Here is a 72,089-nt window from a genome sequence, read left to right on the forward strand (position 1 = left end):
AGAGGTGTAATATGGCACTGAATAATGTCCACAACTACCCCCAGAAGAAAAAAAAAACAGTAAGTCTCTCAATGCTCATCTTTTTGCCCCAGCTAGCACTGTTTATAGTCATGTCTCATTCTTAAACCCTTGACATAAGCAATATAGACAGATGTTAAATCACTGTCCCAGCTGGCCAAGTCCCTCCTTCCTATACTCACTCTTTGGTGACTACAATGGAGCAACAGCACTGTGGTTCTTTAGGGGTTATTAAGCTGTTGCGACTATAGGAGTGGGAATCACGCACTGATACATACATGCATACATACATACAAACTACAAGGATACTCATTGTCTGCTGCCACTTGCATGAAGTATAGGAGCAGAAAGCGAAACTACTGTGTGAGACATCACTTGTAAAACTGACAGCTCCTTACTGGCAGAACAAGCTTGATGGTTCTCAAACCACATGTTAACAAGTGATACTGGGAAACTTGCAAGCTGAGTGGCATTGCTGCTTAGGTTAGTGTGATGACAAGTAGAATAAAGCTACTACAATATTTGCATCATATACTGTGAATATCCAACACAGTCATTGCCACTTTAAAACTATTGCAAGGTATTGCCATTTTAAGACAGTGCATGTCCCATAAAGATTTCTATACTAGACTAAGTGGGTGTGAAATGCTGAAACTGTTAACCTTGTTTCTGCTGAGTCATGTTGTTCAAAAATAAAAGTTACCTGCTTAACTAGGGTGGCATATTCCAACATTTCTAAAGCTGCCAACAAAAATGACTGGGTAACCACAGACATGCACTTTCGTAGTAAAAGGACCGAGTTGGCCATCATACTCGAGAAGATCAACCCTTTCTCTACTTCCTAACATTATGTTTCTGTCACTCAGATACCAATTTCACTGACTTCAGGTGCTTGTCAGTACAGAGAAAAAGAAGACAGGAATGTACTGGCATTTACCTTAAAGCTGTTTAACATTCTAATGTGTTGGTGCTTCAAACGGTAACTTTTTAATATGTTACATTAATTCACCAAGTAACAATGGTAAATCTGAGAAGGGTCTGGTGGTTACTAATACTGCAGACTGTCCTGAAGAAGCAATACAAGAAATCAGGCAAGTCTCACAAATATTTCACAACATCCATGGTACTGACAGAATATTATAGAGAATATAAATATACAAAGTACCAATTATCATGTATGTAATTGATAGCAGGTAAGGAAGAAAACTGTATACAAAAAAATGGTGGCTTTCAGTCAATGAAATAACAACCTAGTTCACAGGAAGTTGAGTGTGGACAATTATGAAATGAACTACATTAATGAATCAGAGCTTGCCTATGTGGCCATACAGAGACAGCAATTGTCCTGTCTGACTTTTTCTGTCTTTTGTAAAACAATGCAAACAACCCTTCCTGAGAAAGTAGATAGTCACTGGGTCCAAATACCATAAACCATTCACCCTGCTTTTGTGTCGTGCTGCTGTTAACTTTCATTTATGATTATAACAAATAAAGTGGATCTCTGTAAGCTATCAATATAGCTGGAGTATATGAAAAATACAAGCTTCTCTGTAAATGAAAATATAATGTATCTTGATTATTACTCAATTAACTTAGATGGCATACATTGTAAAGATAAGCACTCCACTGTGAAGCAGATTTAATTAGTTTAAAGCATAAGGTAATTCTGGCCTCCTCTATCGTGTTAGCAAGCTCTTGTATTTCTAAACTACGCTTAGGAGATTCCATCAACTAAACCACAGCTAAAGTTATGCTGCTACTGCTGTCATATGGAAGTCAATGAATAATTTAGGGTGGCTGGACTTTTATTGGACAGCATATACATAAAGGAAACAGAAACACAGTTGGACATGTTTTTTTTTTAATTCAGTCTTTTGCAGACAGATGTAATCCAGTTAGGTTCTGAATACTTCCTGCAAAAAGATAACTGATACACTATTCAGGAATTGGAGACACAACTTCATAGCAGCAGAAAAACAAATGCCATATTAATTTACACTTTAATTTGGCTGTATTATGGAATGAAAAAGTTATGGACCACTTGTTTTGGAAGCCACAGCCTATAAAAATAAAAGATATATGCAAAAAGCTTCCATGTGGTCCTAATACTAATTATAATTATTTTATACATGGTTTGAAGAAAGAGCAATCTTACAAGATGTTGAGAGATTTTCTTAACATAATTTTTTCTAAGACAATGGTGAGAAGATGTTACAAAACAGTAGACTAGTTGCTAAGACAATCATCCTGAGTTCATCTGAAAACAGTTTGCATAGGCACCCTAGCTGGCTATATGGTGACCCTTGTGGAGGGTTCTAGAACCATCCATCTTATTTGAAGATGCACTGTGTGTGCAATAGTGTTCAGAGCAGCTCAATCAGTGCCATGAAAGAGCAAGGACGGATGCAGATGGTAACAAATACATAAAAAAATGTAACAAAATGCCACTCAGAAAGGGCTCCATCTGTTCTCTTCATGCCTTTTTTCCTTGATTTTTAGAGCTGGCAGAAATGAATGGACATTAAGAAAACACACATATCAGAGAGCAGTCACAGGGTGTTTGATACATTAGTGGCAATTCCTCTTGATATCTGCTAAGTACCCTGAGCATTCACCCATGTGGGGCCTGCTTTGCATTTCTACTGAAGACAGATGGGACAAACACATGCTGCTTGCGACATTCCACATCAGTAACATTATAGGATATCACTCCCATTAGAAGGCAAAAAGAGAGACAACGGTTCTGTTGAATCCTTTGAGAAGAGGTTGGTTTGGGCATAATCCAGAATGAGATATCCTATAATCCCATTCTGAAAGGTACTTCCAGTTTTTTAAATCTTAATAGCATCCTGCAGACTACACATATAACATTGCTGTACAATTAAAAAAAAGAGTCATGTTTATTGTAACCACTTTAGGAGCTCTTCTTTACAAGCTTGATGTTGTTTTACAAAAAGAGGTCAGAAAATCCCCAAATGCCCAGCAGCCTGCAGCATACAGCACAGTCATCAAATTCCAAGCTTTCTTCTGCAGACCTGATGTTAGGTTCCCCTGCCTGTTTTACAACCAAGTACTGCAGAACACAACTTTAATGAGTCCTTTGGCTGTGTGCAACCACTTCTGCATTTAAACAACATGAATTTGTATTCCGACCTGATACCATTTTAAGATGAACAGAGACAAAAGGTACTAGTTCAAAGGCTAGTAAGGTTTTCAAGGTCCCTGCTGTTAAAGGATCTTCCCTGACATACTGGAGCTTTTTCAGTCAGTAAGGAAGCACAAGGCTTCCATCTCTCTTACAGACACTTTGCACACTCTAAGATGATAGACAGATGGAGTCAAGGACTGCCTTGTATTTGCTTGTACCACCACTCCTTGCACATGCAGGATGTCCAGGGATTCTTAAGCTCCATGACACTGGATGAGCCATGCTAGATACCATCATGCAGAACAGCTACTTGTTCCTTCAGGTTGCTCTGCCTTGCTTTGTTCAGTGAGGACTGTGCACGCACTTCCAGACGAACAAACTGGACAAAAAAAAAAAATTAAAAGCAAGAAAAAAAGATTAGATAGGCTGCATTTCAGAATAATAATCTGTCTGTTTCGCACAACACAAATGATTCTCTTTTCTCACAATTACTTTTTTATTTCTCACAAACTACACTTTCATAAAAGGCACCCTTTGTTTTCTTTATGTTAGTTCTATACCATGAGTCCTCTCAGAATAGATTACACTGGGCACCCAGGCCCACTTGAAGGATAAGTGACCATGTCTTCACTTTGCCACAGACAAGTATAATTTACAAACAAAAACACACACACCCACCACACACACCCACCACACACACACACACACACACACACACACGCACACACACGCACACATGCACACACACGCACAAACAAACATGTTTTTTCTTTTATTTTTGTGAATGACAGCTTATGTACAGAAGTGCAAAGGTATTTATATCTGATGCGAAGATACTTCAAGTTTTCAAATACTTGTTTTTTGAAAGGCAGCTATGCAGTTCAAAACAACCCTTCCACCAAATGAAATATTAAGCAATAGCACATACTACACCTTTTCTGGTGGACACCAGTGCTTTTCTTATAGGCTTCTCAACAGACCTTGCCTTATTCTTGAACACACTATATTATTATGTCATGCAGGGATATATTAGAATAAAAATCCACACTGCCAATGTTTTCCTGTTTGATTTTTTTAAGAAGAGGGGAAGGAAGTGCAAGGTTTCTAAGTCAGTACATGTTTATCTGTATATAACTGCAGCATTCTGAATCCTAGCTTAAACAAAATCACCATACAGACTCCAAAATGTATTACTTAAAGTGTTCCACTCAATAATGTCATTAACTACCAAATGAAATTGGACATTTTGGCAGTAAGCAATTTGTTAAAGACAATTCAGTTGAGAGCTGCCAGCAGGTCGGAACATGCCATCATCTGTGTAAGATAGCAGAAGCATGGATATGTTAACAATAGATTGTAAAGTGGGCATCTGAGTCTCCAAAGTCTTCTGAGAGACTATAATCTGCCGAGTCTTATTTACCCATGACAGTTCTGACACAATATCAAACTTGAAGTCTAGTCAAATGAGGGAGACAGTTCAACGCTCTTCATGTGAAAGTGGCCAAGGCATAGGATTGCTTCCCTAACTGGCCCAATGCTCAAGATTCCATATTCAGGGGATGAACTGAGGAACTGTCTTCCAAAACATCCTGTTATAGTGGCCACTGCCACCACAACTGCATCCATGGCCAGAGTCTTACTCCAATGTTGCTGGTCCTTGGGAGGGGCAAGAGTCTTGTCTGGCTTCTTAGGGATCAGTTCCATCATATCAGGCGCCTTCCACACCCACTGATAATTAACGTCAATAATGGCATCCAGAGGGGGAACCATCCAGGACATGGACTGGCCTACCATGAAGACCTTCAAACATACCGACTCCCCCAGAGACACGTCCTCAGCAATCCAACCGCTACAGCTACAAAAGATCACCAAAGGAGGCAGCTCTGTGGGGGGTTAGGGACCCCTCTCCTTCCTCAAGGTCGGTATCTTTGATGAGGGACTCTTCAGGAGAGTCCACCTGCTTCTTCTTGCACTGCCTCTTAACCAAAACTTCTTGCCCTGGAGAGTCCAGGAGTCCTGAAGGAAGGGCAGACTGGAGACCACACAGGGTGAGCTGTCCCAAAGCAGGATGAAGTGTGTCCACAGGTGCAGACATCGAAGAGGGGGATACTGCGGGTACCTGACCACTCCTTCTCCAAGCAGAACATCCTTTCTATGGCAGAAACCAAAGCAGGCTGCCCAGAGAGAGAGAGAGAGAGAGAACAGGCCTAGAATCCAAAGATCCCAAGGGCCACTCCAGCCTGCCCAATGCTGAGACCAGAGCTGACCTATCCAGAGCAGATGCCACGAGCAGGAGGGATGACACCAAAATAGGAATCATCTACCATGACCCAGACACCCTGTCTTGATGTTTTGGTTCCAAGGCCCACTCAGCACAGACACAGCCAGAGCTGAGGAAACCAAGGTAAGAGTAGCAGCCAAAATTGTCCAAGCCATTGAATCTGACCCTAAGAAAGGAAAGGCAACTGGCCACAATGACCTCAGAACCATCAGGTCCGAAGGAGGAAACCAGGGAGAAAACCTGTGTTAAGGAACAGAAACTTCGGGTCGAGGGCCAGAAGGTGAGAGGATAAGTCCTAACTACATCTGCACCTGTAAAAATGACCTCATCAGCTACTCCAAATCTTTGAGTATTAAACTCCCAACTGACCAGGGCATCTGAGACAATGAAGAAGGAGGCTTTCTTACTGGAGAAAGGCTCGTATGACCTGATCCAAACCAAAGAAGCTTGGATCCGGGGCAGAGACGCAGATGACTTCATTGAGGACTTAGGGGTAGATGGGGAGAAGTGGGAAAAGTCCTCCCTAAAGGTGCACCCTTGGACAAGAAAAGGCTAGGGGCACTAACAATGGGAGACACAGCCTTCCTCACAGTCATCGCAGAAGGAGATAGACCAGCTCCAAAGAGTTGGAGCAGATGCCAATACTGAAGCTGATGGGGAGCCAGGGGTCTTGGGACCTTCTGATCTGCTGACCAGAAGAAGACAAGGAAGCCAAATGCTTTCAGTCTCCCTTAACTAGTTTGGGGTTCTTGCAGCCCTGCTTGTAACACCAGCCGGACTTCTTTTCCTTGCACACATATACTCTCAGCATCCGGTGTATGGCATAAAGGCGACATATGGATGTATCTTTCTCAGAAATGAAAAGCCACAATGAACAACAGTCCAAGGAGAAAAGAGGTACATGTACATCCAGAAGGAGAAAGAAACAAGGGGAGGAGGGAGGGAGCAAATGCTGCAATGGTGAAGAGAAGGACCTCTACTGTTATGGTAAGATTTTACATAACTGTACTATGTCCTTCCTTATCACTGCTGCAGTATTCCTTACAGTAGGGAAAGTACAAAAGCTTAGGAGGAAAGGTAGGAGGAGGAAGGTCCAGCACGGCCTTCAAGAAAGCCATGTAGGATAGCCCTGGGAAATCAAGCTCTAGCCCTGGAAACCACATCTAACTTACAGTGCTTGGTAAATTTATTCACAGAAGTTCAAGTAGCTGCCTCAAGGATGGAGTTGCTATCTAATCCTTTGAAAAAAGCACCAGAAGAAGCCACAGCCCTGGTAGAATGAACCTTTACAGAAGAAGAAAGACTTTTCCCATGAAAAGAGTAACAAAAGAAAGAAACAGCCAAACACAAAGACCTAAGATGAAAGGAAACAAAAAGTTGCTCAGATTTCCAAATGGCTTTAGTTTTATCCAAATAATATCTAAGTTGTCTATGCAAATCCAAGGTGTGAAGGACCTCTAGCAGACCTCAGAGATGGGAAAAAAGTTGGCAACTGAATAGACTGATCAAAAGACAACTCATTAACCACCTTGGGCACAAAAAAGATTAGTACAGACACCCTATCAATGTCACAAACTAAAAAAGGAGAAACAGCTATAAGGGCCTGCAGCTCAGATACTCACCTGGCAGAACTAAGGGCAAAAAAAAATAAAACAGTCCTCCAACAGCAATGCTGTAAAGAAGCTGAAACTGCAGGTTCAAAAGAAGCCTGAGTCAATTTTTCCAAGACAATATTAAGGTCCCAGGAAGGAGAAATAGGCTTCCTGGGGAACCTAATATGAAGGATGCCTTTATGGAATTGTTTGACCTCAAATATAGAAGCCAAAGGAGGAGTTAAAGGCAGACAAGCAGAAATGGCTGGCAGGTGTGCTTTAACTCATTCCCTCCAGTGCGGTTCTTTTGAATGTATACTTTTAACTCTCAGCGGGTGTGGCTTAAGCCTTTAAAATAATGAAGTTATCACCTTACAGTTCAAAGAAATATTCTTATCTCTGGAATCATAAGAGTTATTAGAAAACTGTAAATGGCAAGCTATTCAGGAAAAAATAAACTTCACATTAGTGGCATTTATTCAGTTTGATGCTTTAAATTGGATTTTATAAGTCAAAATAAATGCAGTGAATATTAATTCTGTATTGTTGTATAAACAGCTTATGATATCTCAGTAACCACTGAAGCAAGACTTATACTGCCAGCAGGACGATTTTCATACAGCTGAGAGTTTTCATATGAGGCTATGCAGTCCTCTTTGTATTACCTGAATCTTGAGCTATTTAGACAAATATGAAAATTATTACAATACAAATAAACAGTATACAAATAATATTCAATATTTCTTTAGCTGCATTAGACAGAGTTCAAATAGCAATACAGTTGTGTTTCCCATCATGTATGCTTTAAGATGAAATCTTCTGATACCTTATATGAAGCATGGTTTTGGAATTATTAATGCAAATATGAACAAGTAATATCTGATACCTAGAGGCGTCAGTAGGAGGCTCAGCACTGAGCACCTCACACAAATAAAAGAGAACCAAAGGAACATCCATAGAAAGTGGATCCAGGTTATCAGCAAGATACCAAACATAAAATCTCTTCCATTTGGACAAATAAGATTTCCTGGTAGTGTGTTTCCTGGCCTCCTGCATAACCCAAAGCACATCCTCAGAAAAAAAAAGTCCTATCATACACAGCATCATCTGAAGGGTGGACAAGTGGGGATGGATGAGAGACCCTTTGTTTTGTGTGAGTAGGCCCACCCTGTGTGGCAACTTGTGATGATTGCCCCTGGCTAAATGCAGACTTACCAACAAGATTCTGTGACCATCTTTTTCTATCTTGAACAGGACCCTCGGAATGAGAGGAAGGGGAGGGAAGGCATAAAGAAACATCCCCTTTCAGAAAAAAGATAGGAAGTCTATCTTCCAAGCCAGAGGACATGGGATTCTGGTGCAAAAGAGAGGAAGAGGGGAGGTAAAACGATCTACATGAGGAATACTCCACTAGTGGACAATGTCCAGAAACACTTCTCTGTGAAGCATCCACCCATGAGTCTGTATTATGGACCTGCTCAGAGCTTCTGCCAAAACTTTCTGATCAGAAGGAATATAAACAGCCTGAAGGGTCACCTGATACTGGACAGCTAGATCCCAAACCTGAAAATCTAGTCTACACAAGAGGTAAGACTGTGTTTCCCTTGCTTGTTGATGTATCACATTACTATGGTATTGTCTGTGAAGATTTTGAGGGACCTTGCAGGACAAGAGAATGGAAGGCCTGAACACCCAGGCCAAGAATTCTCATCACATTGATATTGATATGGTCCTTCCTCTGATGAAGAGACCAAAGGCCCTGAACCTTCAGAGGCCAAAGGAAGCTTCCCACCTCCTGTCTGAGATATCTGAGAAGAGCTCCTGAGCAGGGACTGGAGGGTGAAAAGGAAGCCCTGGGTTGAGAGACAGTTGATGAATCCACCAATCTAGTCTAGCTTAAGACAGGAGAGAAGAATTAAAAAGTCTAAAGGATGAGTATGTTGAAGCCAGAATGACGTTAGGAACGACTACAGCTTTCCCATATGAAATCTGGCCAAAACAAGCATTGGGATGGTGGAAGCCATGTATCCCAGAGCCCTACGAAACTATCTGGCTGTAATGGAGGCCAGAAAAAGAAGGAAGTGAAAGACTGCAATTAGAGTCAAAGCCTTGGGAGGAGGCAGGGATGTCAGCACTGGCATGGTCTGGAGCCTGTACTCAAGAAAAGCATGATCCTGAGAAAAGTCAGGAAGGATTTTTGGAAATTTGCTATAAACCTGAGGCTTTGCAGAATACAAATAGTGTAGTCAACATGCTGAAGCAAACTCTCTGGAGAGGAAGCCTGAATGAGCAGGTCACCCAAGTAAGGAAAGATCTGTATTCCCCTCATGCTGCAGAAAGCAATCACAGCAGCAAGGCATTTGGTGAAGACCCTTGGGGCAGCTGAGAGGCCAAAGGGCAAAGCAAAGAACTGAAAATGGAAGGAAGCAACAGAGAAACATAAACATTTCCTGAAAAGGGGATGAATAGACATATGGAAATAGGCATCCCTGAGCTCCAGAGAGACTAGGAAACATGATAAAGAAGAGGAAACAAGGTTTGAAGGGATAACATTCAAACAGAAGAAACATTCAAAAAGGTGCTGAGCTGGGAATGATCTAGACTGGGTCTCCAAGTGCCTTCTTTACTGGGAACCAGAAACATTTTGAAATAAAATCCTTTCCTCTTTTAAAAAGTCAAAACTGCTTAGATGGAAAAAGCTCTGCAGAACATCCAGAAAAAAGGGCAGCTGCTACTGAGGAAATTGAGGAATGCCCAAAAATGGGGAAGGAATTTCCAAACCATGTAATATCCTAGACAAATGAATGATGGTTACAACCCAAGAATCTTGAGTGATCCAGAACCAATTCAGAAGGGACAGAGAAAGACTAAGAGAAAGAGGAAATTGGCTTAGGAGGGTGGGAAGAAGATAGACAGAATCTGGATTTGCTGCAAAAAGAGGCTTCTGAGCTATAAGATTCTGAGTAGACTTTGCAAAAGGAGCTCTTCTGACACCCTTTTTACCTTTGGGAGGAGGGCAAGACTGCCTAGAGACAAAGGCAGACTTGGTAGGGTAATTTCTGTGAAATTTGGGAATGGGGAAACAAAAATATGTTTCAATTCTTGCACAGCTTTACCCTTTTCCTGAAGAGATTTAAAAAGCTCAGCAGCTGCAGAACTAAAGAGATTTTTATTGTCAAGAGGAGCATCCATCATCTTGGCCTTAATATCATCAGACAGAGGCTGAAGGCAGAGCCAGGAATACCTCCTTAACAAAGAACCAACAGCAGTAGCTCTAGACGAGGCATCATCTACTTCATAACTATATTTAATTGAATGGTGAGTCATTTGAGAAGAGGACCCTAACAAAGAGAGGGCCGAAGTCTTCCCCTCAAAATCAGGAATATCTCAAATAACCTGAAAAGCCTGAGAAAGAAGGGTCAGAATATACCTGGTTATATGGGTCTGGTAATTCACAGCCTAGAAGGCCAAAGTATCAGCAGTACACTTTTTCATACCCAATCTATCCATGACTATGCTGTCCTTGTCAGAGGGAAGCATCTTAGTAGAAGGTAAAAGCTTAGAGGGATTATCAGAAGACACAGGAATAACAGAAGGGTCAGCTGAGGGACATTTGTAAAGAAATTTAGAATAATCAGGCACCTCATAAAACCTATCAGTTTTTTTAGGAGTAGGATGCTGGGAATGAGGACCCTGAGAAGCTGCAGGAAAAAGTAACCAAGAAGGCAGCAATAACAGGAGGAACAGTAGAGGGCTTGGGAGACTCTATCTGAAGGACTTTGTACTACCTCTTTTGAACATCAGAAACCTGTTTACAGTCAAGCTTAAAAACTCCATCATATGGGAAACAGTATTTCAAAGGAAATCCCTCAAAAGGATAATCATAGTTAATACAATCCTCTTCCTCAGAACCATAATCAAAGGGAGAGGAAATCTAGGAAGAATAGGCCAAAGATTCCTCATCAAAATCTACTTCCTCATCAGACGAAACCTGCTTCCTAGGCCTCTTAAGAGGGGTAGAAGACCAAGGGGGGGCAGAAACAGGCACCTTCTGAGGAGGTTTCAAAGTCAAAAAAGCATTAAATAACCCCTGTGTAAAATCCTGCCATTCAAGCTGATGATCCTTAGGAGCTGGAGAAATATGCTTATTCTTCTTCACAGGAATGTCAGCCCTAAATATATTACATGGCTCAGACCCCTGCCCACACTCAATAAGCGTAGTGCGAATCTCTTCCCTAACAAGGATTTGCAGAACACCCCTAGGACCTTCGGATATAATCACCCATGGTTCCCCCTGAACATCAGAAATGAATGTCTGCAAAGCCTTCAGGGACATGGGAGAAGCCAGGTCCATGCCAGCCTCCAAAGTGCTCAAGGAAAAAGGAATCCAACAGAATAACTGGGCGGGTCTTCTGGGCTTTCACCAGCCTTGAGAGAGATGTCTGATGGTGGCAGTACAACTGAAGAATCTGACTGAACTTTCTTGGCCTTCTTCACAGATGGCTGACCCTCTGGCCAGGATAACTTCGCCATAATACCCTGAGCCAACAATTCAAGACATTAGTTCTCTAGGAAAATAGCCAAAGAGGGTAGATGACAATGCAATGTTTTTGGGATAAGCACCTAACAAACAGAAAAAGACGTATGGTCGTGAGAAGCACCTAAGCAAAACAAACACTGCTTGTGACAGCTCTTATGGGAAATCTGTCTTTCTCACTGGCATTTTTCCTTTCTGGATGACAGTAAACCAACAACCACAAACAGAATAAGATAAGAAGGAAGCACCCCAGTGGGGTACTCATCTGAAAATGGCTTGGTAACCAGCAAATGAAAGAGCGTTCAGACTGATGATTGGAGATGACATTCAGACTGGCGGCAAAAAAGTTCTGATGAAGGTATATTTGTATATCACCTTTATGCCCTACACTGTGCACAGGCAGCATATTTGTTACATACAATGTCCCTGTTACAATAAGGCTTTGGTATACTGGCCAGATGTTGGGCTGCCCTAGGCAGGGAATCCCTACTGTAAGGAATACCACAACAGTGATATGGAAAGACATCAACTGGATAAAGATGTTTCAGTTCAGATTGAATGAATTGTGCTATGGCTAAGGTTCAGTTACAGTCTTTACATTGTTCTGACATGGTTAGTGACTTTGTGGAGCTGGTTATAACATGTAGCAGTAAAGGATAAATAGTCCAACTGCAAACAGGTTGCATAAAAACCCTTCTTAAAACTTCAGCAAATCACAGGTCAGCCATTCTGGACATAACTGTTTGCCTAACTGGATGCTGCAAAAATCTATAAGATTTATTCAAGAAATAAGCTGAGAAACTGAGAATGTTGCTCTTTGCAGCTGTTATCATTGGTGAAATGAAAAAAAAGAAGTTATGTACTTACCATAATGTTCCATCATTGTTGTTCATTTTCATTCTTCCTCAACTGTTAAGTTCAGATCTGATCCTGCTTTATTACATAAAGTATAAAGACCTACTATAAAAATCCCAATAGAATGAGCTCAACATGAAGGACAGTGGTGTCCTTAAAATCTCTCATTTTTCCAGAAATTCATTGTGAAAAAGGTTGGGGGATGGCGGGTGAGGAGTTAAGGAAGAATGAAAATGGACAACACAGATGGAACATTATGGTAAGTACCACAAAAGGAGAAATGTGCCAAAGCCACAAAACCTGAAACACACTTAAAGAAAATGGCACAGAGAGTCCAAAAACTTCAAAAAACAATAAAAACAGCCACACAATGAAGCCCGAAGGAAGCTCACTTTAATACACACTAACGCTGTAAATGATGTTTTCTTCCTAACAAAAGACTTCTTCAGACAGTACAATACAAAGTAAGCCAACCTTTCTTATATATCCCTCCCATGAACACTCATCCAATCAATTCTTTAATTCAATTAAAAACAATGATTAAAAGTTAATTACAGTTCTTAAAATTTAATTATAAAATCCTTTAAAAATAAATAAATATCAAAACAAAACAATTAATAAGTCCACAACCATTAATTTGGTTCAATACAAACTTATATCATAAATATACTTCAAAAGTGTAAAAAAACTTCATAAAATATATTAAATAAATAAATAAATGTGCATAGAAAAATACAATGAATGCTCCATCTGGTGGCCAAAACAATTATTACAATTTAGCTGCTCTGAGTTTTAGAACTGGGGCTAAATAAATAAAATAATTTAATCCATAGTTCTTGTTGGCTTCTAATTTGAGTTGCCAAAACAATTCACAATACTCAATTGTGGTCTCCCAAGGTCCCCCACATGGGTCCACTTCTACCTTTTCAATGACATAAAAACCAAATTTGGCTGATGGGCAAGTAATAGTCTGTACAGAGCATTAGTTTCATCTTTGTTTTTGATGTCATTCATGTGCTCATATATACATCGTTTAAGCTTTCTAGTGGTTTTTCCAATGTAAAAAGCCCTACAGGTGTCGCACAAAGCAATGTATATCACCCCCAGGGAATCACAATTACAGTACACATTGGTTTTAAGATCTATCCCTCTTTTGGTTAAAGCTAGTAATTCCCCTTTTAGGATGTAAGTACATTGTGAACAGCTCCCACATTTAAATGTTCCTGTTCTCTTTCTAGTAATTCTTTTCTTTTTGGTCTCAAGTAGTTCCTTAATATTCCTACCCTTCCTGTAGGTAAATGTCAGGGGATCCACAAAAATACTTCTCATATCAGAAAAAATTACTAGATTTATTCCAGTTAGTGGAATAAATGTTTCAAAGCCATACATCAAATTCCTCTGACACTCACAGCTATAATCTTAATGTCAATAATTTACACGATTTAATGCTTAAATACAAAAGTTTGTGCATGGATAACAGTTACTTAAAGGAATGTGTGGGGAGAGGGATTGTGCCAAAGGGGCTTAGACTATATAAATTCCCAAACAATGTTAGAGAGGGGAGTGAGTTTCACCTTGAAATCCTTAAAATTTTCAACAATTGTGGACTAGAAATAGTGAAGGGTATAATAAAAGAGAATGAAAGTGAAACAGGGAAATTATTTACAGAAATCAAAGAAGTAAATAATTTGAATATTACCAATTTACTTTTTACTGTGGAGGAAGAAAAGTCCAAATACTTTAAAATGAAGGACAAAATTGAGGACAAGTGCAAATGTATGTATTTAAGGAAATGTAAGAAATTGGACCGTGATATTGCTGAATATAGGGATAAAACATGCTACCCCAAGCCCAAAAAGAATGTGTTTAGGAATCACCAGATTAAGTTTACTAATGTAGGTGGTGGATACTTTTCGGGTGATAAGGATGTACGGGGGAGACAGTATGAGGAGCAAAGGGGTAATTTCAGTAAACACGAAGAAGGGTATGACTTAGATAACCAAGAAGAATTCCCTGACCTTAGCAGATCAGAGAGGATTAGGAGCAAGTAATCTATTATTATAACATCAGAGGGGGTTACCCAAACGGGAAGTGACTTTGAGCCCAGATAGGAGTGGGCCTTTGGTTTCGCAACACGTCAAGGATAGAAACAGAATAGTTATTGAAGGGAATAGGTATATTTATCAGAACTTTAGTATATACAACTACAGTGCTGAAGAGATCACCCCTACCCATTTTAAACTTTTTTGTAAGGGGTTAAAATTTGTGCCTACATCTTCTAGCAATATTTTTCAGACCCTTATCGATTTAAAGATGCTTGTGCGTAAGAAAAGCCTAGAGTTACTGTTTGATAATGAAACAGGGAAACATCCCAATATTTCCACTCAGGTTAGGAAAAAAAGTACCTACAACCCCCCCCCCTCCATCCACAATTAAATCATTTTGAAATACAAGTTGAGGAAGAGATTAGATCAAGGCAGAATAAGGGGAGAAAATTATTTAACCCTACAAAGGAAGACAACCAGCTACTGGCTTCATTGAAAGAAAATCAATACCTTAGAGTTGTGAAGCCAGATAAGGGAAGGGGGAGTGGTGTTTATGGATAGCACCATCTACTCTGCTAAAATGTTAGACATGTTGAATGACACAGATACGTATTCTAGAATTTCGAGGAACGAGATCGATGTTGCTTACAAAAAATTGATTTTACGTTGAAAGAAACACTAAACAAAGGTAATATTACTTCAGAAATATTCAACTATTTGACTATTGATAAACCAAGGATACCATCTATCTTTGGGATCCCCAAAGTCCACAAAAACATAGAGGACCCATCTCTCAGACCTATAGTGGCTCTAAAACATATCCATTAGCTACGTATTTGGATGCAGAGTTAAACAAAGTTTGGACTGAGAGGGAGGGGATTCTCAAGGATTCATGAGACTTTATGAGAAGCATTAATCAGAATTTATTCAAGGATGAGGTTATCTTCATAACCCTAGATATTCAGGATTTGTTCAACATGATACCCCATACCATAGGGCTGGAATGGGTTGAAGAAGCCCTAAGGCACAAGGGAAATATACATCACGAGAAGGTTTGTTTATTCATAGAGTTAATGGAACTGGTATTAAAGAACATTTTTTTATTTATTTGAGGGTGAGTTCTACCAGCAGACTAGCGGAGTAGCAATGGGAGCAAGTTCTGCATCCATGTATGCGAACTTAGTACTATCCACCTGGGAAGAGAAATTTATAACACATTCCCATTACTCCAAGTTTTGGAATTATTAACGCATGTATTTGGATGACATATGTATATTTTGGGTAGGACCCAAAGAATACCTGCATGAGTTTATCGATTACATTAACACCACCACTGAGTTTTTGAAATTCACCTACACTATTATTCATGAAAAATTAGGGTATCTTGATGTAGTATTAGAAAAAATAATAGAGGCAATAACTTCAAATCCAATGTTTATAGGAAAAGTACATTTTCTAATTCCTACCTTTTCAATTTGAGTGCCCACCCATTTTCTCAGAAGAGGGGAATTGTGAGGGGGCAGGTTATAAGGAACAGTAGGATGACATCTGATGATGCTGATTATGAAGTTGAAAGTGCAAAACTGAAACAAATGTTTACTGAAAGAGAATACCCAATAGCCCTTATTGAGGAAATTTTGAGGGAAATAAAAAAAGAAACACAATAAATTTGCTCTGATACTATGAAAACCTAGAATATGTGAGGAGGTGGAGAGGATTAAGACAGAACAATTTTACACCAATTGGAGTAGTAACTTTATACTCAATTTTAGCACCGAATCAACTAAAATTAAGAAGGCGGTTTCCACTAACTGGAATAAATTTTGTAATTTTTCTGATCTGAGAAGTACTTTCGTGGATCCCCTAAAATTTACCTACAGGAAGGGTAGGAATATTAAGGAACTATTTGAGACCAAAAAGAAAAGAATTACTAGAAAGAGAACAGGAACATTTAAATGTGGGAGCTTTTCACAATGTACTTACATCCTCCAATCACTAGCTTTAACCAAAAGAGGGATATATCTTAAAACCAATGTGTACTGTAATTGTGATTCCCTGGGGGTGATATACATTGCTTTGTGCGACACCTGTAGGGCTTTTTACATTGGAAAAACCACTAGAAAGCTTAAAAGAAGTATATATGAGTACATGAATGACATCAAAAACAAAGATGAAACTAATGCTCTGTACTGACACACTATTACTTGCTCATCAGCCAAATCTGGTTTTTATGTCATTGAGAAGGTAGAAGAGGACTCATGTGGGGGACCTTGGGAGACCACAACTGAGTATTGTGAATTGTTTTGGCAACTCAAATTAGAAGCCAACAAGAACTACGGATTAAATTATTTTATTTCTTTAGACCCAGTTCTGAAACTCAGAGCAGCTAAATTGTAATAATTATTTTGGCCACCAGATAGAGCATTCATTGTATTTTTCTATGCACATTTATTTATTTATTTATTTATTTAATATATTTATGAAGTTTTTTTACACTTTTGAAGTATATTTATGATATAAGTTAGTATTGAAGCAAATTAATGGATGTGGACTTATTAATTGTTTTGTTTTGATATTTATTTTAAAGGATTTTATAATTACATTTTAAGAATTACTAACTTTTAATCATTGTTTTTAATTGAATTAAAGAATTGATTGGATGAGTATTCAGGGGAGGGATATATAAGAAAGGTTGGCTTACTTTGTATTGTACTGTATGTAGAAGTCTTTTGTTAGGACGAAAACGCATTGTCATTTGCAGCATTCATAGGTTCATAGGTTCATAGGTAGGTACTAGGCTATCGGCCCAAGGGCCTACATAAGCCTAGCCAGCAAGGTACCATAGCTTACGCCACCCAAGAAAGTTATTTTCCTGTGCCACTGTCCAGCAGAGACACAGAAGTGATCTTCGGGGTGTATTTCCTATTTCCCATCCACTCATCAAGATTTTTCTTGAAGAGTGCTAATGAAGAACTTTGCTTGACATAGATGGGTAGCCTGTTCCAGAGTATAGGAAGTCTCTGGGACAGGAATTTATCCCTCCAGCATGTCCTGTTTATTGTGGTTTAGTGTGTATTAAAATGAGCTTCCTTCGGGCTTCATCGTGGGGGTGTTTTTATAGTTTTTTACAGTTTTTGGACTCTCTGTGCCATTTTCTCTAAGTGTGTTTCAGGTATTATGGTAAGTACAGAACTTCTTTATCTGATGTTGTCAATTTTCATTCTATCTTCAACTGTTGGGACAGGGTCCCAAGCTACCTACATTCCCAGGTGAACTCTAAAGAAGAATTCCTGTGCACACTTGAGCCAAAGGTTGCTCTTCCCCTCAAGAAAAGATATAGTTTGTAATGAGCAATAAAGCTATGAGGATTAGCCCAAGTTGCAGCTGCACATATGTCGTTCATGGAAGCCCTAGATAGGAACACTGATGACGTTGCCATAGACCTAGTTGAATGGGCTCTTAGAGGTTTTGGTAAGCATAAACCCAAGTTGTTGTAGATAAATGATATGCAATCCATCAGCCATCTGGATAAAGTTACCTTTACAATTGACTTTCCTAATTTAGTTCTGGTGTGCCATTAATAACATCCTCTTACCAGGCAATGCCAGCACACCTCCCCCTACCACTACCTCCAATACCAAGTATAATATGCAAGACACTTTCTCAAAGATGGAATCATGGCGATATCCCAGCTTATACTAAACCCAAACAAAACTCAACTTATGACATTCCAACCTACAAGGTCCAACTTGACGCCCCCTAACTTTAATATTATATAATTTGATAATACCATCATCTCACCTGTGCCCTACATTAAACTACTAAGGGTAGTTATTGACATGACCAACTATCAAAACATATTGCTGACCACTTACTTCTATCTCCAAACAACATTAATTCAAGGCCAAAAGGAGCACAAAGCTAGTTATCTGGACAATAGCTGATGACATCCTAATGCTTAAAGACAAACAGCAAGTCAAGGTAGCAATATTTTTAATCCTAACCACAGCAGTCACCACAGTAGAACATCCAGTCATTCATACTGAAATTCTAGTGCACAGGTATCAAAACCCACGCTTTCTAATGGTTCCTCATCTTTCTTTCTTTCTCACCACAATTTCAGAGTTAAAATAGGCTCTTCCTCCTCAACCAAAGCTCCCTATTTAAGGAGACCCATGGGGCTCCATTCTGTCACTCCTATCCCACTCCCCTGTTCTCTTCATCCTAACAGCTAGATCTCAGTACTTTCACTTTTTCAATAGCTAACTCAATAAGCACTTCTCACTCTTAACTGACTGCTTCCTTCTCTCTCTTTCCCTCTCCTTTCCCACCATTCACACTTCTATTAACACCTACCGTCACTCTCATATCTGCATCTGTTTATCTATATATCTATCTCCTTAGCTACTTATCATTTGTTGACCAGGATAGTCCCAATAGGCTAATGGCCTATTTCCAGAAGAGACCAGAGGTAATATTTACAATACTATGGGAAATTTGGCCAGGGCATCAAAGAACTTACCCCATTCTTTTCGATAGGTGCTATGGTACTTTTTACATCCACCGCAGCTACCACTGATTGCTAAGGGTAGACAGTTATTGACTTTCGCCACAGAAAAAGAGATTAGATTTTGACCAGTGGATTTGTTAGGTTTATGCTCGATCGAGTTGTTTATTTTCAGATCTAAGACATCTTTTGGATAGACAGTTGCTAAATAATGAGACGAGGGCAGGGCATCGCATAGGTTTGTGGATTACTCTGTAAGCATTTTTAAGTTGGAGGTAGATATAGTATTGTGGAAGTTCAAGCAAGATGAGTAAATGCAAAGCTATATAATGACGAGCAGAATATTTAGCATAAGTAGCATAAGTAGCAAGTGTGACAATTTTGCTGTAGCACATTTCAAGCTTTGTGTTTAGGGTAGTTTGTAAATTAGTAATTACTGGAGTACTATATAAGAGAGTGGGAAGCAAACAGGTGGTAGCAATAATGTGTTTAGTGGATTAGTTGAGAAAATGTTTGTGCAGATAGAGAATGCTAAGTTTCTGATGTGTTTTAGTAATGCTATGTTGTACACATAGGTCAAATTGTAGATGACCATCTATTATTACATCAAGCAGTTTAGTGTAAGGAACAACTTCAATTATTTTGTTATTCTCTGAGAGTATTGTGCAGTCAGCTTTGTTTGGAGAGAGAGAGAGAGAGAGAGAGAGAGAGAGATCATTTAGGGGTAAAAATGAATAGTTTTTTCTTTTTTTGTAGGTTAAGTATCAATTGGTTGTTACTAAGCCAAGTCTCAATGGAGTAGATACAGGCTTGTTCTTTCCAGTTCTTTTTGACAGTAAATATGGAACCAACTATGTTACTAATGGCAGTGGCAGCAACTTCCCCAGGGATGGGTACAGCATTCTGACACAGCAGGGGAAGCTCTCCCTATTTCCTCTCCCAGGGCCAACAAGAGTTGCTCTCCATTGACCACTGTGGGGACCCCAACAGCCACAGCAGACATGGCTAACTCCAAGTCCATAGCGGCTGAAGGTGCTACACCAAAGTGATCCAGGGTAAAAGATGAGAGGTCTGAGGTACAACAAATGGCCACAGCAGAATCACACACTTGAGGCTGAAGCAAACTGTTAGCCTGCTGTGACAACAAAGGCTGTTTGCTTAATTTTATCATCATGTGGTTGGAAAAATCACTGACTGTGGGACTGGTAGACTGTTCTATGCTCAAACCAGAAATGGTGCCTCTTTCCCACACCCAAACTTGTCTTTTAGTCATCTCAGCACAATCTGCTTGACAGTTTGGGTAGATGAACATGCCCAGAAGCTTTGGAAGCTAGCTGTTATATCCTTGACATGACATAACCACTATAGCTAAGACTACTGTAGCAGTGATAAGTATAATCAAATTTTCTAATTTATTTAACGCAGCCATGCAGCCTGACTATATATATATATATATATATATATATATATATATATATATATATATATATATATATACATATATATATATATATATATATCTATGGTTTCACTTTAGAATCCTGAAATACTGAAATATCAAAATTCAGTATCTTGAGACTGTAAAACCAAAAACTTCAAAACCCGAAACCCCAAAAGTGCAAAATTATAAATCGCGACTGCCCACAAACACACTCCACACACAATCACACATACACCTTCCTCTCTACACTACAAACCAACACAACAAAACAAACAAGTGTACACCCTACATATAAGCAGGCAGAGGGACAAGCCCCTATGCACACTCCATGTGGGGGTCTGTGCCCCCCACACCCCCGCTACTAATATATACTAACTCTGAGGTCGCACTAAAAACACAAACACACAAAAACCACCACTACACATTCTACACTCTCCCTGCACAAACACACATCACATACATACAAATACCACCACTCTCAACACTTACACACTCACAATCTTACCTACCTACCCTAACCCACACTTCAAAACTCCAAACACACTCACACACACTAAAATCCCTATCCAAAACCCCTAGTAAAACATCACTTACCTGAATTTCCAGCTATATCCACATACCAGACCATACATTACGAACACAGGGAATCCCATGTCACGTACGCGCCTCCACAACCGCAGATTCTACATTTCCGCATTCGGCATTCTGCACTTTCGCGCAAGTATTTCAACACTTCGGTCTCAAGCTACTGAAGTATTTCAGTAGTTTGAGATTCTGAAGTGTAAGTTTGAGATTCTGAAGTGTAACTATATATATATATATATATATATATATATATATGGATCTACTTCATTTGCCCTAACTTCCGATTGCCTGACACCCATTTGCCCGAGCACATTTGACCAAAAAAATCATTTGACTGACACTTCATTTGACCGACAAGTGTTATTGGCAAGTAAATGGGATATGCCCCCTTCCCCACTGTAGTGCGACCTTGGAGTTAGAATATATAGTCGGGGGGTGTGGGGGGCTAGGTCCCCCACTTACTTTTGTTTTACTAAGCAATATTAAAGCAAAACTAAACAATATAATATAATATTGTGCCCCCCATACCCCCCCAACTATATATTCTAACTCCAGGGTCGCACTACAGTGGGGAAGGGGGCATATCCCATTTACTTGCCAATAATACTTGTTGGTCAAATGAAGTGTCGGTCAAATGAATTTTCGGTCAAATGAAATTTCAGTCATTTTGTGTCGGGCAATCGGAAGTTAGGACAAATGAAGTAGACCCATATATATATATATATATATATATATATATATATATCTACACATATATATATATATATATATATATATATACATAGACACACTCACACACACACACACACACACACACACACACACACACACACACACACACACACACACACACACACACACACACTGGTGGTTGGGAGTGAATTGAAATGAAGGATGTCACCTAAATAGGGAGAAAAAAGACTGCAATTGATAGTTAAGACTATGAAATCTGTGTAATGCAAAACACATCAAAACAGTTTGATTCCTAACACAATTCAGGGAGAAGATAAATACAGAAATGTCAACAGGAGAGGTAAAAAGGAAAACATGATGGACTTTCTAAGTTGGAAAAAAGGAAGAGACAGACAATGTATAGCAAGAGTTGCTTGAAAATAACTAGTGATTGGAATACAGTACAGACTACAGGGGACTACCTGGAGAGTTCTTCGACAATGGGGAGGTTGCGAGGAAAATGGAAAATAATTAAATGTCTATAAAATACAAGAAATAATGCTGTTTCATCCACTTCTAAAAAGATGTACTACCATGCTCTGGAAGGGAGAAAAATACACATATAGTTCAGAAGGGGAGGGGAACATATGCAGAGGATTGGGGAAGTTACGGCATAAGGGAGGAAATGAAGATAGGTATCCAAGAATGGAAATCAAGTAAGTTGAGGGATAAAAGAATAGGGAGTTTACTTTTGAAGAAATTTATGAAAACATTTGGTATGGAATATGTGCATTCAGTAGTAGCAACTTGGAGAGAATTTACATAATTTTCCCCAAGGAACAACTGCGCTAGGCTAAACAGAAGTTATATTTCACAGCAACATGTGCATTTAATTGAAAATTTTTATACACATCCAGTACGTATTTCAGATCATGTGCCAATAATAAGTAAGATAAAAATGCAGTGTAAAGAAATAAAAATGAGACACTGGCACATCTCCACCTATCTGTTAAAAATAGAGGACTATAAGAAATGGGTAGTTGAAATTATTGCGTTTATATCATGTTATTGAAAGATGAAAATAGCGAACGCTATTTCATCGGCCCCAAAACATCTAAACATGAAAATATCGAACATTCAGAAACACATACACACAACACAAGCACATCAAACAAACAGCAACCACACACATACACTTAAATTCCTATATCTAACGCTACACTAAACTAAACATACACTACTATCTACCCACTTACCTTAACCCAAACCTAAGGTGCGTCACTATCACACACTCACCTAACCCGCACCCTAACCGTATCTCACTTAAACCGCCCCTAACCCTAAAGTCTGTCACTATCGCACACATGCCTAACCCACGCCCTAACCCTAATGTACAAACAATCGCAAACTTACCTGAACCCAACCCATAACTTTCCACCACAGCGCTAAGAATAGCGAAGCCACAGAAACGGCCAACCTAATTCTTTCCCGAGGAAAGAATTCGCTGTTCTGCAGCTTTGCTATTCTTAGCGTTCGCTGAATAGTGTTCGATATCAGAACATTCGAAGTTTTAATACTTCAATGTTCTGATATAGACCCAAATTATTCTGGAAGACAAAAATTTCTTCAGAATATATAGCTACCGACTAGGATAAAATGGAAGTGGAGTTTAAAAATAGGATAGAAGTAAAAGAAAAAGAGATATGGTGACAAAGCAACAATTATTTAGATGGGCTGACACAGGGTAAAGTATTGCAGAATAAGGGAAATCTCACAGAACAAGAAGAGGTGCAACTCCAGAGTGCTGAATAGAAACTAAGGGAGTATCCGGATAATATGCATGAATTTAGAGAGATTGTTGTTAAGGAGCAGTTTTTTTTTTATAATTCCAGAGCACAAAAATTTTCATCACAACGACTTAGGCAACAGAAAGTAGAAAGGGTTGTTACTAAACTTAGGAATCCTATAATAAGAAAAATAACCAGAGATCCTGTAGAGGTATTAAAGATATTTCAGAAATTTTATGAAAATTTATATAAAGCAAAGAAATGTGGAAAGCAAGAAAAGGTAGAAATGGAAATATTTATGGAAGAATAAATATGCCAAGGTTAAAGGTAGATGAGGATCAACATCTAACAGTTAGGATATGAGGGGATGAGATAAAAGTGGTGATGTATAACCAACCTACAGGAAGTCTCCAGGAATAGATGGGATTCCAGTGGAAATTTGGAAGCTAGGAGGGAAGAAAGTGATAAAGAGCTGGAAGGTTTTGTTTAACAGTATTTAAAAAGGCGAAGAAGCACCAACATCCTGAAAGAAAGCTGTGGTGACTGTAATACCTAATGATGGTAAAGACACATCAGATCCAGATTCATATAGGCTCATTTTGATTGTAAACCATGATTATAAAGTGTTTATGTCTATAATGGCTAAAAGAATGGCAACAGTGTTGCCAAAAATTGATAGATAAGGATCAATGTGGTTATGTGAAGGGGAGGCAAACATTTGACAACATTAATAAAACAATGACGATCCAGAGGGAAGCAGAATGTAAGACAATACCATTATTGTTAGTGGGTCTTGAGCAGAGAAAGGATTTGACAAAGTGAACTGGGATTTTATGAGTAGGGCAATAATAAAGTTAATTAGAAGGATATATGATGAATCGAAGGTGAACATTAAAGTCGGGGAGTTCCTCTCTGATAAGTTTCATCTGAACAGAAGAACCAGGCAGGGATGTCCTCTTTCTCCTTTGCTGTTTGCATTATGTTTATGGAAGCATTTGGATTTCCTTTTAGAATAATATGGTTAATTGGAGGATATATGAAGGATGAGAGACAAATATTAAAGTGGAAAGTTTCCTCTCTGATAAGCCCTGTCTCAACAGGCGAACCAGACAGGGGTGTCCTCTTTCCCCTTTATTATATATCTATATTTATATTTATATTAGATTATATTTAGAGCCATTGGCAAAGAAAATATGGGACTTGAAATTCAAGGATATAATTGGTATGGTAAAGAAAAGTTCACTTTGTTTGCAGATGATATTATTTTGTACTTGATAACACCATAAAAGGACATCTTAGTGTTGTGGAATGCTCTGAGACAGTTTCAAGTCTTTTCCGGACATAAAATTAATGAAGATAAAACAAAGGCTATAACTGTAAACTATGTACCCAAACAAGAATTGATTCAGCAATACCCATATTTATGGTGACATGATTAAAATGAAGTACTCGGGGATATGGGTTAAAATGGTTCTGTTATGGCAGCTAATACTATGTGGGAAGAGACTAAGCAAAATATAATACAAAAACTGAGGAACTGGAAGCTCTTGTATATGGATATGGATAGCAAGATACAAGCTGTGAAAATGTTTTTAGTCCTTTTAGTTTTATACACAGGTCAGGCATATTTTTATCAACCAGAGGAGGAGATGTGGATAGCAATTAATAAAGAGTTGAAGGATTTTATCTGGGAGGGAAAGCAAGCAAGAGTCAAGTGAGATAAATTGATCCTAACAATAGAAAAAGGTGGTTTGGGATTACCTGATTTGAATGGATATTTCAGAGCTACACAGTTAAGGCTCCTATACATAGCACAAGTAGAAAGCTATCATTCAAAGTGGAAAGGGATGATAATGAAACAGTGGGGAAGCTCAAGAAATAAGGACAAAGTGAGATTTTGGATGCAAATCCTTAAGAAGAAACAGCCATTCAGAATATTATATTCATAAAGCAGCAGAAAGTGTTCTAATAACAAAGCCAACACGGGGATAAAGAAAGGAGATTCTGCTGATAGGGATGACACTGCAATTAGGGGTACGGTGAATAGGCAAGAGGGGGCAGGAATTTACTGGAGAAAAATAGCAAAGGCATCAATGTATTGGGAGCAAATAATTAGAAAGGGAAAGGTAACAGAATGGAAAACAGTCAAAAAGACATTTGGACTGAAGATTAGAGACTGCTTTCTTTATCAAGGACTGACATCAGGGTATAGCCAAACAGAAAGGAATAAGGTAATCCTAAGTGAAAGATCACACTGGTAGATTTTTTAGTTGAATCTAGAACAGAAGCTGTTATTAAAAAGGGATAATTAGAAGGGAATATAAAATATTGCATAATAACTATAGTGTAGCTCAGTATGTATGTACATTTAAGAAGCTTTCCATGGGCTTGCACATGTGTATAAATACTGAGCATGTGTGAGCCAGACTGCCATTTTTGTAGACAGCTGTTGAGATGTAAGCATGCATGTATGTAATGGTCAGTCAGTTAATCAGTTAGTTTATATTTTATGTTGCTACTATCCATCCTGACATGTTTCTATATAATAAAGCATATAAACAAACTACTCCACCTGTTCATCTTGAATCATAAGATAGGACAAGCAACATATAGGAATCAAAAGATTGGGAAGAGAGACAGCATAAGCAATTCACAAAGAAACAATGGGCAGATATATGTATGGCTCACAAATATTCAACAAAGTTTGGAAGATTTAGGATTTTTCCTTGGAAGAGCAGACTACAAAGAATTTTTCCTCAGTTAGATTGCAAATGCTGGTGGTGTGATGAGGATGAAAGTGGTAATTAGGAACATATTTCTTGGGAGTTTAATGAATTTGCAGGCTTTAAAATTTTCCTGCAGACTACTCTGTCAGAAATAATGAGTGAGCAAATTGGTGTAACTAAGGAAATTATTTTTGAGCTTGAGAAAAGACAAAATAACGGACTAGCCGCAAACTGCAAACAGAACTGAAAACACAGCTTAGTGTAGGAATGGTACAAACCAGGCTGATACGATTAGCGCTTTCTTTCACTTTATTTAAAAACGTGAACTTCTTCAGAAACAAAAACATGTGCCCTCCCCAGCACAAGTCTTTTAAACCCTTTACATAATATTTTATCAACACTAAGATGTTTTTTGTATATATTTTTATAATATATTGCATTAATGTGTGTATATACTTAATAATTAAGGAAAATTACGTGACATCACATCCTGTTCTAAAGGGTTTAAAAGACTTGTGCTGGGGAGGGCACATGAAGAAGTTCACGTTTTTAAATAAAAAAGAAAAAACTTAATCGTGATCAGCCTGGTTTGTACCATTCCTACACTAAGCTGTGTTTTCAGTTCTATTTTTGAGCTTGGATTCAGGATCTGAATTGCCTAGACATAGTAAAGCCTTACTAAGTTTAAAAATGGTATCCGCCAAAAATAGCAATTACTACAAAATGGAAATCAAAGTCTATACCAACCATGTTTGGAGTAGGTGAATATAGTAACAAAGATAAAAAAAATGGTAGGATTTTTAGAAAAAGGTAGGTGCAAATTACACAGAAAAATGAGAACTGTGGGAATAATACATGCAGAATAATCTTTTGGAGGAAGAGTGAGGTTTAAGGGAAGTGGAGTGAGCTATGTAATATTGGATTGATGATTAAAAAAGTACAGGGAGGTTACACTACAGACGGAGTACAATGCAAATAACTGTCAGGTTAATTCGGGTAAGGTTTGCTGCCACGTGTATCTATTGGGGGGATAAAAAGTAAGTGAGACTATTTACAGAGGGGAAAAAAAGAAGAGCAATATTTAAATAATTACTATAAGTGTTAGTTTAGCAACATGGAATGTAAATGAGTTAACAAACCCAGTTAAACAGGAGAGGATTATTAATAGTGGTAATAGTGTTAAAAAGGAGAATGCACACAGCCACCTTACAGGAAACACATCTCACAGAAATGAAACACCAAAAGGTGGGTATATAAGGGTATAAGGTCTCAGTGAGTCCAAATTATGTAGGGGATTGATGCAGGAGAGTTTGTTTACTAGCTAGGAAAAATTTGCAGTTAGAAATGGAACAAACATTAATAGAGCATAATGATTGTTATGCAGGAATAAGCGGATACTTGAAGGGGACTAACATTACCACAGTGACAACATATTACCCACTGGGATTAAAATTCTAAGAGACTAATTTAATGCTAATGGAAATTATAAAGTTTCATAGGGGGGGTTCTGTTGATAGCTGGATACTGAAACATGGTGTTTACAGATAGAGAAACTAATTTTGTAAGGACACGTCAGATAAAGTCAAGAACACAAATAACAAACTAAGAAAATGCTGACGAGATTAGGTTTAGCAGATATTTGGAGAGAGGTGAATGTTAAAGAGCAGGATGAGTTTACATATTATATTCCAAGTATGTCAGATAGTCAAGAATTGTTGAGGTATTTAAAACAAGGAAGCATCTGGAAATGATACAGATGGAGCATGCCAGCTCCCTCATGCTGTCAGATCATGCGTGCATACAGTATTCATTATGAATCCAACAATTGGGGAAGACTGCCCTACTGGAGGTTTCGGGTCTATATCAGAACATTGAAGTTTTAAAACTTCAAATGTTCTAATATCGACCCGTTTTAATTGAACGCTAAAAATAGCGAAGCTGCAGAACACCAAATTCTTTCCTAGGGAAAGAATCTGGTTGGCAGGTTCTGTGGCTTCACTATTTTCAGCACTGTGGTGGAGATTCACGGGTCAGGTTCAGGTAAGTGGGCGATTGTGTGGTTGTTAAGATTAGGGCATGGGTTAGGTGAGTTAGGGTTAGGGCTCGTGTTAGGTGAATTAGGTTTAGGGGTGGGTTAAGTAAGTTAGGGTTAGGGCATGGGTTAGGTGAGTGTGCGATAGTGACGGACCTTAGGGTTAGGGCTTGGGTTAAGGTAAGTGGATAGATAGTAGTGTATGTATAGTTTAGTGTAGGGTTAGTTGTAGGATTATAAGTGTATGTGTGTGCATTGATGTTTTTCAGGTGTGCTTGTGTTGTGTGTATGTGTTTTGGAATAGCAAATTTTTTCCCAAGGAAATAATTTGCCGTTCTAAATGTGCAATATTATGTGGTTTAGATATTTTAGGTTTGATGAAATAGCGTTTGCTATTTTCATCTTTCGATAACGTGATATAAACACAAGGTTTCTGGTTTATTACCTAGAATATGATCAGATATGTGACTGGATAAGTCAGCTTATTGTACAGGGATTTGAGGAAGAGTATGATCAAGTGATACAGAGTTGGGAAAAACTTAAAAGACACAGAGAGCTCTGAAGCTTTATAAAGGAGAGGAATAAGGTATTTAGAGATAACAACTGAATCCATATGGAGCTTATTAGAGCAAAGCAGCTGAGAAAACATCAGCTTTTGGAAGATGACAGGAAGCTGCTTCAAAATCTCTTAAAAGAAATGCAGAGGGATAGTGATTACAGGTTATTAGTGCAAAGAAGTGTGGTAAAGGAACTCAATTATGCAGCAACATCCAAGGCTCTCAGAACATTAGCCATGAGGCTCAGGCAGCATAAGGTCACGATAACTGTATTTCAGTTAACAAAAGGCAAGAAGGTAGAATAACAAGAAATGAAAGAGAAATATTAAAAGAATATAGAGGACTACTATACAGCACAGGACTACTATACAGCACAGCAAGGGGAGGGGTAGAGAGATCCACTGCTTCTGCCTGTTACAGTAGAATTAAAGACAGCCTTTTTTAACACCTTTTTTTAAATTAGTACTTAAGATATAGGCAAACATAAATTTATATAATTGAAAACAAACCATATTAACACGTTAACTTTTATTTGCCTTTCCTTTAAGTTTCCTTCCAAACACTAAGGACATGAAAGCGGGTACACTATTTTCAGTCCCCCATAAGTTTAACAGCATCAACAGCAGTGCAATCTTTCCACTATTCCTTGTAAAGCCGTACTTCACAAACATGACTGATGCTTTATAATCTCACATTTATTCACTAATTTCAATGTTGCTGGTCTTCCTATTCATCTTCATCTCCCAACCAAAGTTTCTGGTTCAAGTCCAAGGTATCCCCACTCTTCTAGTCAACTCCTGTGCTTTTTTCTGTTTCTCAAGCATTTTCCTTAGGAACACTAGAAAAGGTTTCACTGGCAAAGTCTATATATGAACTTTAATTATCAGAAGAATGAGATTTTGTTGGACAAATGTTTATATTTCCTCCTTAGCCTGTTCTCCATTACAAAAAATTACTTTGATCCTCCAGGAAAAAATAAACTCTAAAGACATCTGGATAAAGCAACTTGACTTTCACACCTGCCTAAATTTGCTCCTCTTCTTCCTGGTGTACAGTAAGTCATCTTTCACAAATACTCTGCTGTCTCCAATTTTTAATACTTTGCCCTTCTGCCACAGTTTTTCCAGGATCAACTCATTCTGCTGGTATAATTGCATCTTTGCTAATACAAGTCTTGGCTGCTTTCTCTTGCCCAGGTTTGGAGCACACACATTATGTGCCCTTTTCATTAACAAATCCTGCTGTGAATACAGGTCCAGCTGCTTATTTTTTCAGCTTGGCCAGCTAAAAACTTGGTTATATTCAACTGGACGTATAAGAGAATTTAAGTACCTTTTTCTGCACTTTTTTTTAAAAAAATACAGTATTTAAATTGATTTAAACTGTGTATGAAGGAGTGTTGAAGGAATTTTTATCTGAAGTTATTCTGCTCTTCAGTAACTTGAACTAAAGCTAGTGTTGGCTGAATTTTGTTATTTGCTAGTAATTACAGGTGTGGGGGTAGCCACATTCTTTGACTTCCTGTCCTTGCATATTTAAACTGGTGCATGTGAAATAATTCCTGCTTTAAAACTTCAGCTTGGCCAGCTAAAAACTTGGTTATATTCAACTGGACGTATAAGAGAATTTAAGTACCTTTTTCTGCACTTTTTTAAAAAATACAGTATTTAAATTGATTTAAACTGTGTATGAAGGAGTGTTGAAGGAATTTTTATCTGAAGTTATTCTGCTCTTCAGTAACTTGAACTAAAGCTAGTGTTGGCTGAATTTTGTTATTTGCTAGTAATTACAGGTGTGGGGTAGCCACATTCTTTGACTTCCTGTCCTTGCATATTTAAACTGGTGCATGTGAAATAATTCCTGCTTTAAAACTTCAGCTTGGCCAGCTAAAAACTTGGTTATATTCAACTGGACGTATAAGAGAATTTAAGTACCTTTTCTGCACTTTTTTTTAAAAAATACAGTATTTAAATTGATTTAAACTGTGTATGAAGGAGTGTTGAAGGAATTTTTATCTGAAGTTATTCTGCTCTTCAGTAACTTGAACTAAAGCTAGTGTTGGCTGAATTTTGTTATTTGCTAGTAATTACAGGTGTGGGGTAGCCACATTCTTTGACTTCCTGTCCTTGCATATTTAAACTGGTGCATGTGAAATAATTCCTGCTTTAAAACTTCAGCTTGGCCAGCTAAAAACTTGGTTATATTCAACTGGACGTATAAGAGAATTTAAGTACCTTTTTCTGCACTTTTTTAAAAATACAGTATTTAAATTGATTTAAACTGTGTATGAAGGAGTGTTGAAGGAATTTTTATCTGAAGTTATTCTGCTCTTCAGTAACTTGAACTAAAGCTAGTGTTGGCTGAATTTTGTTATTTGCTAGTAATTACAGGTGTGGGGGTAGCCACATTCTTTGACTTCCTGTCCTTGCATATTTAAACTGGTGCATGTGAAATAATTCCTGCTTTAAAACTTCAGCTTGGCCAGCTAAAACTTGGTTATATTCAACTGGACGTATAAGAGAATTTAAGTACCCTTTTCTGCACTTTTTTAAAAAAATACAGTATTTAAATTGATTTAAACTGTGTATGAAGGAGTGTTGAAGGAATTTTTATCTGAAGTTATTCTGCTCTTCAGTAACTTGAACTAAAGCTAGTGTTGGCTGAATTTTGTTATTTGCTAGTAATTACAGGTGTGGGGTAGCCACATTCTTTGACTTCCTGTCCTTGCATATTTAAACTGGTGCATGTGAAATAATTCCTGCTTTAAAACTTCAGCTTGGCCAGCTAAAAACTTGGTTATATTCAACTGGACGTATAAGAGAATTTAAGTACCTTTTTCTGCACTTTTTAAAAAATACAGTATTTAAATTGATTTAAACTGTGTATGAAGGAGTGTTGAAGGAATTTTTATCTGAAGTTATTCTGCTCTTCAGTAACTTGAACTAAAGCTAGTGTTGGCTGAATTTTGTTATTTGCTAGTAATTACAGGTGTGGGGGTAGCCACATTCTTTGACTTCCTGTCCTTGCATATTTAAACTGGTGCATGTGAAATAATTCCTGCTTTAAAACTTCAGCTTGGCCAGCTAAAAACTTGGTTATATTCAACTGGACGTATAAGAGAATTTAAGTACCTTTTTCTGCACTTTTTTAAAAAATACAGTATTTAAATTGATTTAAACTGTGTATGAAGGAGTGTTGAAGGAATTTTTATCTGAAGTTATTCTGCTCTTCAGTAACTTGAACTAAAGCTAGTGTTGGCTGAATTTTGTTATTTGCTAGTAATTACAGGTGTGGGGGTAGCCACATTCTTTGACTTCCTGTCCTTGCATATTTAAACTGGTGCATGTGAAATAATTCCTGCTTTAAAACTTCAGCTTGGCCAGCTAAAAACTTGGTTATATTCAACTGGACGTATAAGAGAATTTAAGTACCTTTTTCTGCACTTTTTTTAAAAAATACAGTATTTAAATTGATTTAAACTGTGTATGAAGGAGTGTTGAAGGAATTTTTATCTGAAGTTATTCTGCTCTTCAGTAACTTGAACTAAAGCTAGTGTTGGCTGAATTTTGTTATTTGCTAGTAATTACAGGTGTGGGGTAGCCACATTCTTTGACTTCCTGTCCTTGCATATTTAAACTGGTGCATGTGAAATAATTCCTGCTTTAAAACTTCAGCTTGGCCAGCTAAAAACTTGGTTATATTCAACTGGACGTATAAGAGAATTTAAGTACCTTTTTCTGCACTTTTTTTAAAAATACAGTATTTAAATTGATTTAAACTGTGTATGAAGGAGTGTTGAAGGAATTTTTATCTGAAGTTATTCTGCTCTTCAGTAACTTGAACTAAAGCTAGTGTTGGCTGAATTTTGTTATTTGCTAGTAATTACAGGTGTGGGGTAGCCACATTCTTTGACTTCCTGTCCTTGCATATTTAAACTGGTGCATGTGAAATAATTCCTGCTTTAAAACTTCAGCTTGGCCAGCTAAAAACTTGGTTATATTCAACTGGACGTATAAGAGAATTTAAGTACCTTTTTCTGCACTTTTTTTAAAAAATACAGTATTTAAATTGATTTAAACTGTGTATGAAGGAGTGTTGAAGGAATTTTTATCTGAAGTTATTCTGCTCTTCTGTGGATCACTAGTGATATCTGCATTGCTTACTGTACTTATTTCCTTGTTTCACTTGAAAGAAAGTTACTGTTTGTCGTTTTTGCATTTAGTTACTTGTAACACATTGCACTCAAGTTACCTGGCACTTGCTCACTAAAGCAATTATATAAGTCAGCACTAAAAATTAAAAGCACTACACCCTCACTCCCCACTGGCCCTTGTTTTCAATTAAGGATTTCCCAATATTATTCTAGCATGTCCAAAGGTCAGTTGTCAATCTCCTCTCGGTCCAGCTGGTGAATCTGGGAATCTTGAGGCAATGTTATAACTGCCTCATGTACACAGACAACCCTCTCCTCCTCCCACATAACACAAATACTTGCGAGAGATGCAGCTATTTAGCCAAACTGGAGGCTGAGCTCTCTCAACTCAGGACTGGCAAGACCAAACAGGAGGAGAAGGCAACTACACACACCACAAAACCAGCCTCACATAATGCTACCACTCCACTGAATCAAACACATAAACACACAAAGACATACCGGAGGCTCTGAGTAAAAATTTACCTAAACAGCAGAGGCCTCCAAAGCAGACACCCAAACAACTGCTACCTCAAGACACCCCACAAGCAACACATAAACCACAAAAGCAGTGTGCAAAGCAGTCACAGCCCTTAAGGCCAAATACAACACCAAACATACTTGTCATAGGTGACTCCATAGTCAGACACACTGGCGTCCCACTCACCAGGCTGAACAAGGAGAGGGTCACAGTAAGCTGCCTATCAGGCTAGAATCCGCCACATAACACAGCTTTTCGGGTCACTCCATGGCAAGTACAAATATGACACAGTCATTGTCCATGCTGGTGTGAACAACCTGACGTACTTCCCTGGACTACATGAAGAGAGACATAGAGGAGCTCTCTGATTATGTAGCCCAGGCAGGTATGACCCTAACCCTGAGCAGTATCCTTCCTTCACCAAGAATGATGCCACAATATAGAGACAAGATGATCAGCTTTAACAATTGGCTTAATGTCTGGTGTCATTCAAAGGGGATCCAGTGTCTGTCTGCCTGGGATGACATGCTTGACAAGCCACGCTTAGCAGAAGGGGGCGGCTTGCACCTGTCACCCTGGGATTCCGGATATTGGCTAAGGCTCTTGCCACCCCCATAGTGCCTTTTTAGGCAAGGCTCAAATTCTAAACCTACCACCCTAGAAAACAAAAATGGAAAGAAACTGAGGGTAATGCTGCTCAATGCCAGAAGTCTAAATCTCAAAAGGCCCTTCTCAGTATGGAGACATCGATGTCGTGCTGTAACTGAAAACCTGGTTCAAGGCTCCTGAGAGCACCACGGCACTATTAGGTTTTACCTCATATCATGCGTTCCGGCCCCAAAACCCAAACCACACCACAAAAGGAGGGGGTGTATCCATATTCATAAAGGATACTCACACCTCCAGGTTGGTGGCGCCATCAAGGCCGGAAACCATCCAGGTGCAACTAACCATAGGCAAAACTGCTCTACAAATTGTAGCATGCTACAGGCCACCCTCTCAAACTCAGGAACCCCACACAGCCTTCCTGAAGACACTGGAGGGTATAAATGTATCTCCAAACACCATCATATTGGGTGACTTCAACTACCCGAATATAGACTGGGAACATTACTCAAGCCCTAACTTTCTAGCCCAACGGTTCCTGGAGTTCATAAATTCAAATGCCATGGAACAGCTAGTCACTGTTCCGAGGAGAAAATATACTAGATCTCATTGTCACAAACATGGGGACAAAATGCTCCACACGAAGTCTATCCCTCATTGGTGAGATCTGATCATAAACTAATCTCACTGGAAATCCACATCCCGCCCCACCCCAAGCAAAAAAGGCCATAGTGAAGAACTTCTCTAAAGCAAACTTCACACTACTCAAGACTGGTGTGGTATCCTTCAAGGCCCCTGAGCCAGAGGAAACCACAACCCAAGCAAGCCCTTACAAATGCCTTCTATGAACACCTCCAGGACTGCATGGATCAGGCAATCCCAAATAAAACCAAGACTCTTTCCACAAAGGGCAAACGTCCAGTCTGGTGGACCCCAGCCATTAACAAACTTTACAATAAGAGGAGAAAGCTATTACATGATAGAACAAAATCCATAAAAGGGAAGTCACCCTGATCATTATTAGTAAAAAATACGAGCACTCATAAAATCAACTAAGGCCAATTTTGAGAGAAAAATTGCCATGGATTCAAAGGACAATCATAAGGCCTTTTTCAGCTATGTTAGGAACCTGGGTGGAAACTCCCAGATATGCTCAGAATTAGTCCAAAATGATACAAAAATCACTGAACCCACAGACACTGCCAACATACTGGCAGACAGGTTCAGTGCAAACTTCACCCCACCCCTAAAGGAGATAACTATCCCAGCAGTGTAGCCTCCCGGACATCTCAAAGCTGCTCTCTCTAAAGCTAAAACACAGCATCAATGGGACCGGATGGTGTCCCCTGTGTGCTACGAGCTAAATGACGAATTATACCTGCACATTAGTCAGCTGTTTAATCTTAGCCTTACCACAGGATACGTGCCCAAGGAGTGGCGCGGCAACTGTGGTCCGACTCGTCAAAGGCGGTGCCTCTACGGACCCTGGTAATTACCACCCCATAAGCTTAACAAGTCTAGTCTGCAAAGCTATGGAGAGGATCATAATGGAGCTCATAAACAAAGATATAGGGGACTTGCAGACATTGGACCCGACCCAGTTTGGCTTTGTCAAGGGAAGATCATGCCTTTTGAACTTGGTTGACTTCTTGAAACAGTCACCAAGGCCATTGATGAGGAAAGGCAGTCCATACAGCCTACCTTGACCTTGCAAGGCTTTCGACACAATACCCCACTCGGGTATTGTAGAAAACTTACCAGCTTAAATGTAAACCCATATGTCACAAGATGGGTTGCAAACTGGCTTAAGGACAGAACCCACAGGGTTAGAGTTGCTGGCGCTGTGTCAGACTCCAAGCCGGTCACAAGTGGTGTCCCACAGGGCTCGGTCCTTGGCCCCTATTGTTTGGCATCTACTTCTCAGAAGTACAGGCCAACATGGGAGGACTTTGGCTGACAAAGTTTGCAGATGACTGCAAACTGGGCCATAGTGGAAAGTGCATCGGACACGGATATCCTTCAGAAGGGACTCACGGAAACAGATAGCTGGTGCCAGAGCCATGGCCTGAAGTTAAACGCCAAAAAATGTATAGTCATACCTTCGGGAAAAACAAGGTAACCCCAAGCTACCATATAGGTGGCAATCCACTAAGCACAGAAGAGGTTATCAGGGACCTGGGGACCCAGGTTGACAGTGGCCTTTCTTTGACGCTCACATTGCTAAAGTGCTTAGAAAGACCTTCTACATTGCCCACCTGATCATGAAGGGATTCACATCCAGATCTAGTGAGGTCATTGTTCCCCTGTACTCTTCACTTATCAGACCAATGATCGAGTACAATGCCCCATTCGGGATGTATCTCACCCGACATCTGCAGCAATTGGAGAGACCCCAAAAGTTCCTCACCAAAAGGATAAAGGGACTCCAAAATCTGTCATATGCTGCCAGATTGAAGAAACTCCAGCTCTATTCAGTCGCATACCGTCTGCTCAGAGGTGACATGTGCCTGACATACAAGGCCATGTCCAACCCGGAATTAATGGACATGCTCCACCTCATAAAATCCAAATCCACCAAAACCACTAGAGCAAGCGACTTAAATCTTAGCACGGATATAAATAGGACGTGCTGGAGGGATAGATTTATCACTCAGAGACTCCCTATGCTGTGGAATAAAATCCCGGTCCATGTGAGGCAGAGCACCTCGCTGACTCTGTTCAAGAGAAATCTAGACCTGTGGATGGGAGATGGTAGGTTTACCCCAGGAATCATCTCTGTGTCACTGCTGGACAGAGGCACAACAAACTAATGGGCACAGTATTTTTTTCATATAAGGGGTCGCCTAATAATTTGGGCTAGGCTTATAAATGCCTTAGGGCAGATAGCCTAGTATAAACCTATGAACCTATGAACCTATTTGTGCTTTCAAGGAATTAATACAGTTCATTTCTTCTAGTTTCTCAGGTTCTTTCCTGTTTTTCCTGCATACTGTGACCTCTAACAGTACCATTTTTTGAAACAGCTCTTCTAGAGCAGTGTCATATGCAGCCAAACCTTTCTTCATTTTGGCCTCTAATTGTTGCAGTTTTATCAGTTCATATGAATAACTGTTTAAAGTTTCTTCCATTTTTCCAGCCTTTTGTTATTTGATTTGATAAAGTCCTTAAATGTTTCTTTTATTTTAATCATCTGATTTATTTTGTTTCTCTGCAGATTACAGGAAGCCATGTCTGGCACCAAAGGCGGAGCTTGAACTGCATTTTGCTATACAGATACAGGATGTTTCCCAGTCAGTGTTTTCCATTACGTTTTATTTTCTTTCAGGCTATATGTTTCTTCCTTGTTGGCATACAAGCAGTGTACTTACTAGCCAGTAACTGAATTTAATAAAATTGTCAGAGTTACTAGCCCTTATCTCTAAGTTTCATTTTTCACACTGGGATAGCTGAAAATAAGCTGTTGATCAGTGTGCTGCAATCTTGAAAGTCTCCGAAGTAAAGGTAGTCTTAGGAAAGCAGGCATGTAATAAATCACAGAGGAAGGATGGGATCCCTGTTGAAATTTGGAAGTTAGGAGGAGAAAAATTAGTACATTTCTGAGCCAGTTTAATGAATGGGATATTGAGCATTAATGTGATACCTAATTCATGGAAACTGGAAGTTATAGCAAAAATACAGAAAGAGGGGGGAAAACAATTTCAAGCTGAATCATACAGGGCAATAACAATTTTAAAGTATGATTATAAAATTTTGATGGGAATGTACAGTTGCGTAAGTTCCACTTACCTGTAACAGTAGAGGTTCATAAAACACACTGCCGTATACAGTGCCTTGCTACCCTCATTCTGGCAGCCTGTCAAAGCTCAGCACTCTTCCCACTGCCTTTCTCTTGAGGGTGAAGAACCAATCACCTGGCAGGACAAGGGCAGCCCATCACATTCACAGACAGAACCCTTTCAATTTTCTAGGGTCCAACAGTAAGACCAGATGGAAGCACAAGCTTTGCAAACACCTACTGTCCCAAATCAAAAAAATATATATACACACAAAAAAGGTTGCTGAACCAAAACACAACTCCAACAACCAATATATACACCCAACAAAAGGGCGATGGTGGGAGGGTACTACCAGTAAGGTAGCATGTTCTATAAACATCTGCTGTTACAGGTAAGTGGAACTTAGGTAACTGTACTATGTGTAACAAACACACCACGTTACTGGCATATTGGAAGGAGGATGGATAAAGGTCTAGAAGCCCCTGAAGAATGGCGCTTGTGAAGCCTGCTCTGGATCTAGAAAAATCATCCAATTTACAGTGCTTTGTGAAGAAATGGATGAAGGACCAATTTGCTCCCTCTAAAATACTCCCAGAGTCCATGCCTTCTAAATATGCCACAGAAGAGAAAAAAGCCCTAGTAGAATGTGCCTTTACCTTCCTGGATTCACCTTTCTATGGTGGGTTCAACAAAAAACAATACTACATGACAACCAACATGCAATTGATTGCATAGAGACAGGTTGACCTTTCTTTGCCCAGGAAAAGGAAAGTGTAGAACAGTGTGTGTGTGTTGTGTCTTTAAGAAGCATTTCAAAGTGAGGGCACATGTATATAAACAGAGAACACGTGCATGCAGCAATGCCATTTTGAGAGAACAGCCAGAGTTTTAACATGTATGAGTGCAGTAGTCAGTCTGTTTATAAGTTTATTTAAGTTACTAAGCCTCAATCTCGATGTGTTTGCATATAATACAGCTGCTTGAACTGAACCCACAACTGTTCATCTGTTTTATCCTGACCAGATGAGTGACATGGTGTCACAACCGAGAGTACAATGTCTTCAAGACATGAGTTGCAGAGTTAACGGTGAACATATATTGAGCAGGTTGGGTGACACAGTGCTCAAACGATTAAAAAAGGCCAGAAATTAACTACAGGTAACAAAAACACACACAAATTATTTATTTTGTAAAGAAAACAATACAAATCATCCGTAAAGCACAAAACACATTATTAACCAAATGAGTAGCACAAAAAGCATTAGTAATCAAACAAAAGGCACAAAACACATTATTGGTTAAAGGAAATATTCAAAACCATGATATTTGATAGACTTATCAGAAATACTTATGTGGGTGTTCAGAGTTACTTCCAATTTGTATAACAAGCATGTTAAAAGTAAAACGAGCAAGTTTAAAGCAAAACGAACAGAAGTTTAACGAGCATGATAAGAGGTCAGACAAGCATACTGAGTACAATAAAAGGTCAAAATAAGCAAAACAAAAGCAAGGTGCCTGCATGCTTTTTAGTAAAGACCAAGCTGTGACATGAGCTACTATTTTGCATTGACTAAAGCTATTCAAAGTATAACTAGAGTTCTAGGAAGTATTTCAGACTGTGCAAAGTGTTTGCAGTGTGTTATTACAGTAAATTATTTCAAAGAGGTTACTGTGTGCAAAATACAGTTATTTTGCAAAGTGCAGTCAAAATACAGCCATTTCTTGTGGTGTGTACAGTTCATTCTCAAAGTGCAGTCATTTTGAAGTGTTTCTTACACTGATGAGTGGTTTCTCAAAGTATATTGGTTTCAAAGTGTTCTTGTGCTACAGAGACTTATTTTACAAAGCACAGTTATTTTGAATAGTCTGTTGTGTTATTGGGCATAATTACATCTTTTGGCATAAATTTCTGGCATATATAAATATATATGTGTGTATGTTGGTACATAATTCCAAGGGTCTTTATTACTGTGTGTTTACATGGCAGAGGCATTTCGTAGACCCAGTCCAATTGTGTTTGATCAAAATATTGCAGAGAATTGGAAAATATTTGAGCAGGAATATGATATTTTCATACAAGCAGCTTTTTCTGACAAAGATGCACATACAAGGCCATATATTTTGCTTAACTTAGAGGGGTCAGACATTTGTGCATGCACCATCAGTATATGCAGGAGAAAGGAAAACCCACCATATTGTTGTATAAGCTGAATCAAGGGGGACCCTGAGTGCTTGAAACGTAAATTTAGAGAAATGTGCAACCCCTTGACAAATGTTACATTAGAGAGGCATCTATTTTATACAAGAGACCAAAAACCAGGAGAAACTTTGCAGCTTATATTATTGACTTGAGAAACAAGGCCAAAATGTGCAGATTTGGTGATTTGAAAGAGGAGTTGATAAAAGACAGGCTTGTATGTGGTATTAATAATGCTGCAGTGAGAAAGATTTTGCCTCATGACAGTGATTTACCATTGAGAAATGCTACAGAGATTTGTCAGATCCATGCGCTTATAGAAAGGCATACAAATATGCTTGCAAGTGATAAGAGCATGGTTTCAGCAGCTTCTAGAGCAAACGGAGACAGCATGCAGCACATGGCTAACAGAAACAGACCTAAGCAAATGGCAGCTGCAGCCCCTGCAGGATTTCCAGGGGGAACCCCTAACGTTCCAGCAAGTTCTAAGACTAGTTCAGTAAAATGGACATACTCAGTGCAACATAAGGGTGAGTCAACAAAACCCAAGTCAAGTCTTACTGCTAACTGTCGTAATTGTGGTGCCAGTCATGAGTCTAAAAAACAGAAATGCTTAGCATTTGGCCAGCAATGCCACAAGTGTAAAAAAATAGAAGCACTTTAAAAAGCTTTGTAAATGAAGCAAGCCTCTTCATTTATTAGGACAGGTCACTCAAAAAGAAGGTTGATCATATAGAAAGCTGCAACTCTGCTTTCTATGTAGATGGTATATCAGTGGTTGGTGAAAAGGTTAATGCAGTAGATTGGTTGGCAAAGAACAAAGTGTTTTGTACTGTCCTGATTAATGGTAAACCCAAAGAGCTCAAAGTAGACACTGGTTCAAAGTGCAATGTCAGCAGAAATGTTTGCTAGAGTAACAGCTGGTGAACAAATTAATTTGGCCAGTTGTGCAAAGCTTGTTACTTATGGAAGTGAAGAGATTCAAACCGACGGCTCAGTCGTGCTTTCATGCTGTTTAGCTGGGAACAGTTACAGCCTGTAATTTTATGTAGTCAGCAGACCTGTGCAGCCATTATTAGGTCACAGAGACAATTTAAGAATGAAACTGCTTTCTTTAACTAAAGATGTCCATCATGTAAGCACATGTCCTAGTGACACCAATCCTATTTTCTCAGGGTATGCTGATGTTTCTGAAGACAAGCTAGGCAAACTTCCAGTTGTGTACTCCACGAAATTCAACCCAGAAGTCAGTCGAGAGGTCAGATCAGTGAGAAAAGTTCCAATAGCTATATAGCACAAAGTCACGGTCCAGTTAGATAAAATGGTGCAAAAAGGTGTGATTTGTCCAATCACAGAACCAATTGAATGGGTATCTTCTAGTTGCTCACAAGAAACGCTCAGATGAAATCAGAATATGTATTGACCCAACAGACTTAAAGCATTAAAGAGGCCCCATCATCCTATGCATACAGTCGAGGAGGTTGCTAGCCTCATGCCAAATGCCACTGTTTTTTCTGTCTTAGATGCAAAGAGTTAATTTTGGCAAGTAATGCTTGATCGCAAATCTTCACTACTGACTACATTCAGTACCCCATTTGGTTAGATATTTCTCAGAATGCCTTTTGGAATAAATTCTGCCTGTGAAGTCTTTCAGCATGCAATGGAGCAAATTTTTTTCAGGTTCTCCATGTGCTATAATAGTAGATGATTTATTAGTTGGAGGTAATGGTGAAGCAGAGCATGACAGAAATCTCAGAAAAGTTCTGGACAGAGCATGTGAAGTGAACCTAAAGCTCAGTCCTCTGAAATGTAAATTCAGTTTACCAGAAGTTACTTATGTAGGTCATTTATTTACCAGTATAGGCTTATGACCAGATCCTTCCAAACAAACAGCCATTCTTGGGCTGCCAGATCCAGACAATGTCCAAGCCTTACAGCGTTTCCTTGGTATGGTTAACTATTTGGGCAAGTTTATATCACACTTCAGTCAGCACTTTTAAGACAGCTGACATGCAAAAATGTTGCCTGGTCATGGTTGGAACAACACCAGGGAGCATTTGATGACCTTAAACACAAAATTGCCAGTCCACCTACGTTAAGATACTATGATGTCCACAAACCAGTAATTATTTCCTGTGATGCTTCAAAGCCTGGTCTTGGTTCAGTTATTCTTCAGTAGGGCAGACCAGCAGCCTATGCATCTAAAACTCTTACCCAAACTGAGATGCAGTATGCTCAAATTGAGAAGGAACTTTTGGAATTGTGTTTGCATGTTTGAAGTTCCAGGATTATATTTATGGCCGAGCTATCCAGATCAAGACTGATCATCAGCCTGTAATCACTATTTTAAAGAAGCCTGTGCTCTAGCAAGACTACAAAGAATGGTGCTCAGATTACAAAAGCAAAACTTCAAAAGGATCTATACAAAAGGCAAACTTCTTTATCTGGCTGATATCTTATCCAGATTGCCCAGAAATACCACAGAAAAGCTTGATGCAGAAGATTCTGACTTCAATGTCCTGGAGGTGTGTAATTTTTCTAGTACAAGACTTGATGAGCTAAGAGGTCATAGAAAGACTGATCCAGTTTTGCAAAAGCTCAACCACTTCATCAATGCTGGATAGCTGTCAAAGCAATTTTATGTACCAAGAGAAGTGCAACCTTATTTTCCTTACAGAGATGACATGTTGATGGAAGATGGCATCATTTTCAAAAAGCCTAAAGTTATTGTTCCTACTCCCTTACAACATGAGTACATCCAGATTTTGCATCGTGGCTACCCAGGTTCCAAAGCTACCAATAAAAGGGCAAGAGGACTAGTATTTTGGCCTTCTCTGTCGAAAGACATTGATAAAGTGCTTTCATCTTGTTCAGTATGCAATAGTACTAAACCGCATTTGCAAAAAAAGCCACTTCAGCTAAGCCAGATTCCTGAACTACCTTGGTCAAGAGTAGCTACTGACATATTTTGAGTGGAACAATCAGAATTACTTAGTGTTGGTAGACTCTTATTCAAACTGGTCTGAGATCGATCTGCTACCTAACCTAATGTCCAGTACTGTCATTACTAAGTTGAAACATCACTTTTCAGTCCATGGTAGTCCACACAAAGTTATTTCTTAGAATGGTATCCAGTTTACCAGTCAGTTATGTCATAAATTTGCAAAGAGTGAGACTTTATCCGTATTACTAGCAGTCTGGAATACCCACAGTCAATCAGCCTAGCTGAGAATGCAGTAGAAAGTGCAAAGCAGTTACTGAACAGGTCAAAGTGAGACAATACCAATATTTTCTTGAAGTTGCTTAATCTCATAAATACACTCCATGACAATTTACTTGGCTCGCCTGCTCAAAGATATCTCTCTAGGCAAACCAGAACAACCTTGCTATCAGTTGCAGTTTGAAGGTGTCTCATGCTAAAAACACCAAAGCAATCAAAGCCCAACTATTCAAAAAGCATTCATTCCAGAAGTCCAGCTATGATAAAATGAGCAGATTTCTTCATCATTGAAAGAAGGAGAGATAGTGAGGATGCAAACGGTGAAAGGTTTTGATCGAATTGGTCAAGTGAGAAGTATATGTGCCAAGCCAAGATCCTACTTATTGGAATCTGAGGGTATAGAATAGAGAAGAAATTGTAGGCATCTTCTTTCGGTGTATGAATTAATATCACAGCATCGTACCTGTGATACAGACTCTAGATCTCAGACCAACCCATATTATGTTCCTTTTGAAGGACAAGTCTCAGTACCTATTCCCATTCCTAATGATGTCCCAGAAGTCCCTGAAGTTGAACATTTTTTAAAGACGGTCCCTGTTGCTAAACTCAGTTCTAATTTTATGTCACATGATCAGGTCATATTTCTAGGCCTAGTGTAAAATATACAGCAACCTGGACATAATTGTTTTATTTGTATTTAGTTCTGTGTGAGTGCATGTCAGAGAATTAGTTCTGTATAATTGCATGTCAAAGGATCATTTCTGTACAATTGCATGTCAATGACTGTTGTCATGTTCAGTGTATGACTTATTTCTCAAAGAAGGAGGATTTAGAACAGTGTGTGTGGTCTGTCTTTAAGAAGCATTTCAAAGTGAGGGCACGTGCATATAAATAGAGAGCACTTGCAGGCAGCAATGCCATTTTGAGAGAGCAGAGTGTTAACATGTATGAGTGCAGTAGTCAGTCTGTTTATACGTTTACGTTTAAGTTACTAAGCCTCAATCCTGATGTGTTTGTATATAATAAAGCTGCTTGTACCAAACCCACAACTGTCCGTTTGTTTTATCCTGATCGGGCGAGTGACAGAAAGGAAAGGAAATTAAAAAAATTTGGTCTTCCTAAGGGGCTTTGTTCTGTCAAGGCAGTATCTCAGCTGCCTATGCACATCCGAGGTATGAAGCGCCCTCTCTTCCTTATTCATAAGTCCTGGAAATAACACACAGAGATTAATAGACTCATTGAGAGTGAATTCTGAAACCACTTTTGGCATGGAAGAAAGATTAGTGCATAACACAACACTATCTCTGTGGAAAATAAGCTAAAGTTGTCCTAACATGAGAGCTTGCAGCTCAGTTACCCCTTGCAGATGTCAAAGTAATAAGCAAAACACTTTTACAGTTTAAGAACTTGAGATCAGTTTGAGGTGTCAGTTCAAAAGGTGGTAAGGTCAAATTTTCAAGAACATAATTTATGCCCCACAAAGGAGCAATTTGCTTGTGAGGGGCGTCTCCTATTCAGTACTTCGAAGATGAAAGAGGAGTATCCTTTGGCAGACAAGCACAAATGGACACAAAATCCACCATAATGGACACATACGATAAACCATCCTGAAGTTCCATATATTTCAAGACCAGAGCGATATTAACCTCAATGGCCCCCTGTTTCCATTCAGAAACTACTTGGAAAAGCTTTTCTGGCCTATAATACCTTCTACAAATCATTATGAAACACAAGGGCATAAATGGAGTCAAGACTGAATCATCCATGTTATCAACTGAAGTTTCTCCAAATAGGGGTGCACCAGTCACCGCTGAGACTGTGTGAGCAGATCCAGCAGGTAAGGAAGTCTGTGGTAATTGCCCCTGGTCTACACCATTAACAGGGGAACCATAATTGCCTGGGAAAATAGAGATCACCACAATGATCTTTGGCATTTATCTTTGAACTTTCAGAAGTAATTACTGGAAAGGGTAGAAAGACATACAGCAACATTCCAAATCAAAGGAACAGAATTTCTCTAATTTTCTTTTTTGAAAGGAAGTAAAAAGATCTATTTCAGGCAATCCCTACATCTGGACTACATTCTGGAATACCAGTGTCTTGAGCTTCCAGTTGTACGGGTCTGCAACAATGTTCTGCTCTGATAGTATTATATGATGCCTAAAGAGTCTGAGAATACTGAGAAGCCTGCTCCTAACCTACCACTGCTAACCTGCACAGAGTGTAAGACCTCATACCCACTTTTTTTTTTGAGGTACAACATCACTGTGGTGTTGTCCATACACACTAGGTGGTGAAGGATTTTCAAGGCATGAATCACTGTCAACATCTTCAAGATTTTGATGTGATTCCATTCATTCTTGAGCCCCTAACTGGCCTGCATCTGCGTCCCCACTGACACATCACCCTAGGTCAGGTCGGCTGAATCTGTCTTGGCAGACTATACTAGCATGAGGGTGAGGGATGCCCTGGATTAATACTCAAAGGATCTCTCCCCCACTGTAACTCTCATCTGATGAAGGGCAGCACTGGCAACTGGAATTCCAAGGAACGGAAATGGTGGGTCCAGCAACTGTAAGCAAACCACTGAATTTTTCTCATGTGAAGATGGGCCTGTGGTATCATGTGAGTCATGGACACCATCAGTCTAACAAGTTTTAGGAATTCTCTTGCTGAGACAACAGTCCTCTTGGACAATTCCAGAAACACCATCTGGTATGACAGGACCTTATCTTCAGGCAGAAAGGCCATTCTCTTGGAGTTGATCAAGAACCCCAGGAAGATGAGTCTTTGTGAGGGTGTCTGACACAACTTTCAGATATTCTTCTTGAACCCTAGATGGTAGAATAAGGTTGAGACCTTCTGTAGCAATTCCAAACACCTGGACATAGACTCTGCTCAGATCAGCAAGTAGTCCAAGTATGGAAAGATATGAATGTCCAGAGTCTGACAGTGGGCCACGACTGGAGCAAGGCATTTGGTGAACACTTGTGGTGCAGTGGAAAGCCCAAAGGGCAATACCTAAAACTGACAGTGTGAGCTAGGCTCGACAGACCTCAGATATCTCCTTAGTGATAACCAATGGGAGTATGATAATAGGCATCCTTTAAGTCTGGGATAACATGAAGCAGTTACCCAGCAACAGAGGAAGTACTGTCTGCAAGGTGAGCATCTTAAACATGAGGACCTTGACAAACATATTCAGAAAAGAAAAATCCAACTCCAGTCTCCACAACTGCTCTTTTTTGGGAAACAAGAAAATTCTGGAGTAGAAACCTCTCACTATTTCCAAAGGAGCGACCAGTTCTATGACCCCCGAGCCCAGCGTTTGTTACAGAATAGGAGGGAATATCGAAGTCTGGTCCGATGGAAGAGAGGGAGCACCCCTGAACATAGGTGGGTGGTCTTTCTGCTGTCCTTTATAATCCATGCCAACGTTTGCCAACAATGCCATTTGTCGGAAACCATTGACAGCCAAACTGGCTTGTTGAGAGTCAATTTGAGAGAGTAAGCACCTGACAGGCTTGTATTGCTCAGGCTGTGGATTGTTTCATTACTGAAACTAAGTGGAAATTCCTTAAGATTCCAAGAGCAGGATAAGTTATTTCTTACACTTATTTCACTGAACTACACTTCTGAAACACTTATAATTGTGCTATACAGTTGATCTATTACATTTTGCACTGTTATAAAGCTTTTTTTATTGTTTCACTGCATGTGTGTACTGTTTTATACTGTTTTAACTGTATTTTTCATTGCTAGATACTGTTTCATTACTCTAATTGCATGTTTACTGAATTACTTAACTTTAAAATGCTTTTTCATACTGATAGTTGTATTTTCTGTTTGTGAGTGCTCTATCCGAGCTTTTCTGTGCATTTTTGATTTTTTGAGGTTTCTGTGTTCTACAGCTAGGAACTGTAATAGTGTGCATTACTATAATTGTCTGTTTACAGTTAAAAGCATTCTCTAGAGTCTGCTTGCTCCTTGATCTGTTTAAAACTTTCATTTAGTGGCTACAGCTAGGAACTGTTTTTATACTTGGTGGCTTTGCGTTGCCTGCCCATACTGTATACTTGATCTGTGACATTCTTCCCAGTGTAGTGTCATTAGTTCATTCAATCTAATAGAGAACATTTGTGAAGGCCAACCCACTCAGATTCTTAACATTGAATTAACTTATGTTCCAGCTTTCCCCATTTCCACTTTTACTGAAAAAAAATTCTAAGCTTGCTTCCCCTCTTTCCTGTGGCAGGTGTTGTCCAGATACGGAGTTCCTGTGTCCAGGACTGTTTGTGAGCTCCTGAGCCCCCCCCCCCCACTTAACTAGGGTTAAACTATTCCTGGCGCCATAAAGTCTGCACTTCAAATTTTCTCTTGCAACTAGCCAGCTTTTTAGTTTTAGCACTCAAATCTGTTTCTTTGAGCTCAGCACTTGTTCAGAACTCATTGTAAGCACTAAATAAGTTACAAATTACTACAGCACTCAACTTTCCTCACTTGTCTAGAGGGGAAACAATTTTTAGTACTTAATAAATAAGCACCTATTCAGGCATGTCTAAAGGTCAGCTCCCGGTGTTTTCTCCTGTCTACTTGATGAATCTGGGCATCTTGGGACAATGCAGCAATTGCCTCATGTACACAGACAACCCTCTCCTCCTACCACCCAACACTACGACCTGTGAGAGATGCAATTATATAGCCAAACTGGAAGCAAAGCTCTCTTCACCGAAGACTGGACTAGACAGTCAAGAGGAGAAGGTAAATACTTGCACCGCACCACACTCATCACATAGTCCCTCAAAACCTACACCACCAAAACACACACACAGAAGCACAAAACACACACCTACATTCACGGAGGCTCTCAGTAAAAATCTGCCCAAACAACCGAGACCTCCAAAGCAGAAATGCAAGCAACCTCCACCCCTCAACACAACCCAAATGACACATAGTCCATGTACTCAGTGTGCCACTCAACTACAGCCCATAAGGCATAACGTACCCAACACTCTAGTCATAGGTGACTCTATAGTCAGGCACACTGATGTTCCACTCACCAGGCTAAACAAGGAAAAAGTTACTGCCAGCTGCCTGTTGGGTGCCAGGATCCGCCACATAACGCACACACTCAGGTCACTCCACAACAAGTACAAATATGACTCTGTCATTGTCCATGTTGGTGTGAATGACCTGAGACATACCTCCCTGGACTACATGAAAAGAGACATGGAGGAGCTCTCCGATCTTCTAGCTCAGGTAGGTATGACCCTAGCCCTGAGTAGCATCCTGCCATCACCCAGAATGATACCACAGTACAAGGACAAAATGATTGACTTTAACAATTGGCTAAGCTTCTGGTGTCATTCTAAGGGAATCCAGTATCTGTCTGCCTGGGATGGCATGATCGACAAACCATGTTGCTTTGCCAGAGATGCACCTGTCGCCCTTTGCCACCCCTATAGTGCCTTTTTTTAGGTAAGGTTCAAATGACAAATTCACCACCGTAACAGGTACAAGCAAGCAAAATCTGAGGGCAATGCTACTCAATGCTAGAAGTCTAAACCTCAAACTGCACTCACTCGAGGCACTCCTTAAAATGGAGAACATTGACATCTGTGCAGTGACAGAGACCTGGTTCAAAGCTCCAGATAGCACCCCTGCATTACCAGGCTATAATTCATACCACACCTTTCAGCCACCAAACCCGGACTGAAACACTAAAAGTGGAGGCGTGTCCATATTCATTAAGGATATCCGCACCTCGAAGCTAGTTGCTCAGCATAATGTATCCGAGATTATCCAAGTTCAACTAACTCTGGGCAAAACCACAACCCAGATTGTAGCTTGCTACAGACCCCCCACCATGCCCCAGGATTCCCACTCTTCTTTTCTTGATACACTGGAAAATATTAAGGTACAACCCAACACTCTAATAATGGGTGATTTCAACTACCCTACCATTCACTGGGAAAACTACTCGTGTAACAACTATTTTGCTCAACGTTTAATGGAAATCAATTCCAATGCCTTGGATCAACTTATCCACACCCCCACCAGGGGCAGCAATATCCTAGACCTGGTCATCACCAACATGGGTGACTGGTGTTTCACACCAGAGGTCAGTTCCTCATTGGTCAGATCAGACCACAAGCTAATCACCCTAGACATCCGTGTCCCGCTCCCAACCCCCATTAGGAAAACAACTGTAAAAAAAAATTTCTCCAAAGCTAGCTTCAGGCTTCTTAAGACAGAAGTGGCAAACTTCACGACACCCATGCAGATGGACAATAGAGGTACAACTGCTGAATCCTACACAAATGCACTTGATAAGCACTTACACGAGTGCATGGATTGTACTATCCCTAACAGAACCAAGATGCTATCCTCCAAAAAAAGGAAGCCAATCTGGTGGTCTTCTACCATAAACAAACTCTACAACAGAAGAAAGAAACTGTTGCAAAAAAGAGTAAAATCCCATGATTGGAGGAACTCCCTGGTCAGCCTCAGTAAGAAGCTGAGATCCCTCATAAAATCCTCCAAAGCTAGTTATGAAAACAAAATCGCCACTGATTCTAAAGACAATCACAAAGCATTCTATAGATATGTCTAAAATCTCAATGGCAGCACTCAGATCTGCTCTGAGTTACAGCACAACGACACTAAATATACAGAACTAACTGATATTGCCAACATCCTGGCAGATAGGTTTAGTGCTAACTTTACTCCACCTCTCACCCCCTAAAGGGCCCATCTTTATACCGGAAGATTGCAAAGTTCCTGTAATCATGGTTGCACAGGTAAAAACCTCACTCTCCAAAGCCAAGAACATCCATGGGACCTGACAACATCTCAGGCTGCCTTCTACATGAACTACAGAATGAACTGGCACCCCACCAAAGTACCATGTTCAATCATAGCCTCACCTGAGGCTTTGTGCCCATTGAATGGTGCACCGTGACGGTTATCCCACTCCACAAAGGGGGGCCACAACAGACCCCGGGAACTACCGCCCCATTAGCCTGACGAGCCTGGTCTGCAAGGCCATGGAATGTATCATCATGGAACTCATAAACCAAGACATTGGAGATCTCCAAACTCTGGACCCCACACAGTTTGGGTTTGTAAAAGGCAGATCATGTCTCCTAAACCTGATAGACTTCTTTAAAGTAGTCACCAAAGCCACAGATAAGGGTAAGATGGTTCACACAGCCTATCTAGATCCTGCCAAGGCATTGGACACCACCCCCCCACTCTGGAATTATAAATAATTTATAGATAAACTCACTAAACTAGGTATAAATCTCTATGACACAAGATGGGTTGCCACCTGGCTTACTGACAGAACCCACACTGTGAAAGTAGCAGACTCCAAATCAGACTTCAGACCAGTGACAAGTGTAGTACCAGAGGGTTCAGTCCTGGGTCCTATCCTGTTTGGTATCTACTGCTCTGAAGTACAGGCTAACACAGATGGCTAACTAAATTCACAGATGACTACAAACTAGGAGCCATAATCAAAACTCCTAACAATGTGGACATCCTACAAAAGGGCCTCACTGAGACAGATGCCTGGTGTCAAAGCCATGGTCTCAAGCTCAATGCCAAAAAGTGCATTGTCATCCCCTTTGGTACAAACTCTGTACCCATGAACTACCACATACGCGAGTAGACACCGAAAGTGTGATAAGAGACCTTGGGGCACAGTTGGACAGAAGTCTCTCCTTTGATAATCACATCGCCACAGTGGTCAGGAAATCTTTCTATGTGGCACACCTCATTGCAAAAGGTTTCTCATCCAGAAAAAAAGACGTCATTGTTCCCCTCTACTCATCACTCATTAGACCCATTATAGAGTACAACTCCCCTTTTGGTACGTACTTCACAAGATATCTACAACAACTGGAAAGGCCGCAAAAATACTTCACAAAGAGGATTACTGACCTCAAACAGATGCCTTATTCAGACCGACTCAAAAAACGCCAGCTTTACTTCGTCGCATATCGCCTACTCAGAGGTCATCTCTGCTTAACATACAAAACTATGTCAAACCCAGAGCTGTTGTACATGCTCCACTTTAAGAAATCCCAATCCCACTGAGCTACATGCTCTAGGGACCTAAACCTTGTCACCACAATAAACAGAACATGCTGGAGGGATAGATTCCTGTCCCAGAGACTTCCCATACTCTGGAACAGACTACCTATCTATGTCAAACAGAGCTCCTCATTAGCACTCTTCAAGAAAAATCTTGATAATTGGATGGGTAATAGGAAATTCACCCCAGGGATCACTTCTGTGGTTCTGCTTGACAGGGGCATAGGAAAGTAATTTTCTTGGGTGGCGAAAGCCAGGGTACCTTTTTGGCTAGGCTTGTATAGGCCCTAGGGTTAAAATCCAAGTACCTACCTATAAACCTATGAACCTATGACAGAGAATTTGGTAAAGGCAGGTGCCATTGCTTGGCATAGTCATAAGTCGGGAGGGGAGATATTATATTCAGGAAGGAACCCTTCTTGTTTGACTTGGTGGAGTTTTTGTCCTGCTGTTTCCTTTTTTTGATTTGGTTCTTGTTCGGTTGGGACTTTTGTTTGTTAGGCCACCAAAAGTTATCTTGATTAAAGGAGGAGAACTTGGAAATATGGAACACTTTTGACACTCCTAACATCAATTTACCACCTTCATCCCAGTGTTTATTTATTTATTTATCATTTGTTGACCGGGAAAGTCCGACTAGGTTCCACAGAGCCTGTTTTCAGCGGAGGCCCAGGGAGAAATGCTCCAGATGCATGTCTTTGGAATGTGGGAGGAAACCGGAGTACCCGGAGGAAACCCACGCAAACACAGGGAGAACATGCAAACTCCACCCCAGCCGAGAATCAAACCAGAGAACCTCTTGCTGTGAGGTGATAATGTTAACCACTGCACCACTGGATCTGATTAACTGCTGTACCAAACACACAATCAGACTCAAGAGGAGAATTCAAAATCTTATTTTTTAATCAAACCAACAAACTGGTTAACAAGGGCAGATGCTCATCTTATTTTTTAACTCAAGAGAAAAATTTTGGGATTGCATCTAAGCATATTTCCTAATCACCGCTAATAATACAGCATTTCTAGAAATAATATCAGCCCCCTCCAGGGCATTTTTAAGGAATATTGTTACACCTGAAAAAAAATAGAGACAATATCTTTAACATAGACCTTTTGCTCTGCAAGCAACAATGCAGCAAACCTGCCTAAATTGTACATGCATCTCAACACAAACTTCCACAAAAATACTGGTAGTTAAATACTTTAAAAGCTACCTTGCTGGACTGTGCCAACTTCTTTCCCTGAAATTCTAGTAATTTGCCTAATTTATCTGGAGGGACTGGGTTAGAAGAAGTTATGGTCTTATTATCATCATCAGAGGAACCCAAATGATCCAACTCAGAAAGGTCGGAATCCTCAGACACAGACTCTCCTTCAAAAGGAGGATCCTTAACAGATTGATCAGTGGTGGAAGTGCCGGTGTTACTCATAACTCGGGTATTAACCTCATAGTCAACTGCTTGAACAATAGCTCTAGACATAGCTATCATCTCAGGTGAAAAAAACAGACTGCTGAGCCACCACCTGATGGGTTTTCTGTCTCTTTTTGTCATACACTACACAAGTGAAGAATACATCCAGATTCTGCACCCTGACTTCCCCAGCACCTAAAGGATTTGGTTTTCCCATGCCTGTAGCAACAGCAGTACAGCTCTGGATAATGTGCTTGCTTGACCCTCATGTCATGCCCAGTTGTGGCCCTATGACACACACGGAGCCTGCAGGTAACATAAGGTGAGTGGTACAATAGTCTGCCCAAAGATAATTTATTCCTTAATTTTTAGGTGTAGATGAGAAAGATGGTGAAGGCAGGGTGAGTTCATTAAGTCAGAGGACAAAAAACTAACCAGCTCAATATCAAATACTGGCTACATGATCAGCCTAATAAGAAGATAGATAAATCCTACTATTTTCCCACTAAATAGCAATCCAAAGACTTTTCTGTAGGGATACTATTCTGAACACTGCACTGAGAAAATGACAGTGCTTTCAGTAACACAGTTCAATGCACAAAATACATGCATAACATCCCCTGGTTTGTAAAAAAAGGGCTAACTCCAGTTAAAATGAATGGATACAGCCTAAAATAGTATTGAATAAGAAATAAATCATAAACTGATGAAAAATTCCTGTCAGAAATGTTTAAAATACAAAATGACACCAAAATTGCAATTTAAATGAAAACATCATTTAAAATACTATAATTCTACTCAGTCACCTTAAGTACTCATAACCCCAAAGAAAAGAAATGCAATATCAGCATAAGATTTCCTGTCAAAACTTTCAAAGGAAGCTTTTAATCAACAGGCCTTACTGTGCTAGTGAAAGTAGAACAGAAGCATATACAAAATTTCTAATCAGAAAAAAAGCAGCAGAATACACTGTTCAAATGCTGATAGAAAAGGCAGGCAAAGGGAGAAAATAAAACACATGAGTTTCTCATCCGAACACTGCAGCTGATGTCACCCAGTTTGACAGAAGCAATATCCCAAAAGATCCTTCTCTGGTCATGGCTCAAGGAAACTGAAAGGATTTTGTCTGTGACTGTGAAGGGCTGTCCTAGTCCTGACAGGTTTACTGGTTCTTCACCCTTACAGACAGGCAGTGCGAGGAATTTTGAGCTTTGAAAGACTGCCAGAGGAAGGGTAGCAGGGCACTACTACCCATATGCCAGTAACGCAGTATGTTTGTTGAATATTTGTAATTGCTAGACTTACTAAGGTTATTCCAAGGTTAATTAATACAGATCAGTATAAAAATAAAATAAAGACAAACAAATTCCCCCTTGGTGGTGTCAGAAATGAACATATCTTTAATAGTAACTAGCACTGATGCTGGTCTCAGATCAGGCTTTGCCATAGAATGGTAGGAAGGATGATCATGGGAGTTAGGTGATTTATAGGAAACCTCACCTTGTTCAGTGAAAGCTCAATGCCTAGCTTTGGGTATGGCCAGTACTCTTCTGTTTGTTACAGTGATGCACTTTGGTAAAAACTCTGTACCCATGAACTACAACATAGGCAGCAATCTACTTAACACAGAATGCGTGATAAGAGACCTTGGGACCCAGGTGGACAGTAGTCTCTCCTTTGATAGTCACATCGCCACAGTAGTTAGTAAGTCCTTCTACGTAGCACACCTCATCATAAAAGGGTCCTCATCCAGGAAAAAAGAGGTCATTGTTCCCCTCTACTCTTCACTCATTAGACCCATTATTGAGTACAACACCCCTTTTGGAATGTACCTCACAAGACATCTGCAGCAGCTGGAAAGGCCACAGAAGTACCTCACAAAGAGGATTACTGGCCTCAAACAAATGCCCTACACTGACCACCTCAAAAAACTCCAGCTTTACTCCGTAGCATATCGCCTACTCTGAGGTGATCTCTACCTAACATATAAAGCTATGTCAAACCCAGAGCTGTTGGACATGCTACACCTAAAGAAATCCAAATCCCTCCGAGCTACACGCTCTAGGGACCTAAACCTTGCCACCACAATAAACAGGACATGCTGCAGCGATAGAGCCCTGTCCCAGAGACTTCCTATACTCTGAAACAAGCTACCCATCTATGTCAAGCAAAGTTCTTCATTAGCACTCTTCAAGAAAAATCTTGATGAGTGGATGGGAAATAGGAAATACACCCCAGGGATCACTTCTGTGTCTCTACTCGACAGTGGCACAGGAAAATAACTTTCTTGGGTGGCGTAAGCCATGGAACCTTGCTGGCTAGGCTTACGTAGGCCCTTGGGCCGATAGCCTAGTACCTACCTATGAGCCTATGAACCTATAAAACCATTCCTTAACCAGCTCTGTTTATTTGTTTATATGTTGGATTTAGGCGTTAATAAGGTTAATCTTTATGCAATGATCTTCTTTCTCACCATTCTTTCATTTTATGAACAATCTCCCTCACCTCTGTCATTTACAGTTTTGCTTCCATGAGAAAACTGGCTAAAACCTTAGCCTTTTATCATTTAATTACTGAATTAAACAGACATGAGTGTTTTGCTTTGGACTCAGGCAAAGAGACACTAAAATGGGTGATTTTATAAGGGATTTGATGTAAAAAATCATCCGAATGAGATGATGACTACTAGTTAGAGTTTAATGACACATGCAAAGTAGATACTGAACAAAAATACAAAGGTCTGCTAGAATTATAAATCTGTACTTATTAACTAATTTAAGGAGGACTGGGCTTCAGGGGGCCATTTTCAGCTGCAGTCTTATTCCAGGAATAAGCAAAATAGATATTAATAGTGTATCAGAGTGAAAGAATAAATAAACAAAAGTGATTATACTGTTTGTAAGACATGTCTATGAAAGACAGAAAAAATGTATATAGCTCTGCAAATAGAGTTAGTAACACACTCTGCAGTCCTCAACAGTGCTCACAATTTTTGTGTTATCCTATGATATAGTGATATATTCAGTTTAGTAAGTGGAGTGTTTAGGATGTGATTGGGTTACAGGGCATTTCAGAAAGTTGTGTTATTCAATGTACCCCTTTATGTTACCTGGTGTATGTGAATTAAGGTTTTTAAGATAACTTTGTAATGTAATAGCCAAACTGTATGATTTGAACTGACAGTAGTGAAAGTTAAACTTTTCTGCATGAAGACTTTAGAAAGAATTGGACAGCATATGCAAGATATTCTTACTTTATACTGACATCTAATTTATAACGGCATCTCCTCTAGATCCAGCAAAAGTCTTAATTTCCTTTTACTCATATAACTTCAGACTTATTAAATATAATGCCCCTTTTATTTAAACTATCAGCCATCCTAAAAGACTGTAGAGATTCCTAACTAAAAAGATCAATGGCCTCAAAAATCTTAGTTGTCAGGGCAGACTAACAGCCCACTCATTGTACTTAGTTTTCTTACAGACTCCTCCCTGTGCATCTGTGTCTAGCCTTTCAAGCCAGGAAAGATCCAAACCTTTTTAACTTCCAGTTCCTTCACAGAAAAAATGGTTCCTCTAATGCCCAGTTAAAGAAGTTAAACCTTCATTGACAGATAATAAGATGTTGGTGTGATAGGTTAATATCCCACATATTTCCTACTACATGTCAAGCAGAGTAGCACCATGGTCACCTTCAAGACAAAGCCTAGATAACTGGATGGGCAACCTCAAAATCTTTCCTGGTCAGCCAGTCTATCTTGAATTGCCTTCTTTGAAGCTGGAAATGACTTATTGCCAAGCTTGTGCAGTTTGCAGACTTATTGCCTAGTACTTATATGTCAATCTATGAGCATAAGTGATGTAAGTGGTGATGGGGGGTAGGGGGTAGCCAATCTCTGCTGATGACTGTAGAAAAAGTCATACAAATGCTGGTGACAATATGTCTGGGGCAGCAAAGGTATTAGGGATCCGTTACAATGGCCTTCTGAAAATAAAACAATTATGCACTCTTTACAGTTCTATGGCCTAGTTCCCTCTTGTGCCAGAAACCGATTTTTCTCTCTGCTTTTATTTTTCCTTTATTTTAACAGATTTACAAGCAGATTGGAAATTCAGTTCTGGTTTTATTATCAAAAAATTCTAAGATAAATGTTAGAGTCACTAACTGACTCTGCAATCCACAGAACTCTATTTTCTGCAGAAATGATTTAACACTATAGGAACTGTACTCTGTGATTTTTGCCCTGTAAGTACTTAGAAATACAGGCATGTTAGCTTTACATAAAAACAGTCTGTTTCAGAAGAAAGCTTTCTTTGCACATTTATTGATGCAAAATAAAAAAAAGCCTTCAGTGTTTGAGATTGCTTAGTATAAATGTAATTACAAGATTATAACAGGGTACACAGTGCTGATGATGACTTAAGATTGACTCAAAGGAAGGAAGGCTGCTGGGGATTGATAACTGAAAAGCTTGGCTAAGGATGTAGGCTTTTGTCAAAGATGAGCTCCTTCTGTTCCAGACTGCAGGAGTGCCTTAGCTATGCATAATCTACTAATTTCAACAAGGGAGTGGGAGTGGGAGGCTGGAGCAGGCACCTCATAGTCACACCCATGGAAAGAAGCATGTGATGTGTATGAAGCATCACTGCATGCTCTGCCATCAGTTAGTGAAGGTCTGATTCTCACATTAAATAAGAAAATCCCTTAATTTGTTTACTTTATTTGTTTATTACTATTTGATGACCTAATGTGTGTGCTTCTCAGCCATGACCCAGCCTCTGAAGAGCAAGAAGACTAATAATACAGTTTTAAATTTACAAAGCAAGTAAATATTTACAGTAGTATAAGCAATTTGAGCATATAGGAATACAGTAATATAAGTTTACAGTAATGAAGTTAACATTTCAATCATAACACAATAATATTCTGTCAGTATGCAACCTGAAAGAGTTACTTGGGGAAGGGAATGAAGGTTAGCAGTGGAAACAATTAACAAAGAAGAAAAATTATAAAAATTTAGGAGCTCAGGTTAAACAACTTTGGAATTCCTGTGCTGGCATTTATGTTCACTGAATTTTATGATTTAGTTACAGCTTGTTCACTGCATATCTATGTTCAGCTTTAAAGCATAACATTGGCAAAGCTTCTGAAATAGCTAAGAACGTTTACAGCAAGACATTATTCAATAAATCATAACAACACATGCCAGTCTCAAAGAATATTACAATAAGGCAGCTGGACATATTTTTGAGTTCAAAAGCAGAAAAAATGGTTTGGTATGTAATTACTCTAAAATAAATCAACAAAAGTTGGCTAGTAATGTCTAGAGATGATATCTTAAGAAAATGTGTGAAATTTCCAAACCTCAGCAGCATACTGGTAATTCTATTCATGGTTCTAAGCAAATAATGTGATACATCTTCCATTCTTCAATGAAGTTCAATATGAAACACCTGCTGCAAACAACATTATCTTGGCCTAGCAAATAGAATATTCATACAGGTCAACCAACTATCCTTTCATCTAGCTTTTTTTCCTTTTCTTACCTGCAGTCATCCCCTCCAGCACTCACCACATACCGGTCTCCACTGGTAAACCGGATGTTGGTCACATGGGCTGAATGCCCCAAAAACCTCTTGTGTTTTGCCTGCAAAAGAAGAAAGATATGGTCAAGTCTTTTAACTTAGCACACGGAAATATAAACCTCCATTACATTTTCAGTTACAAGGAAAACTTAAGCTTATTTTACAATAAGCTAAGATTCAGATTTCCAACTTAAAAGTTATATATTTCATTTCACATCCACTCTGATAAAAAAGGCCTCAAGAGTTATTCCTGTGTGACCCCAAACTGCACTATTTCATTTATTTTTTCTAAATCTACAAATATTTTTTCTCTACTATTTCAAGTTTTACTAAGAGATAAACATCAGTGGGACCTGATGGATTGTTGCACCAAGAATTTAGAAGGTGAAAGAAAAATCCAGCTAAGAAGTACTATTTTTATTATTATTATTAAAGTGGTCCATATTCTACTTTTTAATCTTTATATGTACCAGAAAAATAGGTGAACAGAAGCTACAGATAATGTAAATTACCAGAGGTGTAGCAGAAACAAGCGTGTGTGTGTGTGTGTGTGTGTGTGTGTGTGTGTGTGTGTGTGTGTGTGTGTGTGTGCATGTGTGTGTGTGTGTGTGTGCGCGTACCACAACAGGTGGTGTTTAGTGTATAGTTCAGCTGGGCCTGTCTGAGTTTGCTGCCCTTCCCCTGACAAAATAATGGTTGAATGGAGCCTCTGCAGCCATTCCAATGAACCATTATACTTGGCTATTTCACTCCATTTACCATAAACACTAATGTGCATACTGCTTTACTTCTATGATGAGTTGGACTTCATTTGAAAGTTTTATTTTGTATTTTACAGCACAAACACTAAGTCATCTGTTAAACAAAGCAATGCAGTCTCACAATGAAAACTTAGCATTAAAACTTCTCTGCCCTTGAAACTCACATTCATTGAAACAGCATTGAAACCCACATTCAAAGAAATACATTTTGCCAGTGGCAGATAAAGATTAATTTGGGCTGTTTTCGAATCATAGGCTCCTTGCATATGAAACATACATGTGCTCTTTGATACACCTTCCTCATTGTACTAAAATTATATTCCTTGTACAATACTGTTACAGGATGTTTTAAATTTGTTTTGAACATTTTTCCAGTAAGCAATGAAACAAACCATATGCACCCATAATGGCAAAACTGCCCAGTTGAGAACATTTATCATAAAAAGTCTACTCAGACTTCCACAGTCCACCATTATTAGTAAATATACACAATTCCACAGTCCACCATTATTAGTAAATATGCACAATTCCACAGTCCACCATTATCAGCAAATATGCAATTCACAGTCCACCATTATCAGTAAATATGCACAATTCTACAGTCCACCTTTATCAGTAAATATGCACAATTCTACAGTCCATTATCAGTAAATATGCACAATCTCTAAAGTCAGTCATCTAAATAATTCCACATTAAAGAAATCTGTAACTAATGAGTGGTTGCTGCTAGCAATCACCTTTATATTTCATGGTTTCATCAAAAATAAAGTGTCTGTTGCCCTTAGGAATAAATTGTCTATATTACATTAAAAAATGATAAGCTAGTAATAATATTGCAAGAGGAAATGGATGGCAAACTGATAACGAACTCATAGTTAGTATCTTCACCAAGGAGAACATTCTCAGTACGGCAGCATCTACCCTTGTGGGAGTAGAACCCACAACCTTCTGCATCAAAAGCAAGTACACAGCCTGTTGTGCTATAGTATTAACTTGGCAAAGCACTAAACTTCTATTCCTGCAGCTCTCAGTTCCTTGTAAAATCTACTCAATACTCAACTGCATCTCAACCGCAGCTCAAGAAAACTGAAAAAGCCAAAATGTATTGGATCAAAGCCCAAAAACAGGGACACATTAAACATTGCTTGTATAATCTTGGAAAGTTGCTAGAATAAAATGTTGTGTTGCCACCATATATTTTACTGCCAAGGTCCCTGAGCAAAAACAGTCAGAGTAACATACCACTACGCCACATCAGCTGCTTTGTAAAAGAGGAAGACTGAAACTTAAATGGCTATCATTTAGTGAATTCAGTTCTCACCATAGCTGTCAACCTCTTAGTACAAAACACCTGGACAAACCCAGTAATGAGGGAATACAGCCCTCAAACATATTCAGTAATTCAGTTCTTGCCATAGCTGTCAACCTTAGCACAAAACCTGGACAAGCCAATAATGGGGAATACAGTCCCAAAAATAGGGACAAATTTAAAATATTCATCTTATAAACTTATTGCTAAAAAAAAAAAAGGTTGTGCTACTATGTATTCTGAAGAACATGAAGTTGGAAATTCAAATGCCGGTCAATTTTATTAGGACAGAACAAAACAATTTTCAGCAGAGGCGCGGGGATTAAAACTGCAGACACATCTTTGTAAAATGGCAGGGCACCAGAGCAAATCCACACAAACACAGGCAGGAGATGCACACTCCACACAGAAGCCACCCCAACCAAGAATCAAACCAGAAAACCTATAGCTGTGAGGCAACAATACTACCACCGCACCATCAATTATGCAAGGATTTAAACATTCAGAAACCTGAAGTCTGAAATTCAAATGCGGTCAATTTTACTGCGGACAGAACAAAACAATTTTCAGCAGAGACGCAGGGATTAATACTGCAGACACGTCTTTGTAAAATGGCAGGGCACCCGAGCAAATCCACACAAATACAGGGAGGAAATGCAGACAGAAGCTACCCCAACCAAGAATCAAACCAGAAAACCTATAGCTGTGAGGCAACAATACTATCACTGCACCATCAATTATGCAAGGAATTAAACATTCAGAAACCTGAAGTCTGAAATTCAAATGCCTGTCAATTTTACTGCGGACAGAACAAAACAATTTTCAGCAGAGGCGAGGGATTAATACTGCAGACACGTCTTTGTAAAATGGCAGGGCACCAGAGAAAATCCACACAAATACAAGGAGGAGATGCAGACAGAAGCCACGCCAAGCAAGAATCAAACCAGAAAACCTGTAGTTGTGAGGTAACAATACTATCACTGCACCATCAATTATACAAGGAATTAAACATTCAGAAACCTGAAGTCTGAAATTCAAATGCCTGTCAATTTTACTGCGGACAGAACAAAAACAATTTTCAGCAGAGTCGCAGGGATTAAAACTGCAGACACATCTTTGTAAAATGGCAGGGCACCAGAGCAAATCCACACAAACACAGGCAGGAGATGCAGACTCCAAACAGAAGCCACCCCAACCAAGAATCAAACCAGAAAACCTATAGCTGTGAGGCAACAATACTACCACCGCACCATCAATTATGCAAGGAATTAAACATTCAGAAACCTGAAGTCTGAAATTCAAATGCCTGTCAATTTTACTGCGGACAGAATAAAACCAATTTTCAGCAGGGATTAAAACTGCAGACACGTCTTTGTAAAATGGCAGGGCACCAGAGCAAATCCACACAAACACATGGAGGAGATGCAGACTCCACACAGAAGCCACCCCAACCAAGAATCAAACCAGAAAACCTATAGCTGTGAGGCAACAATACTACCACTGCACCATCAAATACACAAGGAATTAAACATTCAGAAACCCTTAAGTCTGAAATTCAAATGCCTGTCAATTTTATTTAACATTTTTAATCAGGACAGTCAGACTTGGAACAAATAAACAATTTTCAGCAGAGGCCCAGGAAGAAATAATGCAGACATGTCTTTGTAACATGGGAGGACACAAAAGCAAACCCACACAAACACGGGAGAAGATACAGACCCCACAAAGAAGGAACCCCAGCCAAGAATCAAACCCAAGAACCTGCAGCTGTGAGGCAACAATGCTACTACTACACCATCAAATATCAAGCATTGCAACATTTACAAACCACAGATATTATGAGGAACAGATCAGATCGAATATGAGGCAAAAATCTGAAATTTTTTTACAAATGGTGGTGGGTAGGGAACTCAAGTCTTTAACACCTGCATACAGGGTACAGGGTTCAAGCCTGAGGCATTCCCTACCACACCACCATAAGCACCTGGGGCATTTTCACACACACACACACACACCATACACAAACTCCAGTAAAGCACAAGCACCATACACAAACTCCAGTAAAGCACACACACCATACACAAACTCCAGTAAAGCACAAGCACCATACACAAACTCCAGTAAAGCACAAGCACCATACACAAATAAACATTGTAAATTAAAAAGCACAAACTCCATACAAATAAACATTGTAAATTAAAAGGCACCTTACCTGAATACATCCAGCTAACGTACATCCTTCCCGCGCAATACTGAAGACCCGCGAGATCCCAATGCTCCTTCCCGACCCGACGAGAGCCCTAATGCTCTGTCCCGAGTCCCTGCTGCTCCTCTTGCAGTCCGGACGTGACCCATAATCCTGGCGAGTCTGTGCACTGTAAAAGTGCACAGACGTCTCTTTGTGTCCCCCTACGGGGACGGCCGGACTGCATTGAGCATGCGCATAGACCGGACTTGGTCTATGCGCATGCGCGAAGTCCGCGAATTTTGAAAAACTAATTTTTTTTATTTTTCATTTTTCTTTCTTCTTTTTCTTTCTTTTTTTATTTTTGAGGGGGCTGCAGTCCGGCAGCCCTATGCCACGAGCCGCCCCTGTCTAATGCCCAGTTAAAGAAGTTAAACCTTCATTGACAGATAATAAGATGTTGGTGTGATAGGTTAATATCACACATATTTTCCACCTCTGGAAGAATCTCCCACTACATGTCAAGCAGAGTAGCACCCTGGTCACTTTCAAGACAAAGCCTAGATAACTGGATGGGCAACCTCAAAATCTTTCCTGGTCAGCCAGTCTATCTTGAATTGCCTTCTTTGAAGCTGGAAATGACTTATTGCCAAGCTTGTGCAGTTTGCAGACTTATTGCCTAGTACTTATATGTCAATCTATGAGCATAAGTGATGTTGTAAGTGGGGATGGGGGGTAGGGGGTAGCCAGTCTCTGCTGATGACTGTAGAAAAAGTCATACAAATGCTGGTGACAATATGTCTGAGGCAGCAAAGGTATTAGGGATCCGTTACAATGGCCTTCTGAAAATAAAACAATTATGCACTCTTTACAGTTACCTATGGCCTAGTTCCCTCTTGTGCCAGAAACCAATTTTTCTCTCTGCCTTTATTTTTCCTTTATTTTAACAGATTTACAAGCAGATTGGAAATTCAGTTCTGGTTTTATTATCAAAAAATTCTAAGATAAATGTTAGAGTCAGTAACTGACTCTGCAATCCACAGAACTCTATTTTCTACAGAAATGATTTAACACTATAGGAACTGTACTCTGTGATTTTTGCCCTGTAAGTACTTAGAAATACAGGCATGTTAGCTTTACATAAAAAATTTCAGTCTATTTCAGAAGAAAGCTTTCTTTGCACATTTATTGATGCAAAATAAAAAAAAGCCTTCAGTGTTTTAGATTGCTTATTATAAATGTAATTACAAGATTATAACAGGGTACACAGTGCTGATGATGACTTAAGATTGACTCAAAGGAAGGAAGGCTGCTGGGGATTGATAACTGAGAAGCTTGGCTAAGGATGTAGGCTTTTGTCAAAGATGAGCTCCTTCTGTTCCAGATTGCAGGAGTGCCTTAGCTATGCATAATCTACTTAGTTTCAACAAGGGAGTGGGAGTGGGAGGCTGGAGCAGGCACCTCATTGTCACACCCATGGAAAGAAGCATGTGATGTGTATGAAGCATCACTGCATGCTCTGCCATCAGTTAGTGAAGGTCTGATTCTCACATTAAATAAGAAAATCCCTTAATTTGTTTACTTTGTTTATTACTATTTGATGACCTAATGTGTGTGCTTCTCAGCCATGACCCAGCCTCTGAAGAGCAAGAAGACTAATAATACAGTTTTAAATTTACAAAGCAAGTAAATATTTACAGTAGTATAAGCAATTTGAGCATATAGGAATACAGTAATATAAGTTTACAGTAATGGAGTTAACATTTCAATCATAACATTAAATAATACGCAATAACATTCTGTCAGTATGCAACCTGAAAGAGTTACTTGGGGAAGGGAATGAAGGTTAGCAGTGGAAACAATTAACAAAGAAGAAAAATTATAAAAATTTAGGAGCTCAGGTTAAACAACTTTGGAATTCCTGTGCTGGCATTTATGTTCACTGAATTTTATGATTTAGTTACAGCTTATTCACTGCATATCTATGTTCAGCTTTAAAGCATAACATTGGCAAAGCTTCTGAAATAGCTAAGAACGTTTACAGCAAGACATTATTCAATAAATCATAACAACACATGCCAGTCTCAAAGAATATTACAATAAGGCAGCTGGACATATTTTTGAGTTCAAAAGCAGAAAAAATGGTTTGGTATGTAATTACTCTAAAATAAATCAACAAAAGTTGGCTAGTAATATCTAGAGATGATATCTTAAGAAAATGTGTGAAATTTCCAAACCTCAGCAGCATACTGGTCATTCTATTCATGGTTCTAAGCAAATAATGTGATACATCTTCCATTCTTCAATGAAGTTCAATATGAAACACCTGCTGCAAACAACATTATCTTGGCCTAGCAAATAGAATATTCATACAGGTCAACCAACTATCCTTTCATCTAGCTTTTTTTCCTTTTCTTACCTGCAGTCATCCCCTCCAGCACTCACCACATACCGGTCTCCACTGGTAAACCGGATGTTGGTCACATGGGCTGAATGCCCCAAAAACCTCTTGTGTTTTGCCTGCAAAAGAAGAAAGATATGGTCAAGTCTTTTAACTTAGCACACAGAAATATAAACCTCCATTACATTTTCAGTTACAAGGAAAACTTAAGCCTATTTTACAATAAGCTAAGATTCAGATTTCCAACTTAAAAGTTATATATTTCATTTCACATCCACTCTGATAAAAAAGGCCTCAAGAGTTATTCCTGTGTGACCCCAAACTGCACTATTTCATTTATTTTTTCTAAATCTACAAATATTTTTTCTCTACTATTTCAAGTTTTTCTAAGAGATAAACATCAGTGGGACCTGATGGATTGTTGCACCAAGAATTTAGAAGGTGAAAGAAAAATCCAGCTAAGAAGTACTATTTTTATTATTATTATTAAAGTGGTCCATATTCTACTTTTTAATCTTTATATGTACCAGAAAAATAGGTGAACAGAAGCTACAGATAATGTAAATTACCAGAGGTGTAGCAGAAACAAGCTGAATAACAGTTAACCTGTGTGTGTGTGTGTGTGTGTGTGTGTGTGTGTGTGTGTGCATGTGTGTATAGTACATAAAATAATCTGGTGTGTGTGTGCGCGTACCACAACAGGTGGTGTTTAGTGTTTGTTACATGCATACATTACTGAATAAAGGCTAGGCTGGTGGTTACATGCTATGAAACAGGTTACAGCTCAGCAGACCCATTATCATACTTAAGCTAAAATGTGTCTGTTTGCTCTAGCCCTATGTACAGCAAACTTTTCAGAATCATATCACAGATGTAGGAAAGGATGGAATTTGAGTACCATTGTACCAAATGAAAAAGAAACATTAATAATCACAATATTTACCAATAGGCATCGTAAAGGTCTCAAGTAGCCTACTTTAGAATTGAACAGCCTTTCTGGACTAATCTTTCCTGTCTCTCTTCTAGCCTGCTGACTTCCCTAAGGCATTCATTAATATGGATGGCCTGGGTTTTTCCCTTTATGTACAATCCCCATTCCAGGGAATGATGTAAACACCAGCATCACCATGGAGGATAACTGTGCCCTTTCACTGACACACACACACACACACACACACACACACACACACACACACACACACACACACACACACACACACACACACACGCATGTACTAATGAGGGCTACTATCAGCAGCTTAGTAAACCGAGCCCATCCTCCAGTCTGTGCTGCATCACTGGAGTCAGCCTTCATTCACTAGTTATAGACTTCAACTGGTAACTAGAACCATCACTCCCTCTCTCAGGATGGGTGAGCTGAACATGGATGCTCATTTTCCTTCTACCCTGTTTCACTCCTCCAGTGTCTGACCTGCAACTCAAACATGGTCAAGGTTTTATCTGTGAAACAAAGCCAAGCCTTAAAAAAATAAGAATTTTGGCCTCAAATGTATTAATCACTATGAGAAAACAAATCCATCTTATGCAGTCTTTGGTGGTAATTCAAATCCCTCAAAGTTTCAGTCTTATACATTACAAATATTTGTATTTTATTTTATTTTTGAACTTATTTGAAAGAGGTGCCCAAAATGAGCTCCCATACTCTAACTGCGATCTGACTAGGACATAGTAAAGATTCAGTATCACAGTTTGAGATGCATTGTCTACTGTTCTACAGCTTTTGCTGTATATGTTACTCATAATATCCTGGAAGATTAGTTTACAGTCCACCAGGATTCTTACATCTCGTTCGTTCTTGGGATCCAGTTAAAATTGATATAGCAACAGAATGCAACCGACCTCCATTGTATGGCATGAAATGAATCTTGTTTATGTTTATTTGTATAATAGTCGTTGTTGTCCATGATGCAGTTTTGTTGATTAGACCCACAAAACAGAAATCATCATTTTGGCAAGACATTAATTTCCCAACTTTAAGGAAGTCTGTTTACATAACAAACATGTTTTTATTATCCTCAGTTTTATCTGATATACACAAATTACAGAGATACAGGCTCAGAATTAAACCTTCTTCATCATGTCTCCACAGTAGTTCTGGAAGCCTTTTATCTGGCCCATTTAATTTCCAAAGGCTTCTCCACTAGATCCAAAGAAGTTTTAATTTTCCTTTACTTATATCTTATTAAATCCATTACTGAATAAAATCTAACATTTGGCATGTATTTATCTAACATATCACAACTAAAAAGATCAGTGGACTCAAAAAGCTTAGTTATCAGGAGAGAGGCTAGACAGAAATTTTGAACAGAGTTTTTTTTTTTGGCTACACTTCTAATGGTCTGCAGACCAATTCCCTAGTACTTACTTATGAACCTGTGAATCTATATAGTAAACCATTTGTGGCATAATGCTTTCACTGCATTTTCCCTGTAGTTTAACACATTCCCTACATTTAAGCCAGCTTGTTATGTAGTATATAATTTTTTTGGACAGTGATAACTTTTTTTTTAGCTCAGCAAGAAAATTTGCATTGTTAACTAATTCAAGCACATTGAAAAAAATAGCCTGTAACTTAACATCTGCTTTGTCTCCTCAAGGGAAGAGATTCTCATAAGTCAGCCTGACTGAATATGGTGTCAAATTTAACATGGATACTGCAGAACAGTTTACCTAATTTGATTCTGATTTTAGTTTGTGACATCATATTTAAGCAGAACAACCAAGATACGGCTAAATATAAATTATACAGCTGCTGATAAATCTGAGAAGGATGTTATGCATTTTATTCAATGTCCAAAAAGTAGTAATACTTTCTTCTCCTCAATTTGGCCCAGTGGCAAAGAGGGATAAAGCCCCAATTGCATCCAAGGTGACCTCTATTTGATTAGTGGCACAGGTGCTGGGGGGGACCAGGAGGTGGAGAACAACAGTGACTAGTTAACACCAATTAGCCCATCCAAGCTTGGCTTGATGCACTACTGACACCTGCACGGATATAGAGCGAGCATAGCTTTGCTGCAAGCAGTGTGCTTGTTGACTTGGAAATTGCACACATACAGATATATGCACGCACCTCCCAAGGAAGCTATAGCAGAGCCCGCAGGCTACTGAGGAGGTGGGGACAGGACAGTCCACAGAATTTGGAGACTATCTCATGCCCTAACACCTGCCTCTCTTCTCTACTAGGGAGTTATTGGACTGGAGGGCTATTGCCATGCTGGAGGAATGAATTGGTCAGTTAAGTGGAATAAGGAAAGCCATGTAATTTCTGTGAAGTTTATGAAGCTTATGTGTAAATATACAGCTTCCATTAAGCTAATGTACGAATTTTACAAAATTAAAAGAAAGACTACTGGCTGAATGAAGGAAAGACTCTGACTTGGACAAATCATGTATTCTGCACTTGTTTAATTAACTGCTTCATTCCAGCCCAAAGTTTGACAAAAATAAAAAAAGTGAGAGAAAATGAGTTTAAGAAGGAACAATTCCAAGCAGTGTCTTTAGTAATCCAGAAGTGGTAAATGAAAAGAGGTAACCTATTGCTTTTCCTATGTTAGAATACAATTTCAAGACTAGTCAAAGGAAGCAGGTGATAGCATTCACATGAGAAACTTTTCCATTGTACATGAAATCTTTGACTGCAGAAAATGTTTACTGTTTAGTTAGTCTTTTTCTATTGTAAACTGTGTTTGTTTTTATTTTATACATTTGTTAACCAGGTAAGCTCACCACAGACATATGTTCCTTTTCAAGTTTGACCCAAGAGTAATGCCTGGTCAAATGGCCTGCTCAGTCAAAGAGGAAGAAAATAGCGGTGGAAGGAATCAAACAGTGTACCCCTGATTACAGGAAGCTGCCCACTAGCAGTTCAGAGACATAATCTTCTAGGCTAACTGTCAAAATAACCTGATGCAAAAAATGATGAGCAGAGTTGTACATATCAACAGCTGAAAACACAGTCAGCTAGTTATTCTTGCTCAGGAAATACCGGTAACCATGTCAATGAAGGTTTGTTGTTTAAATTCTGCTTTATATAATTTTAATAACTTAGATATGGCACATGCTTCTTCCGTAAGAGACAGCTAGCATATTTATTTAGTTGTAGATCAAATTGTTCTTTAAATATTTTTTGTACAACTAGACATTATTTTTATATTCTTTTTGTATTGATGTGCTCTCTGTGTATTTAATGTATAACAACAGTGTTTTGCCTTCTTTATTGTTTAACTAAAGTTTTATGTATCCTGTTATAAAATCTTGAACCTGGTATTTACAATTTTTTTATTACTATGCATTGTTATCTGAGAAGAGTGTATTATCTAGCACTGTAGGTTGGCACTGGATGACACTGTGGGGTATTAGGTCAAAGACTCTGCACTGTAAGTGGACAGTTTGTAGTCCTAGTTTGGGTGTGGAGGTTGAAAGCCCATACCCAAAACAACATTTATACGCTTGAGGCTATGCTGCATGTGTTAAATTGGTTACTGGTTCAGACTACTGTGCACTTTTCCTTTTTTACTTTAACCTACTAGGGGAATAGTGGTGAGGCCAGCAGACCTATTTAAGGCAGTGGACCTGATCCAATGACTGTAGCCCCTATCCGCCCGATATCACTGTGGAGCCTGGTTGGTAGCTCTAGGATTTAAAATACATCCAGTACCAGTCTGGTCATCTTCTATGAATGGCAAGTGAAACCATCTATCACAAACTCAGTTTTAACTTAATTAAATATACTAAGGTATCCTCCTATTACAATGACTGCACAAAAGAAGAATGATTTTGTGCTAGTCATAAACTTAGTCTTAGCTCAAGTAATAAGGTAAGAGATTAGATGAAGTTGCATTCACATGAATTTTCAGGATTTTTCTGCTTGCTTAAAAGTTACCTTACAGTACACATGTTACTGAACAGTTAAACAAAGTCTTCCTGAAATACAAAATATATTCTCTGGTCACAGTAAAAATGGCTAGTAATAACATTTAAGGAACATTCTAAAACTTAAATATAAATATACTTACAAATTTTTCAGGGCAAGGGAAATCGAAAAGCTTCACCATCCCGAAGTCATCCCCTGTGATAATATTGATTCCTGAGTGGGAGACACTGGCACAGTTTATATCTGCCTTCTCATTGTGCCGAGACCAGATTCCTACTACTTCATCACCTAGAATACTGAATAGAAGAAACTGTTTTATCAGGCTGCCACAGCAAAACACAAGAAAGGCAGGCATTACATCTGTACCATGCATATTCCAAAGTTCAGTAAAACAGGCAAAGCCACACATGTCTGCACTGTATATTTCTAATTTGTAATTCTATAAAAAAATTGAATTAAAAGAAAAGTTATGTATTTACCATAATGACAGATCCTTTTATACATGTCCATCCGATATGACATATGGGTCCCCTGACCCACTTAACGGATCCAATCTGGCAACATCAGTACTCTAGCCCACAGTCCCTTAAGCACTTTCCCTCCCATAATGCATCTCTTTCTTGATTTACCTCAAATTTTGGCTGTCGCCTAAGAACTAGCTGTGAGATACTGACTGGAACCAAACAATCCTTCAGGTCTGAGAAGAGAAGGATGGGGATGGTGCAAGGATTGTCACAGATGTCAGATACGAGTAAAAGAATCTGCTGTTATGGTAAGTACATAACTTTCTATATCCTATTCATTCAGTCCACCTGATCCGATGTGAGTCAGATTCCCTAGCTACAAAATTCTCTGGGTGGCCTCAAAATAGGAATCCTTTAAGAACAACAGAGTCAAAAGAAGCTCAGGCTCTGCAGAAGCAGTCCAAATTGTAATGGCCAATAAAGGTATGCATGTAAGACTAGCTAACAGCATCACATACATCATTAACTGAAGAAAACCTAAAGAAGGCTGTGACGTAGCCATGGCTCTAGTGGACTGTGACTCAGGTTTACCTGACAAAGGCTTTTTCTAATTGGTATAAATAAATGTAAAACAATCTGACAACCATCTAAAGAGGGGAAACTTTAGATACTTTTGCCCCTATTTTGTTAGGAGCAAAGGAAATGAAAAGTTGAGCATTTTTCCACAATACTTTGGTTATAAGAAGGTAGAAACATAACCTCCTATGAACATCTAGGGTATGCAAAATGTATTTCCCTCTGTTACAGTAATTTGAAAAGAGCACTGGTAAATGCAGTGGTTGGAACAAACTTGATTCATTAGCTACCTAGAGAACAATGGAAGGATTTGTCCTGAGAGAAGGTCTATCTTTGTGGAAAATAATGTAAGATGAGGAAGAAAATAAAGCTTGTAGCTCTGAGATCCTCCTAGCTGATGTGATGGCTACTAAACACAATGATTTTCAAGAAGGAATTTCAGCTGAGAAGTAGAAGCTAAACTGAACAGGAATCTAGTTAGAGCTTCAGTACTAGATTCAGATCCTAAGGCGGATCTTTAATAATAGGCCTGAGTAGAAAAATGACTTTGAGACATGCTTTGCATAACTTATGTGAAGTGAGCAGATGATCTTCAAATCCAAATTGAAAATTAGAGATTGCTGCTAGCTGCACCTTGACAGTGAAGTAATAGTCCCCCACCACACCCCAAGGAGGATGCATCCATGGTTACTATTGCGTCTGTGATTGGTGTCACAAACTATTTCCACGTGGATATCAGAAGTGACTTGAGCCACCACCTCGTATGGGATCCTCACAATTCTGTAATAATTATGGTCTTGGCCACACAGTGTTGATGCTGGCACTACTGAGCTTGTAAAAAACATTGCAAAATTTTCACGTAAAAGCATGCAAACAGAATCATCAAAATAGAGAAGGTCATGAAGTCCAGCTCTTTTAAGACCAGACCAGCAGAAGGGGCAGGGCTGAGAAGAACAGACTTTACTGCTGCTCTCAGAAACTGGACTCTTTCCAGCAAAAATGAAATTATGGACGAAACAGTATCCAAGTTGCAACCTATGAACTTGACAGTCTAGAAGGCTATCAGATTTGACTTCTGAAGACTGATTGATATCTGCAGGAGCATGCAAAACTTTAGCAAGTAATTCCTGGTTTCAGTCAGGGAATC

The 72,089-nt window shown here is 39.2% G+C and overlaps 1 protein-coding gene and 1 long non-coding RNA gene across 2 annotated transcripts in view; both read right to left on the reverse strand.

The window, feature by feature from the left end:
- Positions 1-1,862: 1,862 nt before the first annotated feature.
- LOC122804196 lies at positions 1,863-58,405 on the reverse strand. The gene is made up of 2 exons (XR_006365200.1): positions 58,311-58,405; positions 1,863-3,545 (listed from the first exon to the last, which is right to left on the reverse strand). It is a non-coding gene; the product is annotated as an uncharacterized LOC122804196 (long non-coding RNA).
- Positions 58,406-65,019: 6,614 nt separating this feature from the next.
- LOC122803780 (echinoderm microtubule-associated protein-like 5) overlaps positions 65,020-72,089 on the reverse strand; it is a 3,919,718-nt gene continuing 3,912,648 nt past the window's right edge. Inside the window, exons 42-43 of the mRNA XM_044073467.1 lie at positions 70,045-70,198; positions 65,020-65,124 (exon numbers count right to left, since the gene is read on the reverse strand). Of these exons, the coding sequence (XP_043929402.1) occupies positions 65,020-65,124; positions 70,045-70,198 (259 nt within the window). The remainder of the gene's footprint in view (positions 65,125-70,044; positions 70,199-72,089) is intronic.

Source organism: Protopterus annectens, chromosome 6.part0 (assembly GCF_019279795.1).
Source record: "Protopterus annectens isolate FY-2018-M chromosome 6.part0, PAN1.0, whole genome shotgun sequence".
NCBI classification, from domain to species: Eukaryota; Metazoa; Chordata; order Ceratodontiformes; family Protopteridae; genus Protopterus; species Protopterus annectens.